General features: G+C 36.1%; 2 protein-coding genes and 1 pseudogene across 4 annotated transcripts; 2 read left to right on the top strand and 1 right to left on the bottom strand.

The window, feature by feature from the left end:
• The first annotated feature begins 21744 nt into the window (after window positions 1-21744).
• LOC145075775 (auxin-responsive protein SAUR32 pseudogene) lies at window positions 21745-22092 on the top strand (annotated as a pseudogene).
• A 16669-nt stretch (window positions 22093-38761) lies between these two features.
• LOC145073508 (CDPK-related kinase 4-like) lies at window positions 38762-41902 on the bottom strand. The gene is made up of 11 exons (XM_079020057.1): window positions 41166-41902; window positions 40895-41025; window positions 40748-40789; window positions 40550-40658; window positions 40363-40441; window positions 39941-40237; window positions 39734-39843; window positions 39546-39650; window positions 39404-39466; window positions 39146-39313; window positions 38762-39046 (listed from the first exon to the last, which is right to left on the bottom strand). The coding sequence occupies exons 1-11, from the start codon at window positions 41706-41708 to the stop codon at window positions 38906-38908; spliced, it is 1788 nt and encodes a 595-aa protein (XP_078876183.1). The 5' UTR covers window positions 41709-41902; the 3' UTR covers window positions 38762-38905.
• A 23680-nt stretch (window positions 41903-65582) lies between these two features.
• LOC145072272 (uncharacterized) lies at window positions 65583-70231 on the top strand. Of its 3 annotated transcripts, none has more exons than XM_079018669.1 (14): window positions 65583-66013; window positions 66104-66154; window positions 66237-66428; window positions 66511-66609; window positions 66695-66750; window positions 66860-66971; window positions 67106-67285; window positions 67370-67603; window positions 67692-67886; window positions 67965-68147; window positions 68542-68814; window positions 69293-69391; window positions 69493-69842; window positions 69915-70231. In XM_079018669.1, exons 1-14 carry the CDS (start codon window positions 65882-65884, stop codon window positions 69958-69960), a joined length of 2202 nt encoding a protein of 733 aa, XP_078874795.1. In that variant the 5' UTR covers window positions 65583-65881; the 3' UTR covers window positions 69961-70231. The 3 variants fall into 3 exon arrangements, with proteins under 3 accessions (XP_078874795.1, XP_078874796.1, XP_078874797.1); XM_079018670.1 differs by having other exon boundaries at window positions 65585-66013; window positions 68545-68814; XM_079018671.1 differs by having other exon boundaries at window positions 65585-66013; window positions 69936-70231.
• The last annotated feature ends 1858 nt before the right edge of the window (window positions 70232-72089 follow it).

Raw genomic sequence — 72089 nt, 5'->3', positions numbered from 1 at the left:
ATACAAATAAAACTGAGTGGGTCAGGCTTGGGAGCCTGGTGAGCATATAGGGTTTTCAACCCACAATAAATAAGTTATATTTAATTTCACCAACCAAACACTATCCCGATTACCCATTCCCGTTATCCTCACTTTACGTCCCTAAAACAACTATCTCAAGGGACCTAATCTAGGATTTTCATCGGGACGGACATCACTGCGAAGGGGTTTCCTCAACAATAGATATCCTAAAGGCAACCATGAGGGGGATAGAGTACACCGGTGAACACATCGTTCACAACACCTACAGGTTATGAACCTGCTAGCGTTCCACTGGACTGTCTAGAAAGAGTCCGTGGTCGTTATCCATACTCCGCTGAATAACTAGATCAACAACAACAACAACATCGAGGCCTCTCATCTGTTTATTACACACCAACTATCTACCCATGTTCTACCCAACATATTAGTAGATGAAAATATACATTTGTATACATAGTTTAAAGAAAACCTGTATAGCATGCTTGAATCAACACATATATCACATAACAGATGAGGCACACACACACATAACACATATCTCATAAAGAAATAAGCAGATCTATAAGATAGAAGAGAGTGAATACTCATTCACACATAACACAACCAAATATATACACATAACACGTATTTTTATATAAAATACTTCGTATTATTGTATTAGAAGAAATAACTACACACTCACACTTATAAACAACAATATAATTAATACACTCGAACCAAACTCGTATTATTATTGTGTTTAAGAACGTTAGTATACACTCACTTGATCAAAAGACGATCCGACAGCACTACGGCTTATAGAAGTAGTAATCCACAGCAGATCTGGAAGATCTCCTCGAAAATCGAACTTCTCGCGGGCAGAGCTTCGACTCGGGAACCGCGCTTCTCGGGATCTTCGGGATCTCGGGACTTGCCTCGGGGCTAGAGTATGATACCGGGGCTTCGGGGTAGCTTCGGGGGTTTACGCGCAGAGCTTCGGCACAAAAACGAGAGGAAATTAGCAAATGACTCGGCTGCCTTCGGATTCCTTTTATAGAGGCTGGAGCCTCGGAGTACGCGGGGCGTACAGGCGTACGCAGCGCGTACGCGTCCGAAATCGTCACTGCATGCGTCATCCGAAGTGTCGACACTATGCGGAGTACGCGATAGCGTACTCACGTACGCGGGGCGTACGTCGGATCGGACTGATGACCCGGCTTCGGATAATGCCTCCAATTTTGATTTAAAAATAAATACAAAATGATTAATAAACTTCGGAAATTCATAACTTCTTCATACGAACTCCGTTTTCGACGTTCTTTATATCCACGGAAAGGTGAGACCATGCTCTACGACTTTCGTTTAGACTCCGTCGGCTAATTTTGACTTTATTTTTATTAATTATTTTTAATAGGCCGCGACAGAAACTTTCGTTATAAATTCATAACTTCTTCGTTTGATGTCCGTTCTCGCCTAACTTTTTTATCGCTTCGATACCAACAATGAGATCTTCGATTCTCATTTAGATTGCTTCGGCTAAAAACCGCTCGATCTCAAATTGAGTATTTCGGGCTGCACACCGCTAAGCCGGAACTTCGATAAATCATAACTTCCTCATACGAAGTCAGATTTGGGCGTTCTATATATATTCGGAAACCTCGTTTCGACTACTACAACATTAACCAAAGATATTAAGTTTATTTTACACTTAAATTTTGACGCTTATTTTTATTCTTAATTAATCAGACCACATAATTAAGCAATTAAGCACAAAACACATAATACTCAAATAATACATTCTTATTATTTCAAAACGGGTTACAAAGGTTAACCTAGACTATTATATTGCTAAATACGGCAAGCCCGGAAACACAGGCGTTACACAACGCTCCATCTTGGAGATTCTCATCTCCTCCATTGCCCAAGAGGGCCTAATCAATGTCCTTCATAACACCAACCAGCGTCACAGTACTGAAACCTCACCCCACACTATCCAATTGTAGAACAAGTTGCTACCCTATTACACATATATACTCAGAACCTGATCATATAACTAACAAAACCCATACAAAGTCTTCAACATGCTCCAACAGGATGTTCAATACTTAGGGACAGACCTACTGATTGCTATCGCATGGCAGCAAACTCAATATCTGCACATAGATCTACTAACACACATAGAGTCTTCAGCATGATTGGACTGCCTCACCAAGCCTTTAGTCTATCTGGACCACTCTTAGAACCTTTAGCATGTCTCGACCGTGTCTCTGGGCCTTCAACCTGACTGGTACGCCCCACCGGCCTTTAGTCTATCCGGACCGCTCTAAACTGTTGAGCATCTCCCTGGCCCACCCCTCTTGGTGATCTATCCCATGCAGGCTGCTCTCACCCACTTTGGGTTCCGAACTCCTGATCCATTCTGTGGACTCCAACCCCGGCCTAACCCTAGGCCTCATGTCGATCGTTCACCCTCTCGGAAATCCGTGGTCTGCTCCCTGACCCATGTATCTACTACATACGCTAAATAACCCGCACACCCATGTTGAAAGTGCTGTCGAGCCCTGGCAGCTAACAAAACCTTCAATCTGTTAATCCAAAAAAACCTCAAAGTCGAGCACACCCTCGACCGAAATACTCGAACTGAACTCAAATCATGACCAGAACTCCAACCTGATTCCCCAAATTATGTTATCAACCACCGAGAAGAAGTGAAAAACATTTTGGGGGGTTTTACCGAACTCCCAACTCACACAATCCTCAAACCAAACAGCCACTTGGGTTGTCTTCCTTCCTGACAACGATGCGAGACTTATCCCATTTTCAATACCGCTCCTACTTTTGTATCCCGGGACGATTCTTCCCCACTTTGATTTGACTAAGTCTTCACAATACATGGAAATTGGAGAATTCCCAACCCTTCTCACTTCCCAACGATCGATCCGATGACAACCAGCTCTTTCCCAATTGATCACACTCTTCTAATAACCAGATGAACACTTCCTGAATCCCAGTGAAACCGACATTCATTAATGCTTGAAAGACCACGTACTCATGTCCCGAAGACCAAAAGATAAATGTTCCAACTAATACCTCGGCGACGAACCACTTCCCTTGGCGCTTTCATTTGCTAATCACTAACGGTTGCTGGAACCATTGAATCTTGACAATGATGGATAACCCTTATGTGGGACCCTATCTGCAAACCTCCCACATAATACCCTTTTTCCTAAAGGTGCTCCAAACAAGTTTCCTGCCCTCGGGCTCTAGAATCATTTTATTCAGGGTTCGCACCCTGACTCACTTACCCGCTCAAACGTCCACAACTGAACTGCAACAGCTGAAGCAACCTCTGCCCTAACCCAGGCTACAAACTACTTCCCAAGACCTAGTCTACAATCCCAAAAGTGAAATAGGTCACACAATCAATCCATACCGCACGATACAAGAGATCCAAGGCAAACCAATCCTCACAAAATACCTATGCCACATCGACCCACCTACGCTCGCCGGCGCTGAAACAATGTTGGCCATCCCTGCAACCAACTGACCCCGAGCTAGAATACAACCTGATCCTGGGGTGACAAGCCTGCTCACTCATTCGAGCTCGAAAAACTGAAAGGGCACAATCCTTGCCCCATAAAACGACATTCCAATCCATCAATTAACCACTCCACTTCCAACTACAAAACCCAGCTGAACATAATCATTAACCCTTTCTGGAGTCCCCGCGACTCAGGTTACGGCCACGAGCAAACCCCCGAGCCTCAAATCTAGAAACTCATGTGCCAGCCATCCCGCTCAACCCGCAAAATGCAACGAGTACAGAACATCTCCCTGATCTCAAGTAACTACAATCCTATGCTCATCAGAATATGTCCCAGCAACGAGTCCCGATACTGGAAAGCTCAACCAGCTCCTCCCCCTTCCATCGCTACAGCTGTTGAAGCTGTTGCGGTAGCCGTCTCCGCGAGGCTGCATAGCGCTCGACAAAATACTCAACCATGACAGTCTTAAAAGACCCAATCATCTCCAGAATCTGTCCTCGAACGATCTCGATCACCTACTCCCGGATGATCCCCCTGACACGATCCTATGACAATACTGGCCTATCTTGGCTGCCAGCTCTCAATCCTGATCCGGATCCGGTCTCAAAACGTCTCGAATAATCCATACCATAATCATGGGACCAACTTCCAACTAAACCCCAGGGGTTGTGACTTCTTTTCTACGCGTATGGGTCCTGTGCTTTTAGTAGTACGAGCCCATACTACCTTCCACACCTACCCATATTTGTCTCAAGTATCATCACAACACCCTAACAATATACATAATCATAGCGAGCGCTTAATCCTCACTCTTAGAGGAATGCTAAATATCTCATAACTGGCCTCCCGACCTCACACAACCCACCCATCGATGAAACTTCCACCAACCCTACAGCATTAGTGTATGCTAGCCATACATAACGTTGGACCCCATAGACTTTCGAATATCCAATCCTACCCTAAGCTCCCAATCAAACAAGAACAGAACATAAGGCCAAATGAAACATTCTCAGGCTATAAGATCTTAATTATGTATAACCATGATGCATAAACTAATAAGCTATAATAATGATGTTAATCTCATATAAGTAAAACCCTAGGCTAGCAGGCATCATGTAATCAGGCAATTCTTTCATGCAATTCCTGAAGATTCCTAGCCTAGTACTAGCATGCTGTTCTATCATATCACAATATCAAATAACTGTATGGTATTTTGGGGTCTACTAACAGGCTCCGACTGATCGTACACTTGCATCCTCCTTTACTTATTTTGAAAACCATTAAAAATCATTTTAAAATCCTTTCCTTTATTTGAGACAGGATTCACACGAGTGTTCCTCCAATTCACTCAAACCAAGGCTCTGATTCCAACTTGTAACATCCATAAAATTAGAGCCAATTTAAAACTTTTCAAATCATATAAAACCATTCAGTTATTAAAATTTGTTTTTAAAATAGTTTAAACATCAAAGTTCCCAGAAATCATAATCATCAATCGAGGAAGTGTACGGTCACGCCTTCGCCTTCCCGCGGTCATCCGCAGAACCTGAAACAATAAAGTGAAACTGTAAGCCCGAAAGCTTAGTGAGTAGGCTGTTCACTATTCAGATAAAACCGAATTATCTAATTGGACAATTTGGATTGGACTATTTGGTTCGGATATTCGGATTTTTGGATTAGTTTTCAACAAAACCGAATTATTATTTTGGATTTCGGATTGGTTTTGGTTTATAAATAAGAACCGAATAGTCCAAAAAACTGAATAAACATTTATTATTTATCTATTTATAATATATATCTATAATTATTTATTAATTTTGTAATTTATTTTTTCAAATAGGTTCAAAACGTTTCACCCGATAAAAAAACATTAATATGCATTTTCTATCGAAAGTTTTATATCTATAAAATATTTAACTATAATATATCTTCTTATTAGATGTTTATAAATTTCAAATCACAACTAAATTATTTGTTTTTGCTTCTTATGTAAAGTTGGGTAATATTACAATTGTAACAACGTAAATTTTCAAAACAATTTTTCATTTTTAAAACATTCATTCACTCATAAAATATTGTCAAAACACATTGTATCAATTTTTATCGTCACAAAACATCTCCCCAGAATCTCAAACATAAACTCCAACGTGTGTGTGTACGAATCATGTTGGCGCCTTCCCGTGCTCATCACTAGTACCTGAAACACATAACACAACAACTGTAAGCATAAATGCTTAGTGAGCTCCCCAGAATACCGCATACAACAAATACGCCACTCGAGGCCATAATACGACATTTCGGTCGTTGTGTCTCAGCGGGACCCTCCAGTCCCGTAGCTCGTTGGACCCTCTGGTCCGGTCATAACTCATTGGGCCCTCCGGCCCGGTCTGTATCGTTGGACCCTTCGGTCCGGTCTATAAGATCATACAACATACATATAACACATAGCACATAATCTCATACATAACACATAGGACCCTCTGGTCCACACAATATACCACTATAGGTAACGTGTAGTGAGAAGACTCACCTCGATGTCTCGGTAAGTATCTGACTCGGAAGAAATGTGATCTAGCCTCCGCCTAATCACATAAAGTAAATACTCCCATAAATACAACTGTACTCAACCCTAAAAGTCAACAAGTTCAATGGTCAAACTTTGACCCGACTCTTCGAGTGCACTAGGGCGACTCGGCGAGTCTACACGTGTCCACTGACTTTCTTAGTCCCCCTCTTGGCACGTCGAGTTCTTCCCCTGACTCGACGAGTTCCACCTGGCATGAATCGCGGGGCCACCTCGACTCAACTCGCCGAGTCTCAAGAACAACTCGACGAGTTCCACTTGGACTCAGTCTCCCCTGACCCTCCCTGACTCACTGAGTTATTCCCCAACTCGGCAAGTCTACTCACTGGGTGATTAACGGGCAACCATCATACTACTCGCCGAGTCTGTTCTTCGGACTCGGCGAGTTCATGTCATGCACAAACTCTATACAACTCCTGAGGTCAGATCTGTTCCATACAATCATAGATATGGCCTCCCCAAGCCTGATAATCACGTAAAGTTCAGACCTTGGCACTCATATAACATCTAAATGGTCCAAAATGGTGATTTAGCCCCAAAAATGACATCCCAAGCTCATGACTCCCAAAATGACTCATAAAGCTCCAATGGTTAAGGCCTCTGGACCTCTTTAGGTCCAGATCCAGAACACAAACTCGAGAAGGGACCAAATGATCTACTTAATCAACCTCTAAAAGGGTTAGAAAACCCTAACACAAAGAACACCAAAACTGAAGAAGGTCCGAGAATAATACCTCAATACAGTCTCTATGAGCTCAAAAACCACCAAAATCGCACCTCCTTCAGCCTCCTCTTGCCTTGGTCACTTCCTTCTTGCAAAAACACCCACAAAAGGGTCAAGAATGGCCTCTCCTTCCTCACAAACGCTCTGGATCTCTTAGGGTTTCTCTCTGGGGGTTGGTGGCCGCAAATGACGGCTCTAAAGGCCTTTAAATAGGTCTCAAACCCTGAAAATTAGGGTTTCATTAAACAACGTGGACTCGCCGAGTCCACTCGTGAACTCGTCGAGTCCAGCTGTGAACTCGCATACGAATCCGCGACCATACTCGGCGAGTTTAGACGCCAACTCGCCGAGTCTCCCCACAACCTACAAAAATAAAGGAACAAAATATAATACCTGGGAATCCGGATGTTACAATTCTCCCCCACTAGAATCAGACTTCGCCCTCGAAGTCTCATTCTATAAACAACTCTGGACGCTGCTCCCGCATCTCACGCTCCGGTTCTTAAGTCAACTCTGACCCTCTCCGGTGCTGCCACTAGACCTGCACCAGAGGCACCTCCTTGTTCCTCAAAACCTTGACCTTCCGATCCCTGATCGCCACCGGTCTCTCAGCATAATTCAGGCTCGTATCCACCTAAATATCTTCTAATGGCACCACTGCCGACTCGTCGGCTATACACTTTCGCAGCTGCGACACGTGGAAAGTGTCATGAATCTCACCCAACTCTGACGGCAACTCCAAACGATAGGCTACCCTGCCTACCCTCGCGATCACCCTGAAAGGACCAATATATCAGGGCCCCAACTTGCCCCTCTTCCTGAATCGGATCACTCCTTTCCAAGGAGAGACCTTTAGGAGCACGAAGTCGCCGACCTGAAACTCGAGCTCGGACCGGCGTCTGTCCGCATAACTCTTCTAATGACTCTGAGTGGTCAACAACCTCTGTCTGACCTGTTGGATCTGCTCTGACGTATGAAGCACAATCTCGGTACTACCCATCACACGCTGCCCTACCTCTCCCCAACAAATAGGGGCCCGACACCTCCTCCCATACAACAACTCAAAGGGCGGCATGCCAATGCTCGAATGATGGTTGTTGTTGTAAGAGAATTCCGCCAAGGGCAAATACGTGTCCCAACTCCCTCCGAAATCCAACACACATGCTCGGAGCATGTCCTCGAACGTCTGAATCGTCCGTTCACTCTGCCTGTCAATCTGTGGGTGGTATGCAGTACTAAAATGCAGTTTCGTACCCAATTCCTCATGAAACTTCTTCCAAAATCTGGAAGTGAAACATACGTCTCGATCTGAGACAATCGAGATCGGCACTCCATGCCGCGATACCACCTCTCTCACGTACATCTCTACCAACTTCTCCGCGGAAGAGCTCTCACTGATGGCCAGGAAGTGAGCACTCTTCGTCAACCTGTCCACAATCACACAAATTGCATCGACACCCCTCGCGGTCCTTGGCAATTTGGTGATGAAATCCATGGTAATTTGTTTCCATTTCCACTCGGGAATCTCTAATAGCTGTAGCTTACCATGTGGACGCTGGTGTTCGGCCTTCACCCTGCAACAGGTCAAGCACCTCTCTACAAACCATGCGACATCCCTCTTCATACAGGGCCACCAATAATCCTTTTCAAGTCTAAATACATCTTAGTGGCCTCGGGATGGATCGAGAATTTCGATCGATGAGCCTCCTCCATCAAAATGGTATGCGTGCCACCCACGGACGGTACCCAAATCCGACCCTAAAATGTCATAAGCCCCCGGTTATCGGTAACAAATTCTGATACCAGCCCGACAACTCGCTCTCTCTTCTGGCTCTCTGGCTTCACAGCCTCAGCTTGGGCCCCACGAATAGCATCCAACACCGGGGTCATCACTGTCAATCTCAAACAAACATCTCGTATTGGGGCGCCCTCCGCCCTATGGCTCAATGCATCGGCTACCACATTAGCCTTGCCCAGGTGGTACAGGATCTCACAATCATAATCCTTGACCACGTCCAACCACCTCCTCTGGCGCATATTCAGGTTGGGCTGATCCATCAAATACTTCAAGCTCTTGTGGTTCGTGTATATCGTACACCGAACCCCATACAGATAATGTCGCCAGATCTTGAGAGCGAACACTACCGCTCCCAGCTCCAAATCATGAGTGGGATATCTCGACTCATGAGGCTTAAGCTGCCTCGATGCATATGCAATCACATGCCCCCTCTGCATAAGCACTGCTCCCAATCCGGATATCGATGCATCACAATATAACATAAAATCTTCCATCCCTTCCGGAAGAGCTAACACTGGTGCTTCGCATAATTTCTGGCGAAGTGTCTCGAACAAGGTCTGCTGCTCCGGACCCCAAGAAAACGCAACACCCTTTCGGGCCAACTTGGTGAGTGGCACGGCGATCTTGGAGAAATCCATAATAAATCTCCGATAATAGCCGGCCAAACCCAGAAAACTCCTGATCTCGGTGGGTGATCTCGGCACCTCCCACCTCATGACCGCCTCAATCTTGGCCGGATCAACCAATATCCCATTCTGGTTAACGAGGTGCCCCAGAAACTGAACCTCTAGTAACCAGAACTCACATTTGGAGAACTTGGCATAAAGCCTCTCCGATCTCAGAACTCTGAGGATCTCCCTCAAATGCTCCTCATGCTGCTCTCTGGATCTCGAATACACCAATATGTCGTCGATGAACACGATCATTGAGCGATCCAACATCGGTCTGCACACCCTGTTCATGAGATCCATGAACACCGTCGGTGCGTTGGTGAGTCCAAAAGGCATCACCACGAACTCGTAATGCCTATAATGAGTCTGGAATGCTGTCTTCTGGACGTCCTCCTCCCGCACCCTCACCTGATGATACCCAGACCTCAAATCGATCTTGGAGAACCAAGATGCTCCCTACAACTGATCAAACAAATCATCGATCCTCGGCAACGGGTAACGGTTCTTGACCGTTAGCTTATTCAGCTCACGATAATCAATGCACATCCAGAGCGAACCATCCTTCTTCTTGACAAAAAGAATAGGCGTCCCCCATGGAGAACTGCTCGGCCTGATAAATCCCTTCCCCAGCAGCTCCTGAAGCTGTGAGGATAACTCCTGCATCTCCGGAGGCGCAAGGCGATAAGGCGCCTTAGCGATAGGCGCAACTCCCGGAACCAACTCAATACCAAACTCTACCTGCCTCTCCGGAGGCACACCCGACAACTCCTCTGGAAACACATCCAGAAACTCGCGCACTATCGGAACCTCATCAACCGACTTCGGTCTCTCTGAAACAACCCTCGCATCCATCACATATGCCACAAATCCTCTACAGCCCTGCTGTAGACTCTGTCTCGCTCTGGCGTCCGAACAAAATGATGACCCGCATGTGTATCCTCATCGTACACTGTAAGAACTCCCCCACTAGGATCTCGAATCGTTACCAATTGACGCTCGCCGTCTATCACAACTCCATATTGGCTCAGCCAATCCATACCCACTATAACACACGTCCCCCATCGCGATCGGAACCAGATCTATCGGGCACTCCACACCGAAGATCTCAAGGACACATCCTCAAATCACATCCAAAGCATACACTGCTCGCTCATCAGTTATGGAAACTCGCAGAGGCCGATCCAATGCCTTTTGACGGATACTAGTATGCTGACTAAATGCTACGGAAACAAACGACCGACTCACACCCGAGTTAAATAATACCAACGCAGGCACAGGACTCACAAGAAAAGTACCTACGCATATCATCATATAAGCATAAAAACTCAACTCAAATAAAAGATGAAAAGAGACTACATACCGGCCACAACATCGGGCGCCACGCGGACCTCCTCTGCGGTCAACTGAAATGCTCTCCCACGAGCCTTCGGGGCCTCGGCCTTCACCGGCCGAACCTCGGTAGCCCTAGCAGCAGGCGCAGATCCCTGCGCTAATCCCTAAAGAAGCTACGGGCACTCGGCCTTCCGATGGTCGGTCTGGTTGCAATGAAAGCAAACCGAAAATCCCTTGGGGCAATCCCTCACGATACGCCCCTCCTTTCCACACTTGTAGCACACCCCAGCCCTACACGACCCCTCGTGAATCTTACCGCACTTCCCACAAGTGCGGCCCTTCGCGCCCCCAAATCTCGAATCAGCGGGTTTAGCCCGCTTGGCTGCCGGCTGAGACTGAGCCGACCGCCGATCCACCCTCTGTGACTCGGCCTCCTCCCTGGCCTAAGTGTCCAACTCAATCTCCCTCTTCCGGGCATTTGCCTGAAGCTCAGCAAATGTCCGGTAAGTCGAGTTCGCCACGAACTCCCGAATATCTCTCCTCAGCACGCTCAGATAACAGTTCATACGAGCCTGCTCAGATGACACCTGCTTAGGGTAAAACATCGCCCTCTCATGAAACTTCCTGGTGATCACTGCCACAAAATCAGTACCCTGCTTGAGGGTCAAGAACTCCTGAATCAACCGTTCCCTCTCCACTAGGGGAACATACTCCTCTCTGAACATAGCGGTGAACCTCTCCCACGTCACCTCGGAAATCTCATCCAAAGTGAAGTTCGCCGTCACGAACTTCCACCAATCCTTCGCTCCCAAGCGGAGCTGGTTCAAGGCGAACCGAACTCTCAAGTGCTCTGGACAAGAACACGTATAGAAACATCCCTCGATGTCAGAGATCCACCTCATAGCGGCAATCGGGTCCTGCATCCCATCGAACTCTAGTGGCTTCATGTTGCTGAACTCCCAAAACAACAACGAGTCACCTCCCTGAGGTCTGGCAGCAGCAATAGCAACAGTAGTTGCAGCTGCAGCAGCCTCAGTCAGCGATGCGTACCGCTCATCAAAAGTCTCAATCATCATGGTCTTGATGTCCCCAAACATATCAGGAATCTCAGCCCAGATGGCAGCAGCCACCTCCTCATGAATCAATCGACGGATCTCCTCGTCGCTGACACCACTGCTCTCAGGTGTGTGTCGAGTCCCAACCATGATGCCTCTGAAATACAACAAAAATTATCAGAGACTCCATTGAGCATACACATACTCGATGACGCAACCCTACTTATCCTCCGTTGTCCAAAAGATTCTTACTTGGAATGCCCACTGATCCGGTGTCTTTAGTAGTATGGGCCCAATACTACTGACCACACCGCATTAGCATTCACTCCAAGTCCTCCTCCATGGATCTTGGATTACAAGTACACTATTCTCATGAGCTCCTAACTGCTATCTACTCGCTCTCAAAGCATCTCAACAACAGAAATCTCCTAGGCTAAGGCATCACAAATCAGGCCACTCTAGTCCTAATATATATACCTAGCCTACTCTAGCATGCATAATGTAACATAACATATCTCATAACACATAATGTAAGGGTACTTTGGGGATTCACCATTCGGGGTCTGGCTGATCGTACACACGACTCTGCTCTGTTTGTCTCAAAACTCTTTCTACTCTTTTCAAAAAAAATTACTTCATTATCAAAATTTTCCTCAAATCCTCAGTTTGAGTTCAAATACGCCCGAAGATGCATCTGAATCCATCAAACCAAGGCTCTGATACCAACTTGTAACAACGTAAATTTTCAAAACAATTTTTCATGTTTAAAACATTCATTCACTCATAAAATATTGTCAATACACATTGTATCAATTTTTATCGTCACAAAACATCTCCCTAGAATCTCAAACATAAACTCCAACGCGTGTGTGTATGAATCATGTCGGCGCCTTTCCGCGCTCATCACTAGTACCTGAAACGCATAACACAACAACTGTAAGCATAAATGCTTAGTGAGTTCCCCAGAATACCGCATACAACAAATACGCCACTCGAGGCCATAATACGACCTTCCGGTCGTTGTGTCTCAACGGGACCCTCCAGTCTCGTAGCTCGTTGGACCCTCTGGTCCGGTCATAGCTCGTTGGGCCCTCCGGCCCGGTCTCAAACCCTGGAAATTAGGGTTTCATTAAACAGCGTGGACTCGCCGAGTCCACTCGTGAACTCGCCGATTCCAGCTGTGAACTCGCATACGAATCCGCGACCATACTCCGCGAGTTTATACGCCAACTCGCCGAGTCTCCCCACAACCTTCAAAAATAAAGGAACAAAATATAATACCTGGGAATCCGGATGTTACAACAATTATATGTCGTTTTAAAATGTTTCGGTTTTTTTAAAAACTGAATTATAAAAACCGATCCAATCGAATTGTAATTGGATCGGATCGGATTGGATTTGAATTTAGTTTGGACAATTCAGATCCATGTTTTGAAAACCGAAATCAATTTGGATTCACTTGATTGGATCGGATCAAACCGATCCATCCAAACGAACACCCCTATTAGTGAGTTACCCCAAAAATACCAACCTCAACAATACCATAACCATATCATATAGCAACCATAGAACATCCATGCATCTCGAGTCTACAGTGTGACTGGTCCGCCCGCACCGGGCCTTCAGTCCACTTGGTCCACTCTCTGAGTCTACAGTCCTGACTGGACCGCCCGCATCGGGCCTTCGGTCTATCTGGCCCACTCTCTGAACCTCGGCACGTCTGGACCGCCCTCTCGGGGCCTTCAGCTTATCCGGACCACTCGTCGGGCCTTCGGCTTGACTATATGCCCTCCTGGGTCTCCAAATAATCATATAATAATCCATAGACAAACAAACCGATCTAGCAGATCATATAGCATAGCAACATCCTAACCAGGATACCGACCTAACCGGTCACTAACATAGCATCATCATTTATACCAGGATACCGACCTAAACCAGGTCACTAACATAATACCATCCTAATTACTAGGATACAGTTCTAGAAGATCAATAAACATAACAAGCGAATACCCGAATACAAATCCAATAAAGGGCCGACCTTGGTGCCTTAGACCCTATTGATATAGTGAGAATAACTCACCCCACAACACCGATCTGAATTGAAGAAACGAACTCCCGGACCACTATCTCACTGGAAATCCCAAACTATCACATAATAAATACCAAGTCATTACACAACATAACAATCTTGGCTAAGGGTCCATTCAATTCATCATGTCCATTCTCTTTTATTGGGCCAAGGCCCAATTCCAAGCCATAAACTTGATAATCTTTATGCAAGGCCCATTATTGGCCCAATTTACTAAATTGAGCCCAACTTCCTTATTGGGCTTAACCCCACGATCCACTATCACCAAAACTACTCCAAAACATATCTAATCAGAAAGTCCAGCAAGGCCCAAACCATACTAGCCCAAAAGTATCCCAAACCCAAAGCCCAAATCACCAAAAGTCCATAGAAGACGTATGTTGGGTGTACCCCAAGGCTACGCGGGGAGTACACGAGTCTCGCATTGACTGGAAAACGGGGTCATTGACCTAGTACGCTGGGCATATAGAAACTTGCATTGGGCATACGCAGGGTTTCACCAAAACTCGAATAATTACTTAATGGCTTAAGCACTTAAGCCCAAACTCCAGATCCAATGACCAAATGTGCCTAGGACTCATAAAGTCTCGAAATTTATCACTTTGGACGTCCAGAAAGTTCTTAATCCAATGTATTAGTCCATTAATACCCTTCTACTACATGCATGGGACATCTTAAGCCAATGGGACCTCATTTTTATCACTTAAGACCTCTTCAAGGTCTAGAAAGGACAGCTTACCTCGTCCAAAATGAATCATGCACCATATTGGGGTTTTGGGACAAGAAATGGTTCCATAATGCTAGAAAGGCTAGATCTATGACCTACAAGCATAAAGTTTGAAGCTTTTTACCTTCTGGAGCTTCTAGGGCAAAACACAACTTCAGATCTACAAGCCAATCTCCTTCTACAACTATTTATTGCAATGGCTTCACCTTCAAGAGCTCAAAATACCCACCAGCTCACTCTCACACACAAGAACTAGGGTTTGGGGACGTTTTTGGAGGATGGAGGTTGAGAAGGATGCGAGAAAATGGGCCATAAGGATGTTTATATAGCCCCAACCCGAGATATTAGGGTTTCCTTCCTTTATGAGTACACCCAGCGCACACAAGTGTACACCGAGCATACTATGGCGCGCCCTAGTACACTCAGCGTACCCTTATGTACGCGCAGCGTATTCCTCCTGGTCCCAAAATTACAATTTAGTCCTTAGGCTCTTCATGGCTTTACCCTTCCATCCCCAGGGACTACAAATGACAAAACTTGGGATGTTACATTTTCATATAAAAATAAGTTTTTTTTCTTTCACATAGAAAAAAAAATTCGTATTTATTTTATGTAAAACATGTTTTTTTATATATTTAAAAAAAATGTTTCGTATAAAATGTTATTACATTGTTATAATCCGAAAATATACTTTTAAATACATAAAAAAAAACATAATAATATATTATACAAAAACGTAATCCCGAAAGAGCATAAAAAAAGTTTTTTGTATATATTTATTTTATGTGAAGTATCTTTTTTTATGTATTTAAAAAATACATTTTCGTATAATACGTTATTACGTTGTTATAATCCTAAAATATATTGTTACGTTATCTTAACGTCTTTAATTGATTTAAAGCGAATATGCAACTATTTTTTACGTAAAATTGTTAACATGATAATATATTATACGAAAACGCATTTTTACATTATGTTAACGTCTTTAGTTTGTTTTCCATATATATATATATATATCGTTTTGTTTTGATCCTAAAACATATTTTTACGTTATGTTTTGGAATCATAGCAATGTAATATCATACTATACGAAAACGTATCTTTTATATATTTAAAAAATACGTTTTTATATAATATGTTATTATATTTTTTAGTTATTTAAAAGTATATTTTTGGACTATAACAATGTAATAACATATAATACGAAAACACATTTTTTAAATATTTAAAAACATATTTTACATAAAATAAATAAGTTAAAAAAAAAACTTCTTTTTCTATGTGTAACCAAAAAAAAAACTTATTTATTTATGAAAAGATAAAAATATCTTTTAGGATCATAGCAACGTAATAACATATTATACGAAAACGTATTTTTTAATATACAAAACCTTTTTTTACGTAAAACAAAAAACATATATATTGTTTGTAACTTTTTTATAGTAAGCTAAAAATATATTTTGTTTAATTAAAAAAAAGATTTTGCAATAATACATTTTTTTTTAATTTATTATTATTATTATTATTATTTTATTTACGGTTTGAGTTTTCGATAAAATAAAACAAGTGTGACTTTTGGTAAAAACGAGACCATTTTTATAATTTTTTCAAGAATAAATATGAAAGAACAACACTTTTATTTATAAACTAACTCATTTAAGTATTGTATCATTGCCAGATTGAAGTGGATCCCGTTCATGTAAATAAAGTGTATTATTGTGTTTGTATGTGTTTCACGTGTATGTTGATTTGTACGATTAAATTCGGTTAAAAGAGTTATTTATATCAATGCTTAACTGGTTACTATATGTCCTAGTTTAATAGGCTGTGATGTTTTTTTTGGAATAATATACTAACCTTCATAACCTTTTTGTAAAAGATATAACTTTTTCATTGTGGTCGTTAGATTGTCACACATATTAATTAAGTCCGTTAAGTAATCAATATAAAGTTATTAAATTTTCTTAAAAATGATTAATCATGTTGCTTAGACTACGTGTTAACCGAAATAGGACCTTAAACAAAACAATCTTAAGTGGCATAATCTTCTTGTACCAAAGTCAAATATCACATTTTCATTTGCCTTATGATTTTCTTAACAACAAATAGCTACACCTTTTAATCATACTCCTAAGGTTATCCGGATGACAACAACCACGGACCGTGACCACCACCCCGATGGTTCGTGACATGGACGTTGTTGATTGTGGTCACCACCACATCTCACAACAACCAATCTCTTCTTTCTTCTTCTTCTTCTTCTTTTTCCTGTAAAACCTTTCGTGGTTAGTGATGTGTAGACCAAAGCTAATGTGAAAGAATGTTAAAGGAGAAAGATGCCGAGGTGGATCGTAGTTCATGAAGACCATTCCTAATGGTCTATTTCTATACATTTGTCCACGACAAGACTTTCTCGATCAGACTTTGAAATAATGTTGATGGAAAAAATTACGCTCATACCCTATCTTTTCTTTCTTCCCATCGTGACCTAAAAGCAATACCAGCAAGGAAAATTGGTCGCCTCCACATCGACAGTTCTCCATCAATAGCTCTCCATCGTCGTCGTCCCTCCCTCAGTCCGACTACAGGCCAGAAAGACCGTCCCTCTGTTCAAGCTCCGACGAGAAAGACGTCAAGACAGGTAAATAATCCTCGTTTTTTCTTCTGTGAAATCAGAAAATCATTTTTCCTTTTCCTTTGTGTATGATTGTGAAATCAGAAATCAGAAACTGGTTTCGAAATCAGAAATTGTTCTTGGTCTAATGTTATAAAATCTGAAATTGGTTAAGAAATCATAAATTCGTCTTGCTCTGATGTTATGAAGTCTGAAATTATTTGTTTAAATGCTATGAAATCAGAATCATTATTTGCTCTAATGTTATGAAATCTGAAAATTGGTTGTGTATAAGCTATGAAATTTGAAATCATAATTTTTTTTATAAGCTATGAAATCAGAAATCTTGTTTGTGTATAAGCTATCAAATCAGAAATCACTTTTTTATAAGCTATGAAATCAGAAATCTTTTTTGTTTTATAAGCTATGAAATCATATATCTTGTTTCTTCTAATGTTATGAAATCAAAATCCAAATGTTATGAAATTGTTCGAGTATATGTTCGCAATGTTGACCTTAATTGTTCTATTATTATTTAGGATGATGTTGATTTTATTGGTAGAAAATTGTTTTATGTTTAAAATTGTTCTTGATCTTGATAAAGTTATGATAAATTACTTTAAATATTAATGTTTTAAGATGTTGGATTGGAACGAAAATGAGGACAAAACTTTTCTTGATGCATGTATCCATGACCTAACCACTAATGGTCGTGAGGGTATTAGGCTTAAAGCAAGTTCATGGAAGACAGTACGCAAAAAAATGATAAACGAACACGGTAAAGAGGTTGATCGGAAGCAAATGAGAAACCACTTTGACTACTACAAATCAAAGTATGTTGCTTGGGTGAAACTGAAAAACAAAACCGACAATATATATGATCCTATAAAAAATAAATTTAACATGACCGATGAACAATGGAAGGAAGAGGGGAAGGTAATATTTTTATAACAAATACTAGTATGATTATTTTTATAGCAAATACTAATATTTATAAAAATTGTAAACAGTTGAACAAGTTCGTGTTGTCACTAAAAACTAAACCCATGTTGTTCTCTGATCTTTGCACCCAACTATTTGAAGGGTCGACCTCAATCAGCTTTCAAAGTTGGGGGCCATCTCCTACACTTCCTCGTCCTGTAGAAGAGTTTAGTGTCCATAATTTTGATGATGATGTTCCAATGGAAACCTCAACACAACACATAGGTGCAAGTGAAGAATCTTCAGGGCGCTCAAAAAATATGGAATTTGATGGAAACAAAAGAGTTGGTGGAAAAAAAGAGATGCAAGGGCATTAGAAGTTGATGAGGAGATTGTCAAGCTTGCAAGGTCATTAGTGGAAAAAAATGAAAGAATTGAAAAAAGTGAAATGGATAAGGATGTGGATGCATATGTGGAATTGAACAAAATGGAATGGGTAGAAGAAGACGAAAGACACAAGACCGCTCTTTTGCTATTTGGTGAAAGTGTCGATGTTAGGAAAGTTTGGTTAAGACTTTCGCATACTAGTTGTGAGTCATGGGTGATGGGTGCGGGTAGGAAGTTTGGTTGCCTTTAATGATTTTTACTAGTTTTTTGGTGTTATGTTTGATGACCTTTTTGGATGTTACTTTGGATGAAATTTACTAGTTTTTTATTACATGACTTTTGTTACTTTGGATGATATGTTATTGGATATTGAATATGACTTTTGTTATTTACTAGTTTTTTGGTGCATGATTTTTTTTACTTTACCATGCTATCTATAATTGTTTGTAACAGGTCAAGTATGGTTTCTGATGGTGAAGTTGTAGCTTTTCTTTTACTTGTGTTTTATTGGTTGATGTCAAACCAGCGCAGGCTAATTAGAATTCATAGAATAAGAGATAACGATTCAAGCGGGTATGCGTATACACAAGATTTGATGTAAGAAGACCCTACACAATGTTACGATATGATGCGTCTTACACAAGAGACATTTGTATTATTATGCAACCATTTTACCAAAAAAAATTGGTTGCAAGTTAGTAGGACAATAAGCATTGAAGAGAAGATGGCTATCTTCTATATTGGTCCTTATATTTATTTTTATTTTTTTTATGCCTTCTATCTATCCGTCTCCGTCTGTGAAAATTAGGAGTCAAATTATCCCACCTGAATCTTTTAACAAAAACAACACTCAAATCAGACGCACACGCCCCATGCAAAGCATGGGCAACATATCTAGTTATTATTATTATTATTATCATTATTATTATTATTATTATTATTATTATTATAACTAATACTTTTGAATTTTGATTAATAATTTTGAATTATTCCTATTACTTTTATTAAACAAAATATTGTAATTAATACTTTTGAATTTTGATATGGGCTACCTATGTAGATGTTTGTAGTGGATCTGTTGGATTTGGAAAGTAATTCTTCTACCTTAAACAATTTTATATACAAAGTGAGAAATCTTTCTACCTTAAACTATTTATAAATAATTTTACAAATATGCAATTTCTTTTAAATTGTTAAGTATTAATATTTTGAATTGAAAACAATAATAACAAATGTTAAATGACCATATACAAAGTAAAAATATACAAACTGTTTTGAATTGTTATTTAGTGAATGACTATTGATTCTTCATATCCCCCTTACTCTCCATAATTAGTGAACATTATAGCAAACATTATTATAAGGTTTATGAGTGTAGTTATGCACCACCATAATGTGCATTCATATCATATATGACCTTTTATCTTCTTTGTCTAGTATAAATAATGAATATTATGTATTGTAAAGTTTGATAATTTCATCACAAGTATTGGAATAAAAGTTCTCTCTATTCTCATGTCTTTCTTTACTCTATAATTTATCTTGTTATTTGATTATATTTTATAACACAAACATAAATTCATGATTAATGCTAAAAGCATTACCATCTCCTTCACCCTTAAACAATGTCATTATTTTTTCATTTAAATGCATTTATATGTTTTATTAACAATATTAATAATACAAGTTCAAAAAATAGTATTCTTATTTATATTTTTAATAATAATAATAATAATAATAATAATAATAATAATAATAATAATAATAATAATAATGAAGGTTTTGTTTGCAGAAAAATCCTAATATTTTTGTTTACAAAAAAGTTCTAATATTTTTGTTTATAGAAAAGTGTCAATATTTTTGATTAGTTTACGAAATAGTAACTTTTCCGTAAATATTAAGACTTTTCTGATAATTTCCTAAAAAATGAAAAGTAATTGAAAATTGAATGTAACCATCTACAACAGTGTGCAGTCAAACCGCACTCGATACCGCGGTCAGAAGATGAGGTTCTCTTTGGTCGTCATGGCTTTCGTGCGGTTAAACCACGTCCACTCCTCCAAGTTTAAGAAGGTTGAACTTTTGAAACAATGGAGTGAAACCCATTCCCACATAGCCTATGGGACACATGTCTACTTGCCAAGTGTCGCCTCCATGCACACTTTGTATTATTTATAATTCTTTTTTCTCGTTTTACATATTTTTTCTTATGAAGTCCCCTTACCTTTTTATTAAATTATTAATTTAAGAAATAACAAACCAAAATAGTTATTTTCGGTATCATTTATTAAAAAGTTATCCAATATTTCACCTTTTCCCCAAATATTTCACATTATGCATGGAGGCAACTCTGAAATCGTGAGGCATCTGCGAAGCGTTTTTTTGCATGTTTCATAGTATGGACTGAAAAAACGGGCCCACTACAAAATTACGGGTCCATTGTGAAATCTAACACAAAATATTATATTTTGTTTAGAAAATTAGGGCCTAGTCTTCACACAATATTCACAAACACTTGAAATAACTTTTTTCTCGTCCAAAATAAGTTTATTAGATTTTTTGTAGTTATTTGTGTTACAGGGCCAAAACAAACAATCAATGGTGAAACTTAATATATTAGGCCAAATGTTTGCACTACGAGTTATATTTTCCCTCATGTATAAACACTTCCCGGTTGTTTTATTTGGTGTTGTAGAGATAAATTATGACAATTAATGATGCATGTTATCGTTAAACATGATGATGATAGCTTAAGCTACATGAGCCTGGATAGCTTGGCATCTGGAAGTTTTATCTGTATAGGCGATTCAACTATGTGTTAATCTGAATAATCTGATCTTCTAAACTAAAAATGAAATAATTACAAATTAACAATTAAATATAAAGAGATACAATACAGGTATACATGAGATTTACATATTCCAGTTTAGCAAATTCAATTGTAATTGAAGTCGAAGAAAATTATCTTTGACTTCTTAATCTTTTTCTAAAAGGTACCAAATTACCCACCTGGTCCGGGCCTTGTTCCGTGAGCGGTTTATAAACCGACCCTTTTCCTTCTTTCCTTCGCGTGTAATTAAAGTCAAACATCATATGAGGCTGACACACCCCAACCTAATAATATAATTACAGTTTTGCCCTTATCCCCGTATATATATACCCACTCACCTCTAATTCTTGAAATGATGCACGCAATTCCAAGAAACCAAAAATAAACGAGTCTTAGACAGAATCTTGTTTAAAATTCTATTCTTCTTCTTATCATCGACCTTTCTCTTGTAGTGAATATTGATCATGGGTTCTGGAGAACAATTCATGAGCCTCTATCATCATCATCATCATGATGTGATGAAGAAAGATGAGCATAAGATGAGCATACCAAAAGGTTGTGTCTCTGTGATTGTGGGACTTAAAGGTGAAGAGAAGAAGAGGTTTGTGATACCAGTTATGTACATGAACCATCCATTGTTCATGGAGCTCTTAAAGGAGGCTGAAGAGGAGTATGGTTTCCAGCATCAAGGTCCCATTACCATCCCTTGCCATGTTAAAGACTTCTGTAATGTTCAAGGATTGATTGATCAAGATCATAATCATCTATACCATCATAACCACCATCATCCTATTTGTTGCTTCAAAGATTGATCATGCTTCCATTCTTGATCACTGATTATACTTCTTGCTGCAATTATGTATCTTTCTTGATCGTTGGTGCTAGGTTTGTAAATGTATATATATTAATAGACCACAAAACAATGAAAAATAAATCTCAATATATATATATATATATATATATATATATATATATATATATATATATATATATATATATATATATATATATATATATATATATATATATATATATATTGACGTACCAAAAAATTGAATCATTAAACGATTATAAGATATATGATGCGGGAAATAAAATCCCAAAAAACAATAATGAAGAATTATTTATTGGGATGATTCATTAAAATTGTCCAAAAAAGTGAATCGTCACTTTCACTAAAAATATGAATTATCAAGGCGTTTTGAAAGGTCATTTTTTTATAACACGTATTATTTTTGTATTATATAATGATTTATTTATTTGTTTCGTAAAAAAAGATGCAACTTGTTTCTTATGTTTCTAACGGCGGAAAATATATTTATGATAACAATCATGTGATCCTATATTGTTTTTATAAATAATCGATTTATGAAATTTATAATATGCTTAAATGTAAATAAAATTCTAACTGACATATATGCTAAACATCATTTTTATGATTCTTTTTTTTTTATCTCAGCTAGTGTTTATGGGTTTAATATGAATAGTCACTAATTGTTTTTTAAACAGAAAATTTAATTTATTGATGAATGAAACTTGATCCCTCGAAATAAGACATCGCCTATATGGATGGACTCTCAGCTTTGGTGAATAGTCACTAAATTCATTAAAGGTTTTATATAGATGTAAATTAAATATATTGTTTAAGCATATTCCAACGAACAAAATTATACCGAAACACTTTTATATAAAAGATAACGCTTTTCTTGTGTTTACGTGGATTTTTAGTAGTACGTTGATTAGTATGATTAGTTAACGTAATTGACAAGCTAAAGTATTACTTTCTTTGCCATCTTTGTTTGATTTTTTAAGATATAGTCATGTTTTCCTCGAGTTAAACAAGTATGAACGGAAAGTTGGGGATTTCCATCAAGTTCGTTAGTAACTGAAAATTCTTAGGGTCCCTCTCGCAATGTACATCATCATTTTATTTTTCTTTTCCAACATTTTCAACTTACAACACATGAAACTCCATGTCTTGCATTCTTTCCAACACACAATAAATAATTTTTTAAAACAAAACACTTAGCAAAGCTAATAAATAACATTTCATTAAAAAAAGGTAAACTACTACAAATATTAATTAAATTCATAAAATGACAATTAAATTCCTAAAAGATAATTAAAATTCTAATATGAAATATAAACTCTAAATTATAAATCGCTCCAATTTGCTGTTTGCGAGCTAGCACCGCACTCACATCCTCCATTCAATGGTCAATTGATCATGCACTTGAAGGTACAACCACATATATTTTTCCTTTTTGCATTGATCAATTGTAACACCTCCTCAAATAGGTCCACTTTCTTTTGCTAGGTTATTTCCATGTCACGTAATTTATCATCTTGGTATTGCTTTCTTTTCGCATCTTCTTTTTTTTTTTACGGGCGACACCACCTATTTTGGTGATGAGCTCTGTGATATTGAGAGATTGTGAGGATGTGGATGCCGTTTTTTTCCATTTTCGTAGTCTTTGTACGCATCTGAAGATGTTGTGTATGTGTTAGAGTCGGATGTTTTGGTTCTCTTTTATAGAGGAGGGAGATGCTCAGTTTTTTTCGACTTTAAAATATCAAGCTTTATGTGGACGAGAGCATATATCGGACATTTATTCTAGAATCATGAAAAATTGTTATATAGAATAGTTTCCTATACTAGATAGAATAGTTTCCATGTATTGTCCCGTAATTGGTGGTAGGTTGTTGTTGTATTCTCTATATATTGTAATCCTCCTTGAAAGTTATTATATACGAAAAATCCCAGAATTCCAATTGGAAGTATAGGTGTGTACATGGTATCAGAGCACCTATAAACCAACCTCTAAAAAATCTGAAAGCCAAATGGCCGGAAAAGAAACCTCTTCCACCGAAACTCGAATCATTGTTCAGGATGTCCCTTTCCCTACAGGGATTACCCTGGACGACTCGAACTATCAACTGTGGTCACAGTTGATGGAAATGTGTATCTCTGCTCGAAACAAACTAGGGTTCCTCACCGGAACCACTACGCTTCCTAAAACCGGAGAAAAAGAGATCGAAAACTGGCTCATGGAAAACAATAAGGTTAAAAGTTGGCTTATTGATTCCATGAGCCCCTCACTGATTCCTCGATTCATCCGATTAAAGACCGCCAAAGAGATTTGGGAGGCTGTGGCAAGGACCTTCTACGACGGGTCGGATGAGACTCAGCTTTTCGAGTTGAATCGGCGGTCCTTTAACACGAAGCAGAACGGTAGGTCTCTCGCCACCTACTACAACGAACTCTTGGAAATTTTCCAAGAGATAGACTCTCGCCTTTCCGTACATGAAGAAAACGTGGAGAACATTGTCTCTCTTCACAAAATACTTGGACGCCTCCGGGTCCACATATTTCTTGCTGGCCTTGATTTCGAATTTAACCAAGCTCGAGGGGAAATCTTGAGGAAAGATCCACCCCTCGACCTCGAAGCATGCTACGCATACGTACGAAAAGACCAGAACCAACGTATGACAATGGATGACGCGAAGAACGAGCCGGACAGTATCGTCCATCTTGCATCAAGAAATCAGAATGGAAAAGGGAAAGGATCGAACAAAGATAATACTTCCGTGTGTACTCATTGTGGTGAAGCAAGTCATTCAAAACAAAAGTGTTACGAGATCATTGGATATCCCGAGTGGTGGGATTTTACCAAGAAACCTAGGCGGAAACCAAGCCAGCCCGCGACGTCGAATGTGAAAACAGAAGACTCAACTCCAGTAGTTGCACATACAGAATCATCAAGCATTAACGGTATGTACAATAACCCTAATTCTCAAAATAACGTATGGATTATCGACACCGGAGCCACCGATCATATGACAAATGATCAAACTAAACTTCTGTTTAAAAACCCAGCACAACAAATCGTCGTCAAAACAGCCAATGGCGGTATAGCTCCGGTTACATGCAAGGGTTCGACAAAACTATCAGACTCATTAAGTCTGGATAAGATTCTGGTGGTTCCGTCATTATCATCCAAACTTTTGTCTGTCAGTCAAATAGTTGATGAATTAAATTGCTATGTGTCGTTTTGGCCTAAAAAAATGTTATTTTCAGGACATAGAAACGAACAGGATGCTTGGCTCTGGTACTAGGAGAGGACGTTTGTACTATCTTGAAGAGGAAGAAGAACAAGCACAGGCTCACGCAATTGTTCAAGATCATGAAAAGAAAGGGCTACCATGGCTTTGGCATCGTAGGCTGGGACACTTGTCATTTGGTTACCTTAAGAAACTTAAACCTGAACTTTTTTTGAATAAGGATATTGAATTTAATTGTGATATTTGTGAATTGGCCAGGAACCACCGTATCTCGTATGCTCCTAGTACTAACAAGTCTTCAATTCCTTTTATGGTTATGCACTCGGATGTTTGGGGGCCAGCAAAGATATCCACACCTAACGGGGCACGATATTTCGTAACATTTATAGATGAGTGCACTCGGATGGTGTGGATCTCACTTCTTGATCATAAAAGTGAAGTATGTAAGGTCTTCCAAGAATTTTACAAACTAGTAAAAACGCAATATAAATGTGATATAAAAGTTTTACAGTCGGATAACGGAGGGGAATACATAAATAACGAAATGCAAATCTTTTGTAAAAATAATTCCATAAGACATCAAACCTCGTGTGCAAATACCCCGGAACAAAATGGCGTGGCGGAAAGGCGAAATCGACAAATCCTGGAAATAGTTCGGGCATCATTGTTCGACATGAAGGTGCCCCGACAGTTTTGGGGTGAAGCTGTTCGTACAGCAGCATATGTCATGAATCAAACTCCCTCACGAGTGATTGATTTTCAAACTCCGCTTCAATATCTACAGAAATTGGTAGAGGTACCTATGGGGCCAAACTTGGAACCAAAAATATTTGGGTGTACAGCATATGTCTTTCAGAATATCGGTAAACTTGAACCTCGTGCAATCCGATGTATGTTCATTAGATACGCTCAATTCAAAAAAGGATATAGGTGTTATGATCCTACAACAAGAAAAATACATGTTACACGAGATGTTAAGTTTCATGAAACAACTCCCTTCAATCACGATGTTTCCCCTCAGGGGGAGATGTTGAGTAATTTTGAGGGTAACATGCGTGAGATGACGGGAGAGCTTCTAGACGATGAATCTGACGAGGCCCATCCAGAAAGCAGGTCTGACGAGGCCCATCCAAAATGCGGGTCTGATGAAGCTCATCACCCACAAACACCGGCGGCCCATCCAGAAAATCAAGAAACTCAACCAGTGATTCAGGATAGTACAAACGAACCCACTCCGACAGTCCACGAACCGGATCCGACACAAGGTACGTCTTCTGGTCTTGAAACTTTTATGCCTAATGACGACAACATAGTGCAGGATAGCAATGAAACGCATGTACACGACCAGGAAACACGATATCCGGTAAGAAGTAATCGGGGGGTCCCAAAGAAACAGTACGTACCAGAACTTACCTCGAAGTCCAAATACCCGATAAACCATTATGTATCAACTCATAAGTTGGGAAAAACACAAAGAACACTCGTTGAGGAATTGGCATCCGTGACCATTCCAAAGACAATTGAGGAAGCTCTTAAAGAACCGAGGTGGCGGAAGGCAATTGATGAGGAAATGCTTGCACTACAGTTGAATGGCACGTGGGACATTGTAACACGACCTGAAAAAAAAAACAGTCGGGTGTCGTTGGATTTTCAACGTGAAACTAGATGCAAACGGTAAGATCGATAGATATAAAGCGCGTCTCGTAGCAAAAGGGTATACCCAGAAGTATGGGATTGATTATGGGGACACCTTTGCCCCTGTCGCGAAGATCAATACGATTCGGGTTTTGGTGTCAATAGCAGCTGCACAAGATTGGCCACTTAAGCAATTTGACGTGAAAAATGCGTTCTTGAATGGGCACTTGGAAGAAGAGGTATACATGGACCCTCCACCGGGGATAAGTTGTGGGGATAAAGTGTGCAAGTTGAAAAAGGCGTTGTATGGCCTAAAACAATCACCGAGGGCTTGGTTTGGAAGGTTCTCAAACTTCATGAAGAAGGCAGGATATAAACAAAGTGACGCCGATCACACTCTGTTTGTGAAAAACCATGGAAAAAAGGTGACAGCCCTCATTGTATACGTAGACGACATGGTGGTTACCGGTAATGATGAAGATGAAATTAAGAGGTTACAAAAACTATTAGCCACAGAATTTGAACTTAAGGATTTGGGAGATCTTAAGTATTTCCTCGGTATCGAGGTGGCTCGATCTAAAACCGGCATCACCATGTGTCAACGGAAATATATACTCGATTTATTAGCCGAAACCGGGATGCTAGAATGTCAACCCATTGATACTCCCATTGAAGTTAACCACGGTTTGACCTTGTTGTCCGACCAAGTACCTGCTAATAAGGAGAGATACCAAAAACTTGTAGGAAAATTGATCTACCTTTCGCACACCCGACCCGACATAGCTTACGCGGTAAGCGTGGTAAGCCGATTCATGCACTCGCCGAGTGAGAGTCACATGAAGGCTGTGTTTCGCATTCTTAGATACCTCAAATCAGCCCCTGGTAATGGACTATTTTTTGGAAAAAACGAAGAATTGAAAGTAGAAGGGTATTCAGACGCTGATTGGGCAGGTGACAAGAATGATGGGAAGTCAACGGCTGGGTACTTCACCTTTGTGTATGGGAATCTTGTCACCTGGAGAAGCAAAAAGCAGAAAGTGGTGGACCGTGGCATAGAACAAAAGACTCCTATGAAACTATATTGTGATAATCAAGCGGCAGTTAAGATTGCAAACAATCCAGTGCAGCACGATCGTACTAAACATGTAGAGGTGGACCGTCATTTTATCAAAGATCACTTGGAAAGGAAGACAATCGAACTACCGTATGTCTCTTCAAAGGACCAGTTAGCTGACATGTTAACGAAGGTGGTTTGCAGTAAAGTATTTAACCGCTCTCTAGACAAGCTGGGAATGCTCGACATACATTCTCCAGCTTGAGGGGGAGTGTGGACGAGAGCATATATCGGACATTTATTCTAGAATCATGAAAAATTGTTATATAGAATAGTTTCCTATACTAGATAGAATAGTTTCCATGTATTGTCCCGTAATTGGTGGTAGGTTGTTGTTGTATTCTCTATATATTGTAATCCTCCTTGAAAGTTATTATATACGAAAAATCCTAGAATTCCAATTGGAAGTATAGGTGTGTACACTTTAATCTTCCGCTCACTCGACTATTCAACTTTGGTTTTAGATGCAACTGAAATTGTTAACTTTCACTTACAAATCCTTCCATTTGAAGTTTACGTGATGCCTAGACCGATCCCCCACCCCCCCTCCAACCCGGTTTGTTGTTTATGGTTTCTATGGCTTCATCTTTGGCTTGAACATGTTTTTGTATTTCCCATGACTATAATAGATAGAATGGAATCGGAAAGAACTTTTGATTTTTGAAATGGTTGAGTGGGATATATATATATATATATATATATATATATATATATATATATATATATATATATATATACACCATGTAATTCTTTTTTGAGCGTCCTAGTTCCAGGCTGGGGTTTTGCTCTGTTTAATATATGTTGCCTTTCAAATATATATATATATATATACACACACACACACACTAGGTTATAACCCGTGTACTGCACTGTTAACAAATTAAAATAATATAGATAATAATAAAAACGTAGTCATTAATCATATGCACACACTTTTAGTAATATTTTTTTGCATCCACGACTGTTTAAGATAATAAAACATTATTTTTTTTAATGCAAAAACTGGACAACCAGAAAATGCATATTATAATTTACATAAGTATTGTACTTTGAAAGTACATTGGTATAACCTCGATGACTTTTCTTTATTTTACACACAAATAGCCACACATAGACAAGCACAAAGAAACATACATATACATACACATAGACAAAGAAATTGTTTGAACAAAAGTATCTTGTTCTTTCTTGCATTTAACTTTAACCCTATTTGACATGCAATAAGTAGAATGCTATTTCTTAAATTAACGAGAATAACTTAAAGTAGAACGTTGTAATAAACAAACGAATGAAAGTACATTGCTATTTCTTGCATTAAATTCTATATGATATGAAATATAAAGTAAAATGTTATTTCTTGCATTAAATTTATGGATTTTTTTTAATGGTTATTGGTCAACAATCAAGAGGAGACACAAGAAAGGGTGTTGCTCATTGGGTTGGGGAAGCCACTCCTCCCATGATTTTCTAGTACTGCATGCTAATGAAATCATGTAGCCGACGATACCTCCTTCGACCCACGTCCAAACTGTCATGACTCTGTTCACCCTTATGGACAGTTTGAGGTGTTAAAATTGTTAAATATCACAATTGCATGATCAAACACATTTATGATTGTTATTTTTTGTTGAATATTAATTTTATGTAGATCCATGTCCTCTGGAAGTACTAGATTGTCACAATATATTATTATCATATAGTTACATTATATCATTATCACATGTACTATAAATTTAGGGTGCATTTGGTACAAAGAAATGGAATTGCAGCAGTGAATGAAAATACAGAGAAAGAAAATTAAGTTGGAGAAAGAGAATTGACTCTCCTGTTTGGTTGAACAGAGAATCCACTAGGGAAATGTTTTAAAGAATCATTTATCTTGTTTGGTTGTATTAAGCAATGAAATGTAAATCATTTTTTTACCTTGTTCATTCATTTTCAAACAATTTTTTATAAAAAATCATTATAATGTACATCTTAATTATTCAAAATATGCATTTTTTATCTTTTAAAATTTTCATTTTAACATTACTTGTTACCAAATAATTTATTTTCTTGTCAGTTATTATTATTTGTATTGAAAAACATATTTCTAATATAAACGAATTACTTACAAATAGATCCAAACTTAAACAAATATGAAAATCATAATATTCAAAAACTATGTCCAACATAGGACGTGCAAAAAGTCAAATTCAATATTCCTAACAACTAAAAAAACAAAACTATGTCTAATATAGATGTTCAAAAAGTCAACTTCAATAATCTTAAAAACTAAAAGAAAAAACATAATTTAAAATATCACAATCATGATATGGAGCCATCCGCAATAATTTCAATGTAACAAAACTTTTCTTCTTCCGTCAACTTAAAAAAAGATCGGTTGTAGAATTGGTCCTTGCTGATATGTCAATAACCTTAATTCGTTGTCTAACATTGATATTTGGCATGCGGTGTATATCTTCGACAATTTTATCGATAATATCGCATGCTTCTTTATTTTCTTGTCTTCCTATATTGTATATTGTTTCTGTAATTTTCTCACCGACCTCCTTGAAAGTCTATTTCATTTCTTTCGTTGCTTCCTTATAAGAGCATTCGGCGTCATCATGTTTAGGTCGTTTACTATTATACTAGTGGTTTGTTGTGTCTTCACAACGATATCTTCAAACCCTTCCACATCAAGGTTAACCCCCGTTTTAATTTCGGAGGCGGAGGCGGGGTGGGCAATCTCATCCCGAAACCCTCATGGGGGCCCCGTTAATAAATTATACATATATTTACATATATTAATTATATAAATATAATAAACAATAACATGATTTTGAGCTTCCAAAATTCAACAAAAGACATATTCTTAAGTTGTTAGTATAATGTTTTTAAGATCTCATAATTTTTTTATTTTTAACATATAAATTAATGCTTTAAAAAATTATTTGTTACCTAACAAATAATTTTTTAGCCCAAGCAACAACTCCTTTTAACCCAAACAATAATTTTTTTAGCCCAAAAAAAAAGGTAGCCCAAAATCAATCGGGGGCGGAGGTAATAAAGGGGATGCAAGGGCGGGGGCGAGAGTAAGAAGGCTGGACATTTAGGGGACGGGGGATGCACTTTCCATCCCATTTTCCCCCGTTGACATCCTTAAAAATGCTCTTATTGCAGATGTCCTAGCAATTTGTCTATTTTGTAAAATCCGTTGTTGCAAAGGTGATCGTGTCATCTACATATATATAAACAAGGAAGAGTTGGACAAAACATCAAAAAAAATACTGAAATATTATACAACATTCCTAACAGCCCCTTTTTAGAGCTTAATAACTCAGCCAAAACTTAACCAAATAAGCTATTTCTTGATCCTAAAACGTAGACAACACAGAGTAGTACAATCTAAAAAAAATGTCTCATTCCAAGCTCATATTAAGATATTATGATGGTTCAAAGTTAAGAGAAAAAAAACTAAACAATGTTGAAATATTAGACAGCATTCCCAACAGCCCCTGTTTATGGTTGTATATCTAAACCAAAACTTGACCAAATAAGCTATTTATTGATCCAAAAACGTAGAAAATAATAGAGTACTACAATCTATAAAAAAATTGAATGCCTCATTCCGAGCTCGTATGAAGATATTATGATGGTTCAAAGTTAAGAAAAAAAACTAAAAAATGTTGAAATATTAGACAACATTCCTAACAGCCCCTGTTTATGGTTGTACAACTCAACCAAAACTTAACAAAATAAGCTATTTCTTGATCCTAAAACGTAGACAACACAAAGTAGTACACTCTGAAAGAAAAAAAAAAAAGTCTCATTCCGAGCACAACACAGAGTAGTACACTCTGAAAGAAAAAAAAACGTCTCATTCCGAGCACGTATGAGTATTTTTTGATGGTTCAAAGTTAGAGTAAAAAACTAAAAATCTGAAATTATATTTTTTTTTAATTTTCATTTGTACATACAACTGAAGTAGAAACCAGTGACAAATGACCATCGATCATCAATCAACACTAAACTAAAAGATTCAAACACCAAGAATAGATTTCAACATAGCAAGGTTCAAACATGTACAATGAAGTTATTCATATAGAATTCAGAAAATGAATTCTTGAATTGAAATTAAAAAAAGATTTCATAGTAAGATTAACAAGAATCGTGAAGGAATACCTTGAATTGGAAGCGTATGGTGACAAAATCGACTAGAAGGAGTAACCAGTCTTTAAGCTTTGTGAGATTTGATTTCTCTGTTTTTTTTTTCTATATTCTCGACCCAGACGTGTTTGTGTTTTCTCTCATTTGCTCTATTTTTAACATGGAATTGTTTTGATGGAAAAGAAATTGGTTTGTTTCTTAATTTCTTATTTTTTTTCATTAAACAAACAAGAGAGAAGGAATTGATTCCTTTTACTTTTGCTTTTTTTCCCTGTACCAAACACGCCTTAGTAGGTTATATATATATATATATATATATATATATATATATATATATATATATATATATATATATATATATATATATATATATATATATAGGGCTAAGTTATTTTGTTTATTACATTTATTGTGTGTTAGAATGCACCAATAGGATTTGAGTAAATTAGATAATTATTTAATTAAATAAATATAGATATTAAATGATTTCCATAATTATATATATATTAAATAATATCCATAATTATAATTCTCTTTTTATGGAAACTAATTAAATCCGTTATTAATGTCAGCAATAACATTCTTTCAGAATGAATTCGCATATAGGTTTTTATATATGAGTTCGTATTTTGTTTCATGACTCACTCACTTAAAATATAATAAATTTACATGGAATATGAAGAACGATATTGTATTCTACTAGAATACACTCTCATTCTGCTGAAATACACTCTCATTTTTATAGATATGAATTCATTCTGAAAGAATATTATTGTTAACATTAATGATGAATTTAATTAGTTTCCATAAAAATGAGTTATAAGTATGGATAGCATTTAACATACATATAATTAATACTAAATTTCTATTGGTGCATTCTAGCACACAATAGATGTGAGAAACATTTGAACCTACTCCTCTCTCTCTCTCTCTCTCTCTCTCTATATATATATATATATATATATATATATATATATATATATATATATATATATATATTAATGTTATTACTAATAAGAAAGGTGGAAATTCAATTGTAAATATACTTTTTGAGTTGTAAAGTCTTATCTTCCCCTTGACGCTAATCATCAGGGGAAATTGTGGGGCACTACGGTGTTCGACATACTGCAACTGTAGTACCTGTAGTACCTGATAGAGAAGGGTTGTTGTGCTTGATCATTAGACATGTTGAATTGGCGATGTTTCTTAGGCCTAACCACAATAGATTTTATGTCAACTCTTCTATATAAATACTGTCCATTTGTGTGAATGTAACCTTAAGGAAGAAATCGTATGTGGTGACGACTATTATTAATAAAATCTCTTTCTAGTTAGTTTGTGGATTTACCTCTATTTCTCTGATCAAGTGAATCACATTAAATTCTTGTGTTCTTTATCTCCTTCGTATCTTCAACTGTCGTGTGATTGTGTTTTGTGATTATTGAAGCCTTTAATCCTAACAACATTTAGTAAGGTTTTGTATACAACAATAAAATAAGGGTGGAATCTTAAATATTACTAAAAGAGAAACCTTATGACATCATCTTAAATAATATGGACCATTGATTGTATTTCAATCTTATTTTTTTCACCCTTAGATCAAATTGCTGACATCATCTTCCCCATTGGAATGTATTTAATTCCAATAAATGCTTTCCAATCATCAATTAATAACTTACATTCATTGAAATGGAATGTATTTAATTCCAATGAAAGTTTTCCATATTTTACATCTTGAATTTTCAGTTATGAAGATTTTAATATGGTTAATTTTAAAAACATATTACTAACAAATCATTTCAATCAAGGCCTTAATATCAACCATTAATATAAATCCGTTTATATTAGTAACCATTAATATAAAATCTTTTTTTATTAGGAAATCATTAATACCGAAAAATTATATTCAAATTATCACATACATATACGATTCATCATTGAATCCGAGACTCACATTTATTTTCAATCGTTTCTTTTCTTCAAACCTTCTCCTACAACATCGTTAATATTGCTTATAACTTCCATCATCATTCTCTACTATAAACATTCACTCTTGTGCGCTAGAAGGTTAGTACCTTCTTTCGCTTTTTATATTTTTTTTTGATTATTTTTTGTTCCTATATCAAATGTATGTATTCATATATTTCGATTTTCTTTATCACAAATTATATGAAATCAGTTAACTATTTTTCTGAAACTTTTCAAATAAACATGAAAAGATATTAGGTACCTTTAACAAAACAAAAATTAACTATCTTTGGAACTGACATTAATTACGAAAATATTACTTTTATATATTAGAGATGATTATGATTTTTTTTTTAATTTTTATGTCATAAGAATCCGGTTAATTTTGGCATGATTTTAAAATATCATTGAAATTATTATGTTTTTGTATATCATATCAACCTACTTTTTTATCTTTGTATAGTAACAATAAAATTTATTAATTTACACAACAAATATAAATATTTCAAATTTTGTAATATTATTATACCTTACAAAATACAACTCCCTCCAAAATAAATTTTCGCCAGTTTAAATTTGTATTTTCTTTATATAATTTTTTTTTAATGATCCTGATTTTTTTTCTCCAAAAGTATATCAAATGTTTAGATAATGCTGCCCTATTATAATTATTATTTTCCAAAAGTATATCCGTTTAATGAGGAATTTGATATAATAAAGGAAGTGAATGTTAATTAAAATGAGATATATATTCCATAATTATTACATGAGTCTATTAAAAAAATTAATATCAAGGTGTAAACATTAAACATTTTTAAAGTGAAATTTCAGAATACATACAAACGATGATGTTATACAATGAAATATAAAATTGAATATACCGAAAAAAACACTATTAAAGCAATCAATCTTGAAAATAACATAGTTATGAAAAATTATAAAGTAAGATAAAAATTATAAGATATTAGGAGATTTGTAATAAGTACATTTAGTAAAAGCGTTACGGTTATTAGAAAAAATAAGACCGTTAAGATTAGTGAAAATACAATATATATAAACTAAATTATCACAATAGTAATGAAATGTCATTATTTGATATTTCATATAATTGACAGATGTATCAAATTACATTGATAATATACTAAAATTATTCAAAGTTGCGCCAAAACTAATGCAAAGTTCTTGCGAACACTAAATAAATAAGAACAAACATAAAAGCTAGCATTTATATTTATAATCAATTTAAAATAAACCAATCATGATTTATAAAAGAATCTCCATTGATGATATACTAAAATTAAATCTATATAACATTTTACATTTTATAAATTATATTACATAATTTTATTTGAATAAATGAAATAGTTGTCAATATTTAATGCAATAGAAAAAACGGTATATTGGTTGTCAATATATGTTTACATTAGGTAACATTATTATGCAAGGAACGTCTAATTAAAATGCTTATAAATATATAAATATCATAACTATATGAAACGAGGAAAATCGTTCAACTAATAAAATAAAAAATGATGTCTACAAAGAGATCTTTCAATGATTATATATATTTATCGTTTTTAATGTATTTTCTACACATTTCAATAATAACAATAACCATATATTTTTTTATACTCATTATACAATATCTATAAACGATTATATGTTTTTTTTATGCGCTTTTCGCGTTTAACGCGGGCTATAATCTACTTGAGCATTATAGTGGAATGGAAAAAAAAAATGATTGTTTGATTGTGACGAATGAATGGAATGGAGCATTCCTCACCAAATATGATTCCTTATTTTGGACTGATTTTCATTAATTCATTCCATGTGTGACAGCGTCAGGGGTGTTTTTTTCATTCTTTTCGGTTATGGAATCATACATACTATATTTATAAATTACTTTCAAAAAATAAATAAATTTATTTTTTTATAATTATATTTAAGATTTCATGGTATTTAGTTTTTTTTATTCGTAACTTTTTAGATCGCATATAATTCTTCTTAAACTATTTGCAAAACATATAATATGTATTTTACATGTCTGTATGCAATTTATTCAATGATTAGTTTTTATTTAACTAAAATTTATTTATATTGTAACAGAACATTCTTTTTATTTATTTATCTTTATTTTACCTATTTTTCTATTTATTAGTAAAAACATATTTTAGTGACTCGTTCATTTCTTTCGAGCCAAACAAATATTACAACGAAATGTTATGATTCATTCTATTACCTTAGGTATTCTATTATATTGTTCATTTCATTCAATCATATAAAGGAAGACCTTTGGTATTAGCACTCATCTATCTATCTCTCTAAAATCATTATTCCCTCTTTATTTCTTTATAAGTCTATTCTTTCTCAAAAAATCAACCAACCCTTTTTTCAGTAAAAATTCGACCACCTTTCCTTTTACTAAATTTTTTACAAAATTTATACTCACTCTCCCTCCATCTCTCTCTACTACTACATACATACATTCATACACAAACTCTCTCATCATCATCCTCCCAAACCCTCGTTATCGATCGACTCACAAAAATTCCTACAAAACCACCATCATCGTAAACACCAACTATTATTATAATCGATCAATTCATATTTATCCCCACATTTGCTCATGATCTTGATATTTTCTTGAACCCTATCGTCATCATCCATTTCCCCTCCTTGATTTTCCTATTCATCAATCTTACTCCTTTATCTTACCTTCTCAAACCTCTTTTTTCTACCCATTAATCATCGATTACCACCTTTTTTTTTAAAAAAAAAAACCAAAATATTTTTCAAATGCTCCCTAACGTCTCTCTTCTCCTAATCAATATTAATCTCTCTCTCTCTCCCTCCCTCCCTCTCTCTCTCTCCATTACCATGATCAACAATTCCTAATCAATATTAATCTCTCTCTCTCTCTCTCTCCCTCCCTCCCTCTCTCTCTCTCTCCATTACCATGATCAGCAATTTTAAACCTTATACCAGTACACCAAGATCACCAAACAATGATTGTGCAAACACCTTTAACCCTACCTTAATGGTCATCATTATTAAGAACTTCAATCCCATAATTAACGTTCATTTAGTTTTTCTAAGAAACTATCATAATCTTGTTATTTATCTTCTCTTATTTATTTATTTTTTATACAAAATAAACTTATTCGCACTTTCCTTTCTTGGTAATGTGGGATCAATCATTTTTTGCTATGATAGCCTTGTTAAATAAGTTGTCACATCTATATTTTAAATATTTAATTATATATAAAGTAGCTCTTTATAAAATTGTGTAAACATTGAAGCATCCTATCAAAGTGTCTTAAAAATCATACTCATACAAATATAATGACTTAAACAATGGGTGTATTTTAATGAGTTAATGACTTAAAAGAATGTTACATTTTCATGTACTTATTTAATCACTAAACTATTTTTTATATACGATTTCTCATAAAACTCTTGCTAATTTAGTTAAAATTGAAAAACTTTTATGGTAATATCACAATTGTGATAACTTTGCCATATTCTTGTAATTTAATAAATTCCATCACATTTGCATATGTGGACATAAGTAAATTATGATCATCTTCCTCATTCCAGACATACAAATTTTATTTTGCAATTGATTCTTTAATATTTTTAGACTTATTACATGAAATATTTCAAAACATCTTTTCTTTCTTTCAAATTAATTCACTTATTTTCTTTTGCCCAAAGATGATACATAATTTACAACTACATTGATTTATGAAAAAATAGTTAACAATATAATATGTTGTTTTTATTAGTGTTTGCTTTCTTTTTCGTCAACTTTTTTACTAAATTTACAACACTGAGCATGTATTGATTTTTACATATTATTTAGCATAGGTTTTCTTTACTTCTATGAAGTTTTGTTCTTTTAATTATTTATTTTTTGAAACTTCAAACAAAATCCTGAATGTTAAGATGTAGTAGCTTAATTTATAAAATATAACCAGTGAGACCATTTAGAAAATAAACATTATAAAACATTTGAATATTTATATTGCGTACTATCCGTCGCTATATCTTATTAAACAATATATATTGTTTTACATATAAACTTTGAACAAAATCATAATTGAAAAACAGAATGAATATTGAAAACCAAGAGCCTCCCATTAATTCAAATTAAACATTTGAAATTGGAAAATGACCAAACAAGTATCATTAACAATAGTTAAAACTAACACTAAATCAAAATTATACAAACTTTTATTCTTAAACAACCTACATATAGAAGCTAATGAGATCGTCTAGTTAAAAATAAACATTTATCTCAAACCATATTAATTTAAATTTTATTCGGTGAATTACATTTATTCATTATAACTAATAAAAAATTTTGGCTTCCAATTTGTTAATAAACATCTCTTTTATCATATAATCAAAACAATGACAGTTTTATATCAAGATTTTAATTAAATATATAAGAACATAAATTTCCCTATACTTTAAACGCATGATTTTATTTGTGCAACATGTACGCATTCACCTTGTAAACATACATAAGCACAACGTTTCCTTGTGAGTTGTGAAAAACCATTTTCCATGTATAACTTGTAAAACCAAAATCAAGTAAAGACAAAACTACCCCTGAACTAATGAGCAGCCAACTTAATTATTGGCCAGTTGTAGAATACATTTTCTATTTATTTATGAATCCATTGTATGTGTTATTGTTGTTGCCTCATATTGGAACTATAAATCGACAAACCATGCAAAAACTTTGTGTACCCAAGAAAACTAAGCTTTCCATCACTACTTCTTATCCAATCCTTCAGTATCAAATAACCAGATTCCCCCACATTCATTTCCTGCATCAAATTTCTCACAATACCATACTCAAGAAACCAACAATCAAAAGAGTAGTAGTAGTAGTATAAACAAAGAGATTTAAACTTAAATATAAGCACCTGTGCTAATGCATCTATAGAAATAACACGGTTTCCTTCAAGTTCAAAGTACTGAAAAGCCGATTTTGCAATCGTTTCCCATTCTTCAAGAGCCTCAAGTTGATATGGGCTTATTGCAGCAGCAGAAAACTCTTCAAATGTCATTTGAGTGTAAGATAAGGGCTTCATCTGCAATCATATATAGAATTGTTATCATGGGTCAAATGCAAGAAAGTCAAAATCTTTGTAAATACATGAAACAACAATATGTTGTTTTACCTTATCTAAGATATCAAAACCCCGTGATTCTTTCATGGAAGCAGTTGAATGTTTCACAAGAGCCTACACATTTAGAGCCAAATTTGTTGAAATATAATCGATTTGGACTCATTTTAGAGTTTTGGGTTTATAAGGAACAAACCGTTTTGAAATTGTCCAAGGAAACACACCCATCTTTTGGTTCCAATAGATCAAACTGAGCACTTAAGTATCTCAACTCATCCTTACTTAAAGCTTTTGAGAGAGCCTACAAACATATCATCAAGAATTAAACAAAAAAACAATATCCAATTTGTCACAATTCAAATTTGATTTTCAATTAATATATACCTTTAATGCAGCACGCCTTAAAGGTGTAGCTCGAACATACAACTTGACCAATTTATACACCATAATGTCCAATGGCACTCCATGCTTTTCTTCTTTCAACCATGGATGAGCTGCAAATGCCATATGAACAATTCAACACATGTTATTAATTAATGTTTCAGATGATCGATTTTTAACAAAACTTATCAAAATATATATACATCTTACTCAAAGCTTGGGAAGCAGTCATTCGTTTTCTATGATCTTTGTTAAGTAATCTTTTGACAAAATCTTTGGCTTCTAGGGATACAGAAGGCCAAGGTGTTCCATTAAGATTAAGATCTGCTCTTACCACTGAACGAAATATTCCTGATTCAGTTCTACCATAAAAGGGTCGACTTCCACATAATAATATGTATGTTATAACACCAATACTCCACATGTCAGCTTCAACATTATATGATCTATGGAGCACTTCAGGCGCAACATAGTATGCACTTCCAACAATATCAGTTAGACGTTGATCTGTAGATAAATAGAAACCAAATTACACACATATTTTTAGGTTATAACTTATAATTTAATTAATCGTCTGTTATTATTAAAAAAAAAAAAAAAAAAAAAAAAAAAAAAAAAAGTAACTTAATTACCTGGTCTAACAAAGTCGGATAAACCAAAATCTATAACCTTCATTGGAGAATCTTCGTCTTTTGTACTAAAAAGAAAGTTCTACCCAAAGCATTATCGTGTTAATATGAAGCTAAAAAACAACATTGGATTGTTCCGAATGAGATTGAATTAAAAAATAATAGAAATAATCGTGTATAAAACGGATACCTCTGGCTTTAAATCACGGTGTACAACTCCTTGTAGATGAATAAATGAAGCTGCATTTAGTATTTGCATGACGATTGATTTAGCATCATGTTCTGTATATCTTCCACCCCTGCAAAAAAGAAAAGCGTAAAAATTAGAATCCATATGCAGATTAGTAGGAGGAATAGCAACAAGAATTAATGGATTCAAGTACTTAACCTGGATAATATTCGATCTAGAAGCTCTCCCCCTTGGCACAATCTGTTTGACGAAAGTATTGTTATAGATCGGAATCAAGTTGTGGGAATTATTGCAGAATATGTTCATGTATAAGGCCATGAAAAACGAGGTGTTAATTTGACTTACTCCATGACTATGTATACGTTAAGATCATCTTCAAATGCATCATAGAACTGGACCATGTGTTGATGCCCTGATAAGCCTTTTAATAATGTTACCTCCCTACGTACATCTTCAATCGATATAGCCGTTGTCATCTGTACAATATAGCCAATTATTTAGCAACAATTCAGTGAACAAGGGAGTGAATTTCATCAAGAACATTCAATAAAGTGCAGCAATTCATTGAATTTGATACAAAATTAAAGTGCGTAAAGCCAAGAATTCATCGAAGTACCTTAGATTTGGAGATGATTTTGACTGCAACAAACTGGTCTTTTAGAGCTCCTTTTTTACACTTCGCTCGACAAGTATGGCCGAAATGCCCTCTTCCTATTTCCTTTCCCAACTCATATTTGGCCCGGAAGTTTCTCGGAAACCCGAAATGTTTATCCAGCGGTGGCTCTCTCTCCTTCCTGTCGTCTTCTTGTATGGCAGCCGGCTTTTCTTTTTTAGTCTCCCGCCGTTTCCGTATCGCCGACATGATCGGTTTTGCCGGGGACGGAGGTGGGAACGGCCATTTGAACGTTCTCCTTGGTGTCCCCGCCGGCGATGGAGTCGCCCCAACTCCCTCCGGGTACGGGATCTGCCCTGGACTCCCGGTGTAAGAATGAAGTGGAGTGTCGCTACTGGAAGCACCGTTGCTCGCTTTACCAACCGAGCCGCCTAGAGACGGCGGTTTGTGTTGAATGTGGTTTTTGCCAGCGGCGGTTGATCCATGGTTAACATCGTCTTTCAGGGCTGAGGCTGCGACGGAGCCTTTGCTGCAGCAATGCCCCATTACTGGCAACAATTACTCCGCCCGGTAAAGATTCTTTTGTATCTTTACAACAATTTCAGGATCATTAAACGGCGAACATAGAACATCACGTATGCATATATTTATAGCATTTTTTATGTAGATGATTTCGATGGAGATACAGAAACATTCCAATCTAGATGCCATTTTAATGTGAGTTTTATCGTCGACAGCAAAGACATTTAATTTTTGAAGCTGCTTAACATTAAAACAAGCCTCTACCCACAAAAGACGAATTCAATGTTGATCTATCCGACCCGACACGACCCGTCTTATTTTTGTCTTTGTCTTATATGATTATGTTGGAAAAAAACCGTTTGTGACATCAACTTGTTTTTTATTAGTATTATTTTAAACAGTATCGCCTAGGAAGATGTATAGTAAGTTTGGAGTTTTAGAAAACAAAATTGTTTTATAAAGTTATTTACTTTACTTATGTCGATGAATTGTTGTTATGATGAATTGTTGCAAACCTCGCATCTTATTTGACAACTCAAACATTTAAACTTGCAATTGAACTTTTTAACATTATAATTGGATTTATTAATATTTTTAAGTATCTCATGTGAGGGGATGTTTTAATTTGTAATTTACATTGTTATGAATTATGTTTTATTGAACAAATATTCATGATTACAATACAATAAGATTATTTTAGTGGGTGTTTTGTTCGAGTTATAATATAAGCAAATTAGATTGTTAGAATAGTCGATTTACATAACAACTAGCAATGTCTATTGTATTGTTTTTGACATTTTATGATATGAAGTAGTTTTCATTGTTGTTACGCAAGGTATACATTCTCTACATTTGTTAGTGAGTATAAATTATTGTATTTTTTATGTTAGTGAGTACTAATTGTTGTATTTATTGTATTTTTTATGTTAGTGAGTACTAATTGTTGTATTTTTTATGTTAATTAGTACTAATTGTTGTATTTTTTTCTTATATTGAGTCATGAACCACACAACTCTGCATCATTTCGCATCATCAATCGGCTAGTCCCCTTTGTTTGTGTAATGCCTTTTACTTTGTTCTTTTTTTTTTAAGAGAACTTTGTTCTTTTTCTTAATTCTTATATGGTTGACTATAAAACTTTAGAGGAACATGATTAATATAAAATGAAATTTGAAATTTTGGTAAACTAAGGGAAAAAATACAAAGCATTTGAAAAGTGGGTATTCATAATGGAATTAGTGTATCGTGGCATACATGGACTTGTTTGTCGAGTATTATCATTAAGGATATACGACGAGCCTTGTGAGAAATTACAACACATATTTAACCTGATCATCAAAGACAAACATGATCATATATTCATTAAGTTGGTTATACGATTAGTGATGTTAGTTTTGTGCAACAAACCTAAAAATTATCAACTGCAAGGATATTTGGTTGAAGGGAGTTATAGCTGATCTGGAAACAAAGATTATATAAATCAATAGATATTCTTTAATTTAATTTATAAACAATTATATATATATATATATATATATATATATATATATATATATATATATATATATATATTGATATAACAAAAAATTATATTAATTATAAATATTATGATATTTACTAAAAAAATATAAAGTAGTTTTGATATGTTAGAAATTACCTCTTTTAAAATTTCTTTATAATATACGGATATAAAAATAATTTCGAAAGTTGATGTAATACAATTGAAACTTATCACATTACATTGTGTATATGGTCTACCTTAGTAGAATTTATTAGGTGTCTTTTACTTTTAGAGTAAATTACATAAGTTGTTTCACATGGTATTTTATATAGATTGGTATTTTTTTTCAAATGGTCCTAATACATACACACCGATTTACATTATCATCATACACCATTAGGCTTAGGGGCTGTTTGGCAGGATCTGAATTTTTAAGATCTAAATTTTTAAGATGTCTGAATTTCTAAGAGGGTCTGAATTTTTAAGATCTGAATTTTAAATTGTTGTTTGGTTGAAAGCTCTGAGTTACAGTGCTGAATTATAAAAATGACCGTTTTACCCTTTTGTATTATTTTTGCTAAATTCAATTTTTTTTGTTTATGAAATAACCAAATCAACTTCTTGAATAATTATGTAGAAAAAAAAATCCAAATTAAATAAATCAAAATTAAACCATCATATTACCCATTAATCACTAATCATAACAAAATTCAGCACAATAACCATCATATTTCAATTTCATAATTCCATTTCAGCAAATGAATTCAACACTAATTCATCACATTACAAAATTCAGCACAATAAAGAACTACAAACACATTCTCAGCAAATGAACACATAATTCAACAAGATCAAGAATCATATTTCAACACAAATCAACAAGATTCAACAATAGATTTCAGCTATACATACACACATATCAACAAAAAAGAAAAAATTAGAACAAAGAGCACATTTTCAACAATATTGTTTAACAAATAAACACAAACTCAGCATATTTCAGCAACATATTTTAACTATACACACATACATTTCAGAAATCAACAAACAAGCAAAAAAAACAAGATCATAAACTTATATTTCAGAATTCAATCCATCACAGTTACACAAAAGTTGCAATATCTATAACACAGAGAAATCGAGCAAATTACCTTCGATTCAAGCAAACATACTTAAGATTCTGCATAACTCGATCTGTTTTATCAGCAATAGTCATCAATCAACGCCCAATCTAAAAAAAGAATTTATGTAGGGTTCGTTTTCAGAATTTACCTTGTCGATAGGAACTGAATGAAAGTGACAAAATCTAAAAAGTAACAAATAAATTCTCACCAACTTCGAGTGTTGCAACAACAATTTTAGAGAGAGAAGGATGGGGTGGGTGCCTATTGGATTCTGGGAACAGGAAATAACTAAACGCAAAAAGGGGAGACATTAATTTCATACCTGAACAATAGAGGAGAAATTGGTTATTCCTTGGTAATAAACATCATCATTGGCAATTAGCAAAGCATAATGTTCGTTGAATTTGGTATAGATGTAGAAGAAAGTAATGTACACCGAGGTATAGATTGAAGAGGTCGTTGATGGTTGGTCGTGCCGGCAACTCAAACCCTAGGCTTCAGTGTGGTTGCAGATCAGAGAGGAATTGGAGGGAGAAAGTGGTGTGCGACGATGACGTGAAATGGTTGTGGTGTGTGAAGGCCGACGCTGAAGTCCGATGAGATACGAGGAGAGGATGGAGGCGGTTGTTCTTTGATGCCGCAAGAAAAAAGAGAAGGGTGTGACGAGGGTATGATGGGAAAAAATAAGAACGCGCGCTTCCTTTTTCATTCCAGATGCAAAGTGAAGTCTGAAAAAATAAGAGGCTATAGTCCGATTAAGAGCCAAAAAATAAGACTCTACCAAACGGTCTGAATCTGAACTTTTAAGAGGATGCCTCTTAATTTGTCAATTAAGAGGCTAACAAACAGCCCCTTACTTTTTAGGTTATTATTATCATATAATTATCATTGATTTTATTTTTTAAATAATCATTACCATATAATTACTATTTGACTTACTTTTATTATTATTCATTATAACCTAATCGAAAAAACCATTATTATTTAATAATTACAATTTTATTATCAACCTTATTAATATTAATAACTTTAAATTTGTTTTTTTTTATTAAGATAAATAACAATAATATTATTATTTTTAGAATATAATAATATAAAAAATATTATAAAAAATAAAATTCTAAATAAATTTTCATCAACGTAATATCATTGATAGTATAAATAATATTATAAGAAAAATAAATTAGAAACAAATCTTCATCATTTTTTTAATTTTAAATATTACATAACAAAATTCTGAGACAAAAATAAACAATTAATCATCTATAGTTATAAAGATCTTTCCGTAGGTCTAAGTTGCTTATAAAATTCTAGACGCGACTTATACATAGTTTGTCATTCCGACAACATCTAGTGTTTCCGGTAGTGTCTAGTGGAATAACTGCCGACTCACTTTCAATAAGCAGGCAGTCTGGCAAAGCACTTATTCAATCTTTTTGACCATCGTCCATGAAATCTAGAGACTCAATTACAAGTTGATTTTGTATCTTATCCATGGCGTCAACATAAATGCTCCAATAAGGTAAGGTAAATATTTAGGAGAAGTTAAGAGAAAGAGAAAGAACATACAATGAATGCTCCGATAATGTATTTCCGGCAAGAAATGATGGCTCCGACGATAGATATTTCGGTTCCTAAAGTATTTCTGGTGACATTTTCCGGCGATATGTGAAGTTTATAATTAATCTTTTGTGAATGTTTTTTATGTAATATGAACGGTAAAATTTATAGGTGTAATATAAACTTAAACTTTATAGTTTTTTTGTATTTTTGTTTGGAAATTTAAATTGACAGCCTTCTTGAAAATATAAACTTGAATATATGGAAAACTGGTAAATAAAAAAGAAGTCAAAGTCAAACAATAAGTCAATAGTAATAGACTGATATATAGTAGGGTTTAAGTAAATAATACTAAAATTTGAATTTTTTAGATAATAATAATAATAATAATAATAATAATAATAATAATAAAAGACAACAATTAATAATATTTTTTTTAACTTTAGGCTTAAGTTTATAATGAAAAATAATTAAAAAAATAATTAGTAAAGTAGGTAAATTGTGAAAAACCCAAATATCACTCCACTTGCATTTGGTGGTCAACAATAATTTTGGCTCAATTTCAAAAAAAGAAAAAACATAAGCCATCTTTAATTAAAAAAAAAAACAAAAGGCGGAAGATGTGTCCAGACGCCTCCAATCAAAATTAGTCAAAACGTATTGAGTAATTAAAAAACCCTGTAAATAGATTGGTATGTAACTGCTATATAGATAGATTGGTGTGTGAAAAGAAATTCCCTTTTTTAAAATAACCCAAGTATTTTACGATTTTAAATGTATTATTATTATTAAAATGAGGCCTGTGATGAGATTTATCAAGTTCCTTTATGAGCTAAAAGTTTTACACTTTGTTAATAACTAGGGTTTTAAGTCTCACTTTGCGGCGGAGTTTAAGCAATAACTAGAAAAGAACCCATGCTTCGCATGGGCCGGAAGGAACTTTTTTCATGGTTGTTGATTTGGAGTGAAGCAAGGGTTTTGAACTAAATGTGAATGAAATTGTGTGTGTCCTCTATAGTTGTTGTTGCTTTCCTACCTAATTAACTCATACATTCACCACAAAACATACACAAACCACATACAACACTCATAAGGTGTATCCTAACATTCAAACATTCAGAAGAAGGAGGAAGCATTGTTCTATTTCAAGGCTTATACGAAAATCAATTAAACTTTAGATCCAAAGAAAGTGTGAATGATTTTATGGAGAACATTAAAAATTAACAAATCATTTAAATAAAAAAAACAATTTCATTAGTTATATATTTTTTTATATAAAACCAAATACAAAATGTAAATTGAAAGTACATTGTTATTTAGTGCTTTTACCACATAAATATGAAAACGAATGCAACAGATAGACATGTATTTTGGTTTTTTGCCAAAAAAAATGAAAGCAAATTACAAAAAATTGAAGTTTTCTATTTGCCTTTTGTTAAGATCTTTAAATGTATTACCAAGCATGCTCCAATAAATGAATTGACAAAATAATGATAGTGAATTTTATACAAATATATGTCACTTATTGTTTTAAACTTAGTAATGAATATTTTGCAAAATTGAGCTTCCTTGAGAAACATGTCTGAGTTTTTTGAACCATACTTTCTACGGTCTTACCATTTTTAACATCCAATACCAAAGAAAGGGACCAGTAGAGGAAAACAAACATCTAATGGGTGATAAAAATCATACATTGACTACTTCCATAGGATATTCCAAAATTACTAATTTTAACTCATCAGAAGTATTTACCTCATTGGCGCCTAAAATTGATAGAAGAAAAGCCCTAAAATGGTTGTATTTGGTGAACAAACAGTTGTCCCTATAATTATAAAGAAAATAATAAAAAAAAATAACAAAATTAAGAGTGAAAGTAAATGTTAGAAACATACAATTTTGCAAGTGTAACACCAAAAAATAATGGATGTGTTACCTGATTAGCTCTTTTTTGATCTCTCATCTCTCAAGTATGAGGTTTGTTGATCTTCTTCCCAACTTCTTCCTACATAGGTAAAAATCATGAAAAGTTAATAATGACATTGTTATTTTAGATAAAGTATTAATTACAATTCTTAAAATTATTACAATCACTTAAGGATATTGTTCAAAACTCACAACCATTTCAAATATTGTTGAAAAGTCTCTCAACTATTTCATAAAATCAACAAAAAAATCACAAATTCAAAAATTATGCATAATGCGTGTCTTTGTGTGTGTGTGTGTTTGAGAAATAACAAATAAGAGTTGAGAAAATACTAAACTAACCTTGGCAGGTCCTGGTGCTTCCTGGCCACTGCTTGTTGTTTTTCCTGAAAAAGAACTTTGTCGTCAATAATCTCTGTATAAATCTCCACGAAAAAAATATCAATTGAAATCCAAAAACGATCTTGTATGTAATGTTCCTTTCATATGTTGAAGTTCCTATGCCAAATTAAAAATACATGGTTAATAAAGATGCTATGTCTATAATACTTTTTCAAAAATATAATCGAATAAGAGTGTTTTATACAATTAAACAAACAATAAAGGAAAACATGCTTACAATGATCGTGAACCATTCATGTTCTATGCTACATTTTGTCAATATGTTCACTGGATGTGTGTCCCTGTATCCAAAAAAAAGATGTTTTTCATTATAGTTTATAGTGAATTACTGTTTTTTATAATTTAATAATGTATACTAATTTATCTAATAAGGTATAATAGTATCTTGTTGAAGCTGGATCATAAGGATTTGTAGAAATCCATTTGTGATACACTTATACCTCAATAATTTTGAATTGGTCCCCAAGTTTTAATTAATATCAGTTGGTGCAGATGAAGGTTAATACAAAAACATATATCCTAAAAGGATAATGAAAATACTTACATGTGTTTTAATTCCTCTTCCCCTTGCATTTTGTAAGCAAAAGGTTACTTTAGACATTTGTTAAGCACCCAAAACGATTTTCTGAAACTATGAGCTTAATAAAAATCCAGTTGTAGTTGTATGTAAAATGCTAATATAATTACTTGTTTTCCAAGTGAAGAAAGGGAGATGGAAAGTTGATGCCTTTGCTCACTTCATCATCTCATCAACAGCCACCAGCAAGTGTAAGGTGCTCATTGTATGCATGAATGATGAACGGAATATATATTTTAGCAAAATCATAAATAAGGACATTCAACCTGCACTAAATTTCTCAAGTGGAGTTAGTACCTATTTTCAAATTACAATAAACATTAAAACATGTGTAATTATGACCTTTCAATGAAATTGTAAGTATGAATTGAATGAGGAAATTAGGAAAAGGTAGGAGGTGGCTTCAAATGCCTTATACGTACGGTGGTTCATTTTCAGATACGATTAACCAACAATTAACTGTAGAAGCAATCTATCAAACACCTGGTAGGCAATGCAAATAGACACTACTTTAGTTCCTGATTTAGCATCTCGAATCCTACCTACATCTCCACCAATTCAATAATTCAAATCATAGCATAATAAAGTAAGTAAACTCTAATAGGTGAAAGTTTTATTTAAAAATAAAACCAGAACGACAATCAATGAAAGCAATTTACAGTTCAGATAAGGTTAAAAACGTATCTTTTAATGGTGATTGTATACACCACTCTAAAGGTAGGAACTGTAACACTCTCAGGCATGTGCAAATCAAAATTCAATTCTTTCCCAAGTTTTTTCACACAGGAAGATGCGACAATCTCCTTGTCTCCATCGTCGTGACTGACCATGAGCAGCAACAACATAGTTGCAGTCTTCATTTGGATTCCATGGCCTCTCGTCGATTCTCGCATAAGCAACTTGATTTTTGGATATGATTCAGAAGGCATGTACTGGTGATCAGCAGAGATTCGAATGTCATATATGGACATGGATATCGTTGGAGCCAATTTACAACTTTCTTTAACAATATAGAGCAAAATATGAAGAGAGAGAGAGAGAGAGAGAGAGAGAGAGAAATAATTTACTTCAATTGTAGCTTCAAAATTCGGAAATCCACAACGACAAGATAAGTTTAAGTGGGAATCGATTGTCGCTTAGGCGAGAAGACAATAAACAGAGAAATGCGTAAGTGAGAATGCAGTGAGAATCGGAAAACACCCAAACTGGGTTGGGTTCTTAAGCGGAAAAGATCGGTGAATCTGTGAACGTGGGTTGAACATCGGTGAAATAGAGTTTATAGAAGGGATATAGAGGGAGGTTTGGAGAAGAGAAAGCGGCAATGGTCAGTAGAAAAGCATAGGAATATAACACGTGTATTGGATACGTGTCCACTCATTGAACAGAAGACGAAGACGGTGAATATGGCGGTGTTGGATCGCGTCTATAGAGAAACACTCACACACAGATGGATGAAGAAGGATCGAGATGAAGGCGGTAAGTTTATGGTACTGTATGGTAACAAAAACGGTGAAGAGGCACTAATCCGAACGTGATTGGCCAACAAAATGGTGAAGCAAAGTAAAACAACACGTAGCTATTAAAATATAGACATCGACAGAAAAGGACCACAAACCAAAAAAGAGACATAAATGAAGATATTGATATAATTAGAGGACCATTTTTGCCCATCCTTGGCAAATTTACTGTAGCTAGGATGGAGAATTTTAATATATAGTATAATCATATTAGCACAATAAAACCTTTTAGAACCTAAATTCAAAGACTTGAACTTACTTTTCAGCTACAATAATCATTATTTCCCTATTAAAACTTTTTGAGTTAATCTTCATCCTAGTTTTCAAAATCATAGATGAAGTCTCTATTTTCCATCCGCAGTGTAAACAAAAACATAATTAGTGGCACTCAAATCAAGGTGATATCATTTCTCATGGAAAACTTTATAAAACCAAAAATCTACCATTTAAGCATGAAAGAATCCCGATAGGCAATGCATAAACAACATAATAAAAATGTAAAACCCAAATGAAATAATTATATTCGAATATCAATTGTATAAAGCAACAAAGAAAGTATTATTATAACAAACACATCATCATTTTGTATTGTTTAATTCATAAATGACAAACCACTAAAGTATGAAAATATGATTTTTACAGTTAACCCTATAAAATCCATTTTCCAAGAAAACAATATGTTTACCTTTTCATTCTTCTTCCATTTCTTCATATCACAACTTTCCATGAAAACTTTGAAAAATCAAAACCAGTCTATCTACCATTTATAAGCATGAAAGAATCTTGACATGCAATGCATAAACAACATAAACAAATGTAAACCCCAAATGAAATAATTATATTCGAAAATCAATTGTATAAAGCAACAAACAAAGTATTATTATAACAAACACATCATCACTGTGTATTGTCTAATTCGTAAATGACAAACCACTAAAGTATGAAAATGTGATGCTAATTTTTACAATTAACCCTATAAAATCCATTTAAAAAAAAACAATATGTTTACCTCCTCATTCTTCTTCCATTTCTTCATATCACAACTTTTCATGAAAACTTTGAAAAATCAAACCAATCAATCTTTAAATGCTTATGGATATAAATTAATCGAGATAAACAATGTAATTATACAATAAACATAATAATTGATTACATATGTTTCTTTTAATGCTAGTTAATTTACTAAAAACTTTGAAAATCACAAAAAACCACACATAGTGTTTGTACTAATGTGTATGTGGCTATGAGTGTGTGGTCGTGTAACATGGTATGTGTGAACGGTTTTGTGTGGCTATATGTGTATGTGTTAATTACAATGTTTTAATGAAAGTGTGTTGTTATTTTATATTTTTTTTTTCAAAGTATACATTCCACTAGTGAAAGTTATTAACAAAAACATCGTCACTTGAAATTTCCTGAACACATGTCGCTTGGGTTAGATAATATCAAAATATCTAGGTTTGATATCAATCGTTGGATTGCTTTTGTTCTCGACCCTTGGATCGATATGAGTTTTGGTATCAATAAGGAGGCCCACCTCCTTAGAAAAAAGCACAATTTCTCTCCTAAGCCTCCCTCCTTCCCATCGGATCTCTCCCCCCTCTAGGTCACCGTCGAAGTCGTCGGAACCACCGTCGGCCGCCGATCTCCGTCGCATCGGAAAACCGAGATCGGGTTCGACAACTGGCTGCCACCCCTTTTTCCGTCGACTAACCTCCGGCGAAGCCTTGTCCAACCACCCCCCACCCTCCAGCAGCCTCCGACAAGTCTAACGATGCTGACAGTCGTTGATCGCCACAATCGCCGAAATCTTTTTTCGACCAAAGTTTGGGTTGTTTCTGATCAAGCTCCGACGAATACTATTCACCGGTCAAGATCACTATTCATGAAGTTCAAAGTTACTATTCATCGGAATGGAAAACTATCAATTTCCGAAAATTGTAATTTCTTCGGTTTCGTGTTTTGGGCCACATACTCAGTCTGTTGGGTTTTGTGTTTTGGGCTTTGAGGTTAGGCCTTTCTTTTAGGCTTAAATGATCGGGTTCTTGTTGGGTCATCTAAGTGCAAGTGTTTTGGACTAGGAGAATGTGTGGGCTTTAGGGTAAGGCCCATGTAAGCGTTTGGGCCCAATTTGGAAAATTGGGCCAAGTATGGGCCTTGAACGGTTAGTTGGATTTTGGGCCTTTTGGATTATAGGTTTGGGCCTTAGTCTTGGTCTAAACTAGGTCAGGATTAAAATGGTCTTTTTACCCTAATTATGGATTGATAGCTATGGATTGGAATCCAATTATTAATTGGATGTTATTTGGTATTGATAGCTCGGGGATTCATCGGTTCGCAGCGGCAACGAGTATAGGATCTTTTATCTGTCGATTGAGGTGAGTTTCCTTACTAGATTTAGGTGTAACATCCCAAAATTCAAGCCCAAAAATTTCATTTTTGATTAATTAATTCATAAACATTCATTAGAAAAATATTGTATAAACACGTCATCTCAAAACCAAGTATCATATTTGAAACCCACAACCATGAACAAATGTCATACCAGGGTACAATCCCAGAAAACACCGTGCGGAAATCATATGTGAGTGTGTGTGATTCCATGCTACGCCGCTGGCTCCTTCCCCTTGGATGAAGAGGTACCTGAAACCAAAAACTGAAACCGTAAGCACAAAGCTTAGTGAGTTCCCCCATCATACCACATACCATACAATACCATCGGTATCTTTCAACCAGTAATCGTCATCGGTATCTTTCAACCGGTAACTGGGGACTATTCCACCCCTACCACTAGCGTACAATATCAAGGTATAAGCACACATTCAGACATATCCGGGTACTGACCTACCCCTTGGTTATACGGACCACTATCAGGGAAACTATCCCTATCATGCAACATATCATACAGATATAACTCATAACCAAACGCACGCCAAACCAAAATAAATTATCACAAAGACAATTATCTTCTAAATACTCCTCAATAGTGGGTCGGCATTGTGGCCTTAGACCCACCCCTACTGGAAGGTAACTCACCTCGTAGCTGCTGAACTGTGCGGGAATCCTCTGACTGCTGCAACTGTTGCTCCGGAAATTATCCGACTAAAATTCCCACAAAACACTTAGTCAGAAACTGACATCTACCTTTAGGGTAAAATGACCATTTTACCCCTTAACCAAGTCAAAGTCAAAGTCAAAGTCAACTTCCAGTTGACCTGACTCGCCGAGTCCCTATCCTTCCATCAGACCTCATACCCGTCTCTACTCATCGAGTTAGACGATGACTTGACGAGTTTTCCTTCTAAATGAACACCGACTGAATCCACATCCGACTCGCCGAGTTGTATGAACAACTTGTCGAGTTCATCATCAACTGATACTCATGTCCTGACCCCCAAGGCCTCAATGCCTTTCTCTAACACTTCATAGGTGTTAGTAGCAAAACTCTGGAGCATAAGAAAGCCCCGAGAAGTAGAGCTTCCGGCTTAGAAGTTATGTATGTGCAGAGTCCGGTTTCCCCAAGGCCTCAATGCCTTTCTCTAACACTTCATAGGTGTTAGTAGCAAAACTCTGGAGCATAAAAAAGCCCCGAGAAGTAGAGCTTCCGGCTTAGAAGTTATGTATGTGCAGAGTCCGGTTTCTTGCTAAACCACCTGTAAGTTAAGTTATGCTTACTGTACTTTAAGTATAACTTATGTTTAAGTTCATTATCGTTATTATGAACCTATAAAGAATATTTATCAGTGATTTCAAGTAGTTATACTGATTGATCTAGTTACGGGGATGGTGTCTAGGCTAGATTTAGTGAGGTGTTTAAAGTGGGATTTCCAAACAGTATACTTTGTATACCAAACGGACCCTACCTCCAATATGATCCTACCTGATTGTCCCTTATCAACTATAGATCAGTAGACTTTGAATTAATGATGAATCTTGACTAATAATCAGTCACAATAAATATTAGACTAAGACTTAGTGATAATGACACTAGGTTACGTCAAAAGAAAAGACAGTTGCTAGAAGCGAAGCGTTGTCTGAATTTCGAGTCGTCACTTTAACAAGTGAGTGCATAGTCCCTTTCATGGACATGATTTTAATACAAGTATTAATTAAAGTATTAAATATATATTTATGTGTGACATATTTGATATTACCTGAAATATGTGTTAAGAGCATATATGATAATATACAATAATTTAGGACTTACAGAATAAACCTAAATTAATTAAGATGAATATCGGGTAGTATCTCCTTATGAGTACGGGTGAGATATACATGGAGGGTAGAAATTTAAAATTTTTCATTGATCCGAGAGCATGGATTAGACACAGTGTTGTAAAACTCGCCGAGTTGGCCGAGTACTCGTCCGAGTACTCGCTACTTGGCCCCTTACCGAGGCGAGCTACAAAATCCGAATACTCCCCGATCGGCCCCTTATTGAAGCGAGCACTGTTGTAAAACTCGGCCAACTCGGTGATTAATATGTATAGTATACTTAATGATTTATTATTTAACACACACATATGTGATTATTACTACATATATATCTTAAATTTCAATAATTATTCACGAAGTGGGACCACTGTGTGCTTTTTTAGTTTTTGTGTATTCACATGTATATAATTTTGTTATATATTTCATTCAACTTATGGATTTAACTTATTATTTTGACATATATAATTTCCCTAAAAATATTTCTTTATGAATTACCGAATCCGAGTACTCCCCGGGTACTCCCGAGTACTCGCTACTCGGTAGTCGGCCGAGTAGGTACCGAGTAGCGAGTTCTACAACCATGATTAGGCATAGTCATTCGTCCTTAGTTTGGGAGTATGGAGATGACATAGTCATTTGTCATTAATTTGAGAGCATGGATTAGACATAGTCATTCGTCCGTAGTTCGAGAGTATGTAGTAGGCATAATCATTTGTCATTTATCCGAGAGCATGGATTAGATGTATTCATTCATACCTGATCAAGAAGTATGGATTAGGTAAATGTGACATCCCCAAAATCACAACCAGAAAAGACCGGTTTCATTTATGCTTTTAAAATAGTTTTAGAGTAAATCCATTGATTTGAAAGAGTTGCGGAATTTGTTCCCAAAACAAAATATGATCAAATAAAGTTTATCAAAGCATTTCATCAAGAGATGCATTTTCATTATATAACAATATTCGGGATGTCATGTTCTGATAAACAGACCAAAAGCATAAACAACAAAAGATAGACCATACAATAGCTACATATAACAACTGGTCTAATATCAAAAGATCTTGATAAGTCATCCAACTTATGCTCTCGCGCCACTACCTGTAATACAACAAAACTGAGTGGGTCAGGTTTGGGAGCCTGGTGAGCATATAGGGTTTTCAACCCATAATAAATAATTATATTTAATAACACCAACCAACAATAACCCGATTACCCATTCCCGTTATCCTCACTTTACGTCCCTAAAACGACATATGTTATAAGGGACCTAATCTAGGAATTTCATTGGGATGGATTTACCACGAGGGGTTTCCTCAACAATAAAAGTCCTAAGACAACCATGAGGGGGATAGAGTACACCAGTGAACACATTGTTCACAACACCTACAGGTTATGAACCTGCTAGCGTTCCACAGGGCTGTCTAGAAAGAGTATGTGGTCGTTATCCATACTCCGTTGAATAACTAGATCAACAACAACAACATCGAGGCCTCCCATCTGTTTATCACACATCAACTATCTACCCATGTTCTACCCAACATATTAGTAGATAAAAATATATATTTTATACATAGTTTAAAACTTGTATAACATTCTCATTCAATACATATTCCAAACAACAGATGAGACACATACACATAACACGTATTTCATAGAGAATAAATCATATCTATGAGAAGTGAATATACATTCACACATACAACAACAAAATATACACATAACACGTATTTTGTATAAAATACTTCATAATTATGCGTCAGAAGAAAGTAACCACACACTCACTTGATCAGAAGGTGATCGGATATCACTACGACTTGTAGAAGTAGTATTCTTTGGTAGATCTGGAAGATCTTCACAAAAATTGGCTTCTCGCGGGCAGAGCTTCGGTTCGGGAATTGCACTTCTCTGGACCTTCGGGGCTTCGGGACTTGCTTCGGGGCTCGGGATTGATATTGGAGCTTCGGGATATTTCTTGCACGTAAAACGAGGTAAAAACACGATAGAAGGAAAGAAAATAGCAAATGAAACTCGGCAGCCTCAACTTCCTTTTATAGGGGGCTGGATCCTCGATTTACACTGGGCGTAAATCTAGGTACGCTGGGCTTAACCCGGATAAGCCCGGTGACTCCCCACCTTTGGATAATATCCGAATTTATATTTAAATTTAATATTTTAATTATTTAATAAACTTCAAAAATTCATATCTTCCTTATACGAACTCCGTTTTCAACGTTCTTTATATCCACGCGTAGGTGAGACTACGCTCTACAACTTTCGTTTAGACTCCGTCGGCTAATTACTTTATTTTTATTATATATATTTAGTAGGCCGGGACAGGAAAACTTCGTTATAAATTCATAACTTCTTAATCTGACGTCCGTTTTCGTCTGTCTTTTCACCAATGCACTACTATCAACAAGATCTTCGATTCTCGTTTAGATTGTTTCGACCAACAATCACTCAATCTCGAATTCGAGTTTCGGGCTACATATTGCTAAGCTGAAACTTAGAAAAATCATAACTTGTAACGCTCGTGTTTCTAGGCTAGGCATTAATATTGACATAATGGTATAGGTTAACATTTGTAACTCATTTAGAAGAAATGAAAAGGAATTATGTGAATTTTATGTGAATTATGTGTTTTATGATTAATTATTAGGATTTAATTAATTAAGAATAATAATAAGCGTCAAAATTAAAGTGTGAGATAAGCCCGAATTCTTGCGAATTCTTATGTGAAGGAAAGTGTGAGGCTTCACGGTGTTTCATTAACGATTGTATCCGATCGTGAAAGATGTTTTACCTCAAGGTTTTGGAGGAGTCTATAAGAGGAAAAGCAGTTTATGGGACTTGAAATAGTCCATTAGATTGCTGAAAAGCTGTAAGTGATTAGGGAAAAAGATGTGAGCTGCTCAAAAGAGCTATGCTGACAAGAAAAGACAACCGATATCATTCGAAGTTGGAGATTCGGTTTCACTTAAAGTCTCGTCGTGGAAGGGACTTATAAGATTTGGTAGAAGGGGAAAGTTGAGTCCAAGGTTTATTGGACCATTTAAAGTTCTTCAGAGAATCCGGAATCAAACTTACAAGCTAGAATTACCGGAAGAACTAGAGAGTATTCATAACACCTTTCATGTGTGTTATTTAAAAAAGTTCACGGGAGGTGTGCCCGACATAATTCCCATTTCTGAATTAAGGTTGGACGAGAACATAAGGTTAATTGGAGAACCTGAGGCAATCGTTAACCGTAAGACTAAGAAGTTGTAACGTAAGATAGTCGATTTATTTCCTGTACATTGGAAACATATAAATGGGCCAGATCCCACCTGGGAAACGGAGAGTGACATAGTGAGTCGCTACCCGTAGTTGTTTGTCGTTGTGTGATTCCGGGGACGGAATCATCCTAAGGGGGAGAGAGTTGTAACGCTCGTGTTTCTAGGCTAGACATTAATATTGACATAATGGTCTAGGTTAACCTTTGTAATTCATTTAAAAGAAATGAAAAGGAATTATGTGAATTATGTGTTTTATGCTTAATTATTAGGATTTAATTAATTAAGAATAAAAATAAGCGTCAAAATTAAAGTGCAAGATAAGCCTGATATCTTTACATAAAGTTGTAGTGGTCGAAACAAGGATTTCGGGATATAAAGAATGCCGAAATCCGAGTTATAACGAAGAAGTTATGACCTGTCGAAGTTTCGCTACAAAACCGACATGGTGCCAAATATCGTAAAAACTGAGTTTTTGATAAACTACTTTTTAGCCTTAGTAATCTAAACGAAAGTCGTAGTATTCGTTAAACCGATAAGTTCGATAAAAAGAACGCCCAAATCTGATTTCGTATGAGGAAGTTATGATTTTTCGAAGTTTCAGCTTAGTAGTAGACAGCTAAAAACTCGAATTTTAGATCGAGCGATTTTTAGCCGACACAACCTAAACAAGAATTGAAGGTCTCGTCATTAGGATCACAACGGTAAAAATTCTGACAAAAACGGACGTCAGATGAAGAAGTTATGAATTTTTAACGGATTTCCTGTCCCGGTCTGTTAAAAATAATAATATAAAATTTAAAGTCAAAATTAGCCGACGCAGTCTAAACGGTAGTTGTAGAGCGTAATTTTAGCTATGCGTGCATATAAAGAACGTCAAAACGGAGCTCGTATGCGAAAGTTATGGATTTTAGAAGTTTTTGCAGGAAAAACGAGAAAAATCCCTAAAACCGAGAAATTTCGCTGAGTCACCTCGGACACGTCATCCCTCACATGCGAGGCCTCCACGTGGCACCTCCTGATAGGACCGAGCTTCGCGTGTCGTCTTCTGATTGGACCAAGTCCGCGGTCCACTCGCATTCGGATAGGCTCGCTAGAGACACCCCGCGGATGCTCCTCTGACACCCCTTTCGCATACGTGGACTCTTCTCATTGGACCGAGGTTGTTGACCAATCCGAAGCTCGCAGCTGACCAGTCCGAGCCTCGCCGAAGCAGCCACCTGGTCCGAGCCTCGCAGACGCGTGCCATCCCCTCCTCGGTTCGGATCTGAGCCTTCGGTCCTCCTCCCCTATAAATAGAAGGGTGTGAGACCTCCCGGGGGTATTTTGAAAACTTGTCATTTTTAGCCCCTTTCTCCATATTTCTTTCATATTATCATCCCCCGAAGCCCCGGTGTCGATTATAAGCCCCGGAATACTCCACGAAGTGCCCGTGAAGCCTGGAAAATTTATCTTTTCGGTTTCGATGCCCGACCTTTACAAAGCCCGGTTTCTCAATAAAACTCTCGGTTTTATTAGAAACGATCATTTTAGGAAACGAATTGTTGCCCGATTATCATCAAATCAAGTGAGTGTATATTCACTTTCAATTTACACATAGATATGAAGTATTTACCTTAAAATACGTGTTACGTGTAAATATATTAATTGTTTATTTGAGGTGACTGTTGTGTTGATATTCTATACAAGTTTTAAACTGTATATATATTTTTATCTACAAATGTGTTGGGTAGAACATGGGTAGATAGTTGGTGTGTGATAAAATAAAGTGATGAGAGGTATCGATGTTTAAGATGATCTAGTCATCTAACAGAGTATAGACAACGGCCACATACTATTTTAGATAGTCCAGTGGAACGTTAGTAGACTCGTAATCAGTACGTATGTTTGAACTATATGTTCATAAAGTGTTCTTGAACTATATGTTCCTTAGGTGTTTTTGAACTATGTGTTCATCCGTTAATTCTTCTTTTTGACACTATTACGTGTCGGGGTACGGGAGCGTACGGGAGTACTTTATTAGTATTTTCCCTATGCTTTTATTTTGAAGAGATTCGGAGTCTTCGTTTCTCTTGTGAAGTGATCGGACGAGCTTCATGAGTCAGTGTTTTCCTTTCCGATGCCGGATAGGGGTGAGTCTGGGGGTTCAGACCACAGCCTAGGCATTAGTCAGTGTTTTCCTTTCCGATGCCGGATAGGGGTGAGTCTGGGGGTTATATACCTCACGATATTCAGACCACAACCTAGGCATTAGTTAGTGTTTCCATTGCCGTATAGGGTGCGTCTGGGGGTTATATACCTCACGATATTCAGACCAGCAGCCTAGGCAAAGTTTGATGCTGGATAGGGTGCGTCTGGGGGTTATATACCTCACGATATTCAGACCACAGCCTAGGCATTGATAACTACCCCTGACTTAATTGTCTTGTGGTTCTTTCTTTTACGAATAAAGGTTCGTAGTTAAACTTAGTCCATTCATTCAATATCTTTTATCGATCCTTGTTTGCTGCTAGAGGATTTCTGAAGCAGTTTCGTAGTTAGTTGTTCATATCGATCCTTTAGGCTAGATTTAGTAATATCACTGTATAAGGTTAGTATGTGGGGATCAATGTTGTTAGTTCCTGTTAAGTAAACCTTGGTGATGATGTGACTTCGTGCCTATTAGGTAAACCCTGGCGACTATGAGACATAATGCCTATTAGATAAATCTTGGCGACGATGTGACTTCGTGCCTATTTGACCTAAATTGTTGTAGGAAAACAATGTTGTCACCCCTAATGAAAATCCTTAGGCTAGGTCCCTTGTGATAGTCGTTTTAGGGACGTAAGGTGAGGATAACGGGAATGGGTAATTGGGGTAATTTGGTTGACTGATTGATGTTTAAACATAATAAATTTATGTATTGTGGGTTGAAAACCCTATATGCTCACCAGGCTTCCAAGACTGACCCACTCAGCTTTTTATGATTACAGGTAGTGGACCCCGAGCATAGTCGGATGATGATGATGAGTGATTTTGGATTATAAGTCATTAGTTATAAATAACTGTTGTAAGGCTTATAATGTCTTGTTTATACTTTTGATCTGTATCGGAACATGACATCCCGAGGTTTTGTTATAAAATAAAAATATATATTTCTTAAAGCAAGGTTTTGATAAATTTTTATCATGTTTGGCTTTGGGAACAAATTCCGCAACACTTTTAATGAAATGATTACTCTGATTTTATTTTAAAAAGCATAAATGAAATCGGTCTTTTCTGGCCGTGAAATTGGGGATGTCACATAACTTCCTCATACGAAGTCAGATTTGGGAATTCTTTTTATACACGCTGTAACACCCTGAGTTCAGAAGTGCAAGTTCAGGGTTCTTAGTGTAAATAAGGAAGGTCGACTTGGCGAGTCGATGGATAGACTCGGCGAGTCGAGTTGCGATCCGGGTCACGTATAAAGTGACCAACTCGGTGAGTCGCATAGGTGGACTCGGCGAGTTGGTGCCGGAAAGAGAAAAACCCTAATCCGGGAGTTATGCCCTATATAAAGAACATAACATCCCTTCTTCAGCCTCCTTACCACCATTGAGAGCCTACAAACCCTAGAAATCGAGTGGATCACCATTGATAGAGAGATTGAAGCTTTGGAAGGGGGATCTTGAAAGAAAACTTGAAGAACAAAGGGATTACAACAAGGGAGGGACTTAGATCCGAGATCTAATCCAGTGGAAGCTTGTATTAGAGGTAATAATCTGTTCTTGAAGCTTTTGTGCACCTAGATCTATCATTTGTGGGGTCTTGGGGCATAAATAAGGTCCATCTCGAGTTTAGAGTTAGATCTGAGGATGCTACCTCAGATCTAGGCTGGTAATGATCCAAGAAGCCATAAATTCTATGCCCATGAGTTTTTGGTGAAGTTCCTTTGTCCCAAACCCTAGCCCTAGAGTGTTTGAGGCTTAGATCTCTTTGGATTCACGTAAAGGTTGCCACTTTACGTGATGGAGGGTCTGAAGAGGAGTAGATCTATGGATTGGAACCCCTGCATGGCCCGGAAAGCCACTGCATGGGTTAAGAACTGGAGATACTCGGCGAGTCGCATGGGTGGACTCGGCGGGTTGGATGAAGATAGGCAGGAACTCGACGATTTGGAAGAACAACTCGGTGAGTCTGTTAAAGATTGCCTTGGACTCGGCGAGTCTGTTCTTGGACTCGACGAGTCTGTTCTTGGACTCGGCGAGTCTAGTCGTGGAGTCCTAACTTTTTCTGGTTGAGCTATGAATCGGTGAGTCGAAGGATGACTCGGTGAGTTGAGCATGATGTGACTCAGAGTTTGTTGGACTCGGCGAGTCTTGGGGCGACTTGGCGAGTTGAGTTGTGGTTTGGGAGTTTCTAAGTATAGGGACTCGACAAGTCGTCGGGGTGACTCGGCGAGTAGAGTCACACATGAAGGTTGACTTTGACCGAGGACTTTGACCTTGACCAAGGGTTGACCAGTTGACTTCCAGGGGTATTTTTGGTAATTGTTGACATTTAATGAGTTCAATGTTTTGGCGTTGACCAGTGGGGGAGTTCGTTTCCATGATTGGAGCAGCGTGATCTTATTTCTTTAGCCGACAGTTGCAGGTGAGTTATCCTCACTATATCGACAGGGTCTACGGCACCAAGGTCGACCCTTTTATCGGATGGAAATCTGGGTAGTTGTTGTTATGTTATTGCTTTGTTATGTTAGCATCCTGATAGTTAGGATGGTATATGTTAGAGACCTGGTTAGGGTCGGTATCCTGGTGTATAGGATGATGCTATGCTAGTGACCGGTTAGGTCGGTATCCTGGTAGGGATGTACTATGTATGTGATCTGCTAAATTGGTTGATTATTTGCGAACTGCTATATGATTATATGTTTATGTGCACATGGTTGTTGGACTGGGGTTGGGTTTAGGTGGGTCCTGCTTTGTGCTGTAGGCCAACATACCCAGGGCGGATCGGTTGTCTCGAAGGCCCAACGAGCGGTCCGGATAGGCTGTAGGCCCCAAGAGGGCGGACCAGACGTGCCGAGGCTCGGAGAGTGGACCAGGCCGACTGAAGGCCCGGTGCGGGCGGACCAGCCATACTGTAGACTCAGAGAGTGGACCATGTGGATTGAAGGCCCAGTGCGGGCGGACCAATCACACTGTAGACTCGATGTATATGGCTAGACTCGGAGGGTGGACCAGGTGGACTGTAGGCCCGGTGCGGCGGACCAGTCACACAGTAGACCCGAAGTGCATGGTTGTTATGTTTTGTTTATGATATGATATGTGTATGGTATTGTGGTTGGTATTTTGGGGGTATTTCACTAAGCTTTCGGGCTTACAGTTGTGGTTTAATGTTTCAGGTACTTCAGGAGACCGTGGCAAGGCAAAGGTGTATGTTTTATGTACTTATGATGTGGTTCTGGGAAATACTATGATAATAAATGAATTGAAAACCCTTTTTGTAATGAATTAATGAAAACGGGTTGTTTTTGAAAAATTTAAATTGGTTGAAAATTTTTAGAGCGTTACACACGCTCTTGGTTTAAAGAACTCTACAACATTTTTTTAGATCACTAGTGCTAAATATCGCTCTAACGTAAATTCACTTTTTACGTCATCCAGCGTCGTGCCGGTTTTGTCACGAAACTTCGACATGTCATAACTTCTTCGCTATAACTCGGATTTCGGCATTCTTTATATATTCGGAAACCTCGTTTCAACTACTACAACATTATCCATAGACATCGGCTTTATCTAATATTTCATTTTGACGCTTATTTTCATCCTTAATTCAATTAAGTCACACAGTTAAACACAAAACACATAATACTCAAATAATACACTTATATTATTTCAAAACGGTTTACAAAGGTTAACCTAGAGTATTACATTAACATTAATGACAAGCCCAAAAACACATACATTACAGAAAATTCATTCATTTTAGATCCAAGAGTATAGATCGTGTCGTTGTGAGGATTGACAGTGTGGGGTAAATTGCTTATATGATGTGAAATTGTATCTTGCAAGTTCTAATATATATATATATATATATATATATATATATATATATATATATATATATATATATATATATATATATATATATATATGTTATAATATTATGGGATTGAAATCCATGTGTGCTCACCAGGTTTCACAACCTGACACACTTAGTTTATTATATCACAGGTAGCGGTATGAAAAATACATTATGCTGAGAGATTCAATGAGTATTAGACCACTAGTTTAATTACTGTAAAGTTTGTAATATTTCATTATGCTTATGTTTCTGTATTGACGATGGCATCCTAATGTTTTAATATAAATAAAATACATTTATTCGGAAATGATTTGATAATATAATTATCATGTTTTCTGGGAACAAATTCCGCAATATAATTCTATAGAAATGATACTTTAACTTTTTTAATAAGTATAAACAAATCGGTATTTTCTTGCTGTGAAATTAGGGATGTCACAAAGTGCACACCCGTTGAACATTTATAGAAAAGAATCGCTCAAATTCGGGTTCATATGAAAGAGTTATTATTGTTCAAGGTTGAAGACAAATTATACACATGTATGGTAAGAAAAAAAATGACTAACTCTGAAAAATTTAAGTTTTCAGGTGCCTATGTTTTGGTCTATGTAACTCATGTTATACTTATCCAAATCAACTGACCATTGAGCCTAAGACAAAGAAGAAGATGACGGAAGAAGAACCAACCACACCCGAGTTCATAGAAGAGAGTTATAAATGTACAAAATTGAAGATTTTTTTACACATGTATTGTAAGAAAAAAATAACCAAGTCTTATAAGTTTAAGTCTTCAAAGTACCTATATTTTAGATTATGTAACTTAGATTATACTTATTCAAATTAGTAGATCCTGAAACTTAAGATGTAGCCATGACATAAAAAACGTAGGTCGAAGAATCAACTCATTCAGAACTCATAAGAAATAATTACGAGTCTAATATGTATCCAATAAACAAACTAAGAAATCTTGATTCAGTTTTTACCCGTACCATACCTAATGGTACTAAACCGTATATTCCTTAAAACCAAAAATCTTGAATTAAGGGGACTAAGTACCCATATGAAATAGTTGTATGATACGAATAATGTTATCAATTTTTTTTGCTAACCCTCAATTTCTATAATAACATGTCGGTTTTCTCATCCCTAATTAGTATACTACTTTAAAGGATAACACGTTTAGGAATAATGACTTTTTATGTTTCAAAGTTTAGTCACAACAGTTTCAAGAAGTTGTCACTTTTAGTCTCTTATTTTTATGATTCATAGTTTAGCCACAACAGTTTCAAGAAGTTACCACTTTTGGTCACTTTTGTTTTATGTATTCCACTTTGTCTCTTGTATTTTATGTTTGCCACTTTTGGTCCATACATTTTATATATATCCAAAATTTAGCCATAAAAGTTTCATGAATTTGCCACTTTTGGTCCCTTGTATTTTATGTTTGTCACTTTTGGTTCCTTGCATTTTATATATATTAAATATTAGTCACAAATGTTTCAAGATTTTGCTACTTTGGTCCCTTGGATTTATCAAATATGACCTCTAAATTTTTTGTTCTTTTAAATACCGATTTTTGTGTTTCTTTTGAAAAAAAGACGTCTTGGACGAAGGCCAGATCATCTACTAGTTTGTATAATATCAATTAATTTAATTTCATTTATTGGAATTTTTTCATCTACCAAAAATCCAAAATGGTAATAATCGAGTTAAATATACATTTATTCCATTCCATTAGTTTGCCCATTCTTTTAACTTCGGTTATTTCTCTTATCTTTTCATTCAATCCAATCAAACATACCCATTCAATCGCTAAATCGAGCACCCTTTTCCCTAATCCACAGTGGGTACTGCATTGATTGTTTAGATTTTGTCGAAGTCTCACGCGATTCGTACTCTTATTGACTCGTTTAACTAGGAGGGTTTTCGTGTTCTTGATCTTTTGTTCTGTTAAATTATTCCAGTTTCTCGTTTTCCTTTTCGATACCCTGTTAGGGTTTCCGACACCAGAACAAAAGAGCCAATTGGGGTTGGCGGTGTGTATAAGTTCGATTTTCGATGGAGGCGGCCGCTAGCGTCGCCGTCGCAGCGCGTGGTGTTTCTCTGACGATGCCATCCTCTCAGTCTCAATCTTCTCGGAAAGAATGGCGTGTCGTTTCAGACCATCCCGTTCAAAACTCCGGCAACGACGTAAGTTCCTTTAACTGATGTTTTTTCATTTTTCGTTATTTTCCTCACAATGTTAGGGTTTTAGTACATGTTATCTGTTTCGATTATCAGGACTTGGACCGTTCGAAGCTAGGGCAGGGTGACGAGAGACTGGTATATGAGGTATGACACTTGTTCGTTTGAGTGTTTTTAGGTTTTCTCTTATTCAAGCTGGGTGTAAAGGAGTGTGATTTGTGTTCATCAGGGTAGAGAATCTGTGAATGGAGGTTCCGATCATGAACTGCGTCTTGATGATGTTGTGAAACAAAGAGAACAACTTCAACATTTAGAAGTTAATCTCAAAGCTCGACTTATAGCCAGATCAGAAGTAATGGGGATGCAGGAACGCTTTGATTCTCAGATCAAAGAGCACATCACTGCGTCTGTCAAACTGCAGGTTAGTAAGAATGTCTTTGATCCTATAGTTTATTTTTCGCCATAAATTACTTGTCACTTACTGGAATGTGGCTGTATAAAAGGAGCAACTACATGAAAGGGAAAAAGCTATAATGGAATTGCAAAGGACTTTGGATGATAAAGATAAAGAACTTCATGCAATTAGATTGGATCATGAAGCAGTATGTGTAAACTGTAAACATTCATTTCCTTCTTTTTATTTCATCTATTATTGTTTAATATAACTGCTATTCTCCATTGGTAAAGGCATGGGCTAAAGAGGACCTCTTACGAGAGCAAAACAAAGAATTGGCAACCTTCCGGTATTTCTTTGAATATATATGTGTTGGTGAATACTGTAGTGACAGTTTAGGTCTCAGTTTTTTTGTTTGATGAATGTAACATAAGTTGGTAAAAAATATTTTTTTATAGGAGAGAGCGTGATAATGCTGAAGCTGAAAGGGCTCAACATCTTCAAAAAATCCACGACTTACAAGAACATGTTCAAGAAAAAGAGCGCCAGTTCTTGGAATTACAGGAACAGGTACTCTACTTTGCATGTTTATAATTTCTATGCTGTTTGCTTCTATCATAGAAAATGGTAATGCAAACATTACAAAGCTATTTAATTTTTTTTCCCTTTGTGAAATAATGTTACGACCTGTGCCATTTTTTCAGCATAGAGTTGCTCAAGAAACTCTCATCTATAAAGATGAGCAAATAAGAGAGGCACAGGCTTGGATTGCACGTGTTCAGGAGATGGATGCCTTGCAGTCAAATACAAATCACTCATTGCAAGCTGAACTCAGAGAACGCACTGAACAATACAACCAGCTTTGGGTTGGTTGCCAGAGACAGGTTTGCTTCTTAAGTTACAAAAATAGTATTACATGTTATACAGACAATTCTAGTTTCACATATCTGACATTGATGACGTGTCAGTTTGCTGAGATGGAGAGGCTTCATTTGCACACACTGCAACAACTTGAAATTGAGTTGTCTGAGGCAAGAGAAAGAAATGGCACTATCTCTGATGGGACCCGCACTAGTCATGTGAAGGATGTATCTCATTTTGTGCATAACAATGGAAGCCAGCTGGAGGGTAGAGGAGGAAACAGCCCTGCTGGCGATTCTAGGGGTGTCCAAAATGGGGATGCAGAAATTGTCTCTTCACAGGTAGTTGATTTGGTATTTATATGTATACATTTACATAAAATAATAATAATAATAATAATAATAATAATAATAATGTATTGCATTACAGAATGAAAATGTTCCTGCTGTTCAAGTTGCTCCTCAGTCGATGCATGGAATGCCAGCTTTCTTTTCACCTGGACAGCTGGCACCTCTGCATCCATATATTCTACACCATCAAGGGTTACCTCAAAATGTGAATTCACATCTTGTTCAGTCTCATGTTGGCCAGTTTCATTCTGTGCCCACTTGGCAGAATCAACAGGTGAATTAGAATTTATTTATTATAATTCGTGATTTCAAAAGAATTTTACTGTGTAGTTATTCTTTACTTTTTTTACAGGCTATCTCCGAAAGTTTACAAATCCCAATTCACGAACAGTATTCTTCCCAAAATGATCAAAATTCATTGAGACAGTATGAAGCGTCTGTAAATGAGCAATCACAGCAGAACTTGCAGCAAATCTCGTCTCAGTTTCATGATTCTCTAAGGTTGAATGATTCTGACAATGGCAACTTACACCAGGTTAGCTTTTTCTATACACTAGACTATTGAAATTGTACAGAAGTCTGTATCGAATGAATTAGGGAATATGACTGAATGGTGACAGACTCCACTGATATTCAAGAGACCAGGAGTCTCCTAGAGCTCAAGCTCACAAGCAATTCAGTTACAGAAGTGCATAAAACCCTCTAATGAACTCATGATTAGCTATTTAGAACTTTGATGCACCGGCTCTACATAGAAAAGACTAGATTGCCCTTTTACATTACATGCTCATGCTCTATTCCGTAAAAGACTAAACCCTTCATCCTCTTGCATAAGTAAATTGTAATGGTCCAGCAGCTTATATTACCAAATCTGTTTTTTTGCTATTTTATTTTTATCCCACTAAGATTAAGTTTTGATTTTTGAGTAGCAGGGAAAGAATGCAAGTTTTTTGTCTAGTCATGGAAGTGAAGCTCAAAGTCCACCCACAGAACAGCAACAGCTCGGTTCTGGTGGTAGCATTGTATCTGAAGTGATTCAGTCAGTGAAGGTGAGTGAAGGCACTAGTGCCCCTGTGCAAGAAAGATATGCCCCCAGTGCTTCTGAAACAAAAATGGGTCTTTTCGATGAAGAAACATTGTTGGCTTGTGTTGTTCGTACAATTCCACCTGCTCCTGGAGGAAGAATACAAATCAGCTCTACGGTTGGTAGCCTGTAACATAAGTTTTTTTTATTTTTCTTATAATATGCGATGAAGTTGCAGAGAATAGCAATATAGTGTACTCTTGCTAATGTACTTAATCTTTTATTCCATAATAGGCTAATAATTAGCAACATACTTGGTTTTTTTACCTATATATAGCAACGTAATTACAGTTTGCTACCAATATGGGCACTGTACTTTATTTATTAAATATTGCTATCATCTGTAAAAAGATGCAAGTACATTGCTATTATGTGTAAAAACTATAAGTTTGCTGCTTTTATGAGTAATATATGACCTTCATTGGTTAAAGAAATTTAAGCTTGTTGCTATTATGGTTAAAGAAATGCTAGTGTATTGTTATTATTGGTAAAAAATAAAAGCATATTGCTTATACCGAGGTAAAGAGTAAAGTAGGTTTGCTATTTCTTATCCGAGTATTTGACAGTTGACAGTTTGACTTTTATTGTTTTGACAGCTGTTGAGCAGACTGACAAAAATGCTTGCACCTCTTCGTTGGTCTGATTATGAGAACAGGCATGGAAAGTTGGTTGCCTTTCTGGGAAGTCATCCCGAGGTGAGTTGGTGTTTCTGACTTCTGGTTATATACTTTTTTTTTTTGTGTGTGTGTGTGTGTAATAATTAAAGTTTGTTTTTTTCTTTGTGGGTGGGTTTCAGTTGTTTGTGATTGAAGGGGATTATATTCAGGTGAGGGAGGGTGCACAGGAAATCATTGCGGCTATGGTGGCTCATGCAAAAGTGCGTGCTGCTGCTGTTGCTGACTCAGCAACCTCTTCCAATCTGTCTCTGCTGTCTTCGGTTGCTGTCACTCCCATGGCAAGAACTCGATTGAAGAAGACCCCACTGCCAGCTGTCACCTCCAATTATGGAAATGCTAATGGTGTTGGTGTAAGACTTGTCACCAAACAGAATGATCAAATGAGACAAAACGGGAGGCCCACAGCCACAACCACAACCACTCCAAATTACAATGGGAAACAGCAGCAGCAGCAGCAGCAGGGGGGCAGGTAATACTCTTTTTTAACATATGAAACAAAAGTTGTTTATTAGTTTACATGATGATTATGGTTGATAGATAGAATCTTGTATTATGATCACAGGAGTCGAGGAAGCTTCCAAATGTAATGAAGGAAGATGGTTATAGAATTGGAGTTGGAATTGAAACTTTGTTACTTTGTGTTGGAAAAATGTATCTCCTGAGTGTGTGTGTGGGTGTCTGTTTTAACTTACACTTACACTTGCAGCAGTATGGGCTTCATGGTCTCTGTTGGTTATTTAAGAATGATTTCAGTGGATTAAAATTCACAGTCGCTAGTGCTTGCAGTAAAAGGTCGTGTTTGGTTTGTGGATTTCGACTGAATTTAGTTTTGTTGGAATCATTCAAATTTCATGCCGACTAACATGCTTCACAACTGGTTTTCTTGATTTATGAATGAGTATGGCTACCTATTAGCTCATCAAATGGAATCCCATATTGCATTATTTGTGTTCCTCCTTTCATGTCATAAGTGAGTCAAAAGCCTATAAACACCTCATGTTAAAGGACATAAAGCTTCAGAAAATGTTTATTCAAGATTAACTCGATGACATGACTCCGTCAAGTGTACTCTTGCATTTGGTCATTTTGATATTCATCAATAATGGATACATGTGATTTTGCTTCTTCCTCTAACGCCTTGTTCCCCAGTTTTTTTGTAAATTCATTAAAGGAAAGGGATGGAAAATTTTGACGGAAAGAAAGGGGAAGGAAAATATTCATTATTCCGTGTTCCTGATCGAAGGAAATGAAAGGAAAATTTTAAGTTTTTGTGTTCCCGAGTTAGAAGGAAAGAAAAATAAAACTTAAAAATTTCCTTCCCCTCACTTTCTTCCCAAATCTGCCCAATTTGGAAGGAAAATATGACTCCAAAATCCTTTCCCTCCCTTCACTTTCCTTTTATTAATGAAACTCGGGAACACGATTTTCCTTCCACACCCCTCACTTTCCCTCCGTTTCCTCCCATTTCTTTCCTTAAGTAGAACTCGGGAACAAGGCGTAAGATCATCTCAACTCCTGAAGGTCGCAAATCCTTCACATTAGCGACGGTATTTCAAAACCACTCATGAAACTATGACTGATTTTTTAGATTTAAAAGACAAATCATATCATTTTTAAGGATTAGATATGCAAATATGGAACAAAATAACGTCTTGATGAAAACAATGTACCCCATATATCAATTCAACATGATAAAACACCACTCCTAAAGGCTCAAATACCTAAATACCGATTTCTTAAACAAACGATTTCACCTTTTCAACACAACAATCCCCAATGTCTTCAACGACCTCATGTTGTGAAGAGTATACATGGTTCTAAAGCCATGGGTTTGTGATTTCGCAAAAGTGAACAGTACATCCGGTCAATCTAATTCACCTGTGCATCCGGTTAATCTAATTCATTGTGAATGAATGTCACAAATTAAATTAATGTTTGTTTTCTCATAAGTGGTTTCTCATTTGCAAGTGCTTCCAAGTACAATCATTTGTCTAAACATGTTCCAAAAAAATTCAATTGTTCGGGCTACGCTTGGTTTTATAGTGGTTTTATAGTAACACTTGAAGTTTCAATTTTATATGGTTCTATAACGAATTTGAAAGATGTGGGCTATGCTCGAATATCTCTTGTCAGATTTGTCATCTTAAGAGCGATTCACTCTATTTGATGTCACATGTCATGTGAAACATATAGGTACACTAGAATCATCGAGAATTCTTTCGACAATGTTGAAGGTTTGCATCGGCAATACAACTTAATGACAATCTTACCATTTAGGTCTCCATGTTTAATCATATTTTTCTTTAGAACTCATTAATACACCCCATTAAATCATATTCACATTCAATATCTAATGCCCTGGGCACGTTGAATTTTAGACCAAGTACATGACATGTAATTTGTAGTCGACTTAGTTGAAAGAAAAGTATAACGATCCACGTACCTAATCAAATTAGGGTTGTCAAATCGGGCAGTTGTGTCGTGTTTTTGTATGACACGACACGACAATGTTTTGTATAACACGAACACGACACGATATCATGTTTTTTTCATTAACACGAAAACGAACCAATTAAAACACGACAATACGACACGACACGACAAATATAATATTACATAACTATTAGTGTATTTCTTTCATACTTAAAGATATATAACACGACAAAAACGACAAACACGACAACCACAGGCTTAATCGTGTCAATTTCGTGTCGAT

This window comes from Lactuca serriola, chromosome 9, assembly GCF_051521515.1.
Source record: "Lactuca serriola cultivar US96UC23 chromosome 9, Lser_US96UC23_V15, whole genome shotgun sequence".
NCBI classification, from domain to species: Eukaryota; Viridiplantae; Streptophyta; class Magnoliopsida; order Asterales; family Asteraceae; genus Lactuca; species Lactuca serriola.
The sequence above is the reverse complement of the archived record's forward strand: the minus strand, read 5'-3'. Positions and strand labels throughout refer to the sequence as shown.

Bases quoted from the DNA above. Each gene is read 5' to 3' on its own strand.
- LOC145073508 (XM_079020057.1), bottom strand. From the start codon at position 41,708: ATGGGGCATTGCTGCAGCAAAGGCTCCGTCGCAGCCTCAGCCCTGAAA. The intron at 40,659-40,747 runs GTTAAGTACTTG...TCTTTTTTGCAG, and splicing joins CTAGATCGAATATTATCCAG to GGGTGGAAGATATACAGAAC. The intron at 39,467-39,545 runs GTTTGTTCCTTA...CTAAATGTGTAG, and splicing joins CCTTGGACAATTTCAAAACG to GCTCTTGTGAAACATTCAAC.
- LOC145072272 (XM_079018669.1), top strand. From the start codon at position 65,882: ATGGAGGCGGCCGCTAGCGTCGCCGTCGCAGCGCGTGGTGTTTCTCTG. The intron at 66,972-67,105 runs GTACTCTACTTT...CCATTTTTTCAG, and splicing joins TCTTGGAATTACAGGAACAG to CATAGAGTTGCTCAAGAAAC. The intron at 69,843-69,914 runs GTAATACTCTTT...GTTGATAGATAG, and splicing joins CAGCAGCAGCAGGGGGGCAG to AATCTTGTATTATGATCACA.